General features: G+C 45.2%; 1 protein-coding gene across 5 annotated transcripts; it reads right to left on the reverse strand.

Moving 5' to 3' along the window:
- Positions 1 to 33587: 33587 nt before the first annotated feature.
- Positions 33588 to 60730, reverse strand: GJC1 (gap junction protein gamma 1). 5 transcript variants are annotated; one of them, XM_054014396.1, is made up of 4 exons: positions 56343 to 56555; positions 49305 to 49433; positions 35850 to 35925; positions 33588 to 35719 (listed from the first exon to the last, which is right to left on the reverse strand). In XM_054014396.1, exon 4 carries the CDS (start codon positions 35698 to 35700, stop codon positions 34519 to 34521), a length of 1182 nt encoding a protein of 393 aa, XP_053870371.1. In that variant the 5' UTR covers positions 35701 to 35719; positions 35850 to 35925; positions 49305 to 49433; positions 56343 to 56555; the 3' UTR covers positions 33588 to 34518. The 5 variants fall into 5 exon arrangements, with proteins under 5 accessions (XP_053870371.1, XP_053870370.1, XP_053870369.1 ...); XM_054014395.1 differs by lacking the exons at positions 49305 to 49433; positions 56343 to 56555 and adding an exon at positions 60651 to 60730; XM_054014394.1 differs by lacking the exons at positions 49305 to 49433; positions 56343 to 56555 and adding an exon at positions 58882 to 58989.
- Positions 60731 to 65544: the final 4814 nt, after the last annotated feature.

Genomic DNA, 65544 nt, shown 5'->3' on the forward strand with positions numbered 1-65544 from the left:
TGGCTGGACCAGCCACCACCTTGTCGGGGGAAGAGGAGGAGCCAGCCGCACCACCGGTGATTGGCTCCTCCTCAGTGGTTGGAGCTGGCTGCACTGGAGCCGCTGGGGCCTCGGTGCCTGAGTCCATCTCTGAGTCGGTCTCTGGTACCGGTCACTGCATAGACCGTGTGTGAACCTCCGAAATCACGGAGGGCACTTGTTGGGAGTATGTGCCCAGCACAAGAGGGAACCCCCAGGGGTCCAACACTGCCATTGGGGTGGCCATTGGGCGGGTGGCCAGGGTCCGGATGGCAGGCCTGCTGCGGACTCTGGTCCGTAGGATCAGTAGCACTGATGCTTTGGGGGACAGCTAGGCTCACTCTTGGACCCTGAGGGGGACTGTGGCGTGCTGTGCTGGGCAGCGGTGCCACGGTGCTGGTGACCAATGCCGCAGTGCCAGAGTGACGCTGTGTGGTGCTGGGGACTGCCATCACAGTGCTAGAGACATGCTGCGAGCTGCTGGGGAGCAGTGTTGGGACGGTGAGGAGCAGTGAACCAGCAGACACAGTCTTTGTGAAGGGGAATGTCGAGGTGGTGACCAGTGCCGCCATGGTAATCGGTGCCACGCAGGAGATGGGCCCCATTGTGGATTTTCCTTTAGAGGGAAGTGCTCTGGAGGGTTCCCCCAAAGCTGGGCCCAGTCCTGAGGCGTGGATCGAACGAGGAGACACATTAAGTCCCTTGCGGCCTGAAAAGCCTCCAATGTCGAGGGGGCCAGGAGGCGTAAAGGGGTCTGACGGCTCCTGGGAGTTGGTGGTGCTTTGCGTGGGTATCAGCTTGCTTGGAGACATGCGCAGTGTCGGAGAGTGACCCCTGTGTGACTGCGACTTTTTCTGTCTTTTCTTGGCACAGGAGAGGGAGAGCGGTGCTCAGAGACGCCCGGTGCCAGAGGAGCACCCTGCACTGATGCCGACATGCTCAGTACCGAGTCGGAACGACCTGGTTCCGATGCAGGGTATAGGGTGGCCTCCATCAACAGGGCCGTCAGCCAAATGTCCCTGTCTTTAAGCATGCGGGGTCTAAAGTTCTTACAGATATCCCATCTCCTAGAACTGGAAGGGACCTTGAAAGGTCATTGAGTCCAGCCCCCTGCCTTCACTAGCAGGAACAAGTACTGATTTTGCCCCAGATCCCCAAGTGGCCCCCTCAAGGATTGAACTCACAACCCTGGGTTTAGCAGGCCAATGCTCAAACCACTGAGCTATCCCTCCCCCCAGATCCTGCACTTCTGTTGAATATGGGCCTCGCTGAGGTACTTCAAACAGCTCATGTACGGGTCACTAATTGGCATGGGTTTGTGACATTGTCACATGGCTTAAATCATAGAATCATAGAATATTAGGGTTGGAAGAGACCTCAGGAGGTCATCTAGTCCGACCCCCTGCTCAAAGCAGGACCAACACCAACTAAATCATCCCAGCCAGGGCTTTGTCAAGCCGGGCCTTAAAAACCTCTATGGATGGAGATTCCACCACCTCCCTAGGTAACCTATTTCAGTGCTTCACCACCCTCCTAATGAAATAGTGTTTCCTAATATCCAACCTAGACCTCCCCCACTGCAACTTGAGACCATTGCTCCTTGTTCTGTCATCTGCCACCACTGAGAACTGATGAGCTCCATCCTCTTTGGAACCCCCCTTCAGGTAGTTGAAAGCAGCTATCAAATCCCCCCTCATTCTTCTCTTCTGCAGACTAAATAACCCCAGTTCCCTCAGCCTCTCCTCGTAACTCATGTGCCCCAGCCCCCTGATCATTTTTGTTGCCCTCCACTGGACTCTCCAATTTGTCCCCATCCCTTCTGTAGTGAGGGGCCCAAAACTGGACACAATACTCCAAGTGTGGCCTCACCAGTGCCGAATAGAGGGGAATAAACATCTCCCCCAATCTGCTGGCAATGCTACTAATGCAGCCCACTATGCCATTGGCCTTCTTGGCAATGAGGGCACACTGCTGACTCATATCCAGCTTCTCGTCCACTGTAATCCCCACGTCCTTTTCTGCAGAACTGCTGCTTAGCCAGTCGGTCCCTAGTCTGTAGCAGTGCATGGGATTCTTCCTTCCTAAGTGCAGGACTCCACACTTGTCCTTGTTGAACCTCATCAGATTTCTTTTGGCCCAATCCTCCAATTTGTCTAGGTCACTCTGGACTCTATCCCTACCCTCCAGCGTATCTACCTCTCCACCAAGCTTAGTGTCATCTGCAAACTTGCTGAGGGTGCAATTAATTCCATCATCCTGATCATTAATAAAGATGTTGAACAAAACCCTTGGGGCACTCCACTTGATATCGGCTGCCAACTAGACATGGAGCCATTGATCACTACCCATTGAGTCTGACAATCTAGCCAGCTTTCTATCTACCTTATAGTCCATTCATCCAATCCATACTTCTTTAACTTGCTAGCAAGAATACTGTGGGAGACCGTACCAAAAGCTTTGCTAAAGTCAAGATATATCACATCCACTGCTTTCCCCATATCCACGGAGCCAGTTATCTCAAATCTTAAATCCTGGGGACCGGGGCATGCCAACTAACTAAATACATTCCAACTAGCTAACTATATACAATAAGAATAACTCGGAGAGTCAAGAACAAGAACCACTATGGGAGCTTGAAAGAGAAAGAAGCATTTCAACAACCATCATGGGCGGTAAGGAACAGAGAGCGCAGGGTCGATGGCACCTCACATGGGGCTTCAGAGCCAGCCCTACAGATACCACTAAGAGACAACTATCCAACAGCCGTGCACTGGGGGGGGGGGGGGGGTGCGCACATCTCTATCCCAGATCGTCAGGTGATATGTAACTGTATAAATCACCAAACAGGAGAGCGAGATTAACTAGTGTGAAATGCTGATTTCCCAGCAGGAAAAAGCCATCAACACCAGACCACCAGACTAGTGGGACAAAGGACTTTGTTGTTCAGCTGTTCCTCCCATGGGGATGAGTCATGCAAGTGGATTTCTCCCATCAGCTGAGTTTGCACATGGCGGGGCGGGGTGGGGGGGAGGGAAAGGGAAGAGAATAAAATCCCCTAACAAGAAAGAAGTGAACTGGCTCTCTAGGCTGCCTGGATTCTGGAAGCAAAGTTTCTAGCCAGAGCCAGGGATCCCAGCTGCTTAGTCTGGGTTTGCTCTACAGGACACTATTATAGAAGCTTCTCTAATCTTTTAAAATTTAAGATTGTAATTTGTGTGTATCCAGGCCTACCTGCTCTAGCCTTGTCAATAACTCTTGTTTCCCTTTCCTATTAATAAATCTTTAGATAGCACACTATGGGATTGGGAGATCCACGGTGCAGCTGACCTGGGTAAGTGACTGGTCCTTTGCGTCCAGAGGTAACTTGATCATTGCTGTGATTCTTGGTACGAGAGACCATCTATCACAAACGTAGGCTTACTGGTGGCAAGACATGGAGCACCCAAGGGACTGTCTGTGACTCCTTGCTAAGGCTGTTACAGTGCCTGGTGAGTTTACGCTTGATGGTGAAATGTAAGGCCTGGTCTACACTGGGAGGGGATCGACCTACGAGAATAGTGTAGCTGAAGTCGACGTATCTTAGGTTGACTTACCTTGTGTCCTCACGGCGCGGGGTCGACTGCCGCCGCTCCCTCGTCGACTCCGCTTCCACCTCTTGCCGCGGTGGAGTACAGGAGTTGACGGCAGAGCGATCGGGGATCACTACTCACCAATCCCGCGGGTAGTGTAGACGTACCCTTAGTATAGAACTCACAGCCAGTTTGGCATTTGTGCCCTGCTCCTTGACAGTCTGCCCGGCCCCTAAGCTTGGCACTCACACCCTTGAGCCACTGCAAGACAGGCTTGATAGCATGCACCTGGCTTGGATTTGCCACGCCGCGCATGGGCCCGCCCTCCTGACCCGAGTTCGACTGGGCCAGGGTCAATGTGCAGCCAGCGTCACACGTGGGCCAGCAAGAGGCTCCCACAGGCAACGTCACTGCCTCTGACCAGATTTGAAGGGGGGCTGAGTGCCCTGCACTTGGCAGATGAGGCTGCTGCAAACTGGCCTGGCGAGCTCCGCATCCGCTAGGAAGAGTAGTCCAACCCTCCCAGACATATCCAGGGGCCTGCAGTCAGTCAGTCTGTGCTCAGCCCCTGTCTCTGGAGCAAGGTTAACCCCTTCACATCCAGACAAGAGTCACACAGACTTTTAATAAAAATAACACAAACGTCCCACGTTCTCCATGGGCACATTCATCAAAGCAGTGACTGTTTTACCCTGTATAAGGTCAGACGCCCACCCTTCCTTCCGATCATTGAGAACAGCAGGCTAAGTAGCTGCTAACAGTTATGGAAGCATCCAGAGCAAATTTAAAACCTCCTAGAAGGAAAAAAAAGTCTTATTTATAGGGAAAAAACCCTATTCTTAGCTAGCACCATGCAGATCCCTGCTACCACGTAATGAGAAATTTCTGAACTTGGCAACTCCTTTGTTCCTCTGATTCCAGAAGTTACTATAGACCATCTGGATGCAATTTTTCAGTCATGACTGAATGGAGCAAGCAAAGCAAAATCCATTTCCCTTTCTGGCCTTGCACATGGAAAAAGAAAAATTATTTGAGACTCCCCAACAGTCTCATAAATCCCAGGGAGTCCGTTAGGACGGTGACATCAGCGGCCTAGTGCATCAAGACTAGGTCAACCTACTCCCCACTGGAGCCAAAGCCAATGGAAGAATTCTTCCATCTCCCTAGCCCCACTTCTCAAGGAGATGGATTCACTACAGGAATGGAAAAACCCTTTCCACTGCCTAGCTGCTGCGCTGCTGCTGTGGTGCTTGTAGCGTAGACATACTCGAACATCTTTCATCTCTCACACAAAAAAGTGTTGTTGTAGCCATGTTGGTTCCAATCTATTAGAGTTACAAAGGATGTGTGTGTGTGTGTGTGTGTGGGGGGGGGAAATACCTTTTATTGGACCATCTTCTGTTGGTGAAAGAGTCAAGCTTTTGAGTTCTTCAGGACTGCAATTGAGGTTGCAGGAAAAAACATCCCGATGTGTAGAAAGAATAGTAAATATGGCAGGCGACCAGCTTGGCTTAACAGCGAAATCCTTGCTGATCTTAAACGCAAAAAAGAAGCTTACAAGAAGTGGAAGATTGGACAAATGACCAGGGAGGAATATAAAAATATTGCTCAGGCATGCAGGAGTGAAATCAGGCCAAATCACACTTGGAGTTGCAGCTAGCAAGAGATGTTATGAGTAACAAGAAGGGTTTCTTCAGGTATGTTAGCAACAAGAAGAAAGTCAAGGAAAGTGTGGGCCCCTTACTGAATGAGGGAGGCAACCTAGTGACAGAGGATGTGGAAAAAGCTAATGTACTCAATGCTTTTTTTGCCTCTGTCTTCACAAACAAGGTCAGCTCCCAGACTGCTGCACTGGGCACCACAGTATGGGGAGGAGGTGACCAGCCCTCTGTGGAGAAAGAAGTGGTTCAGGACTATTTAGAAAAACTGGACGAGCACAAGTCCATGGGGCCGGATGCGCTGCATCCGAGGGTGCTAAAGGAGTTGGCGGATGTGATTGCAGAGCCATTGGCCGTTATCTTTGAAAACTCATGGCAATCCTGCATGACCGGAAAAAGGCTAATGTAGTGCCCATTTTTAAAAAACGGGAAGGAGGAGGATCTGGGGAACTACAGGCCAGTCAGCCTCACCTCAGTCCGTGGAAAAATCATGGAGCAGGTCCTCAAGGAATCAATTCTGAAGCACTTAGAGGAGAGGAAAGTGATCAGGAACAGTCAGCATGAATTCACCGAGGGCAAGTCATGCCTGACTAACCTAATTACCTTCTATGAGGAGATAACTGGGTCTGTGGATGAGGGGAAAGCAGTGGATGTGTTATTCCTTGACTTTAGCAAAGCTTTTGATACGCTCTCCCACAGTATTCTTGCCGCCAAGTTAAAGAAGTATGGGCTGGATGAATGGACTATAAGGTGGATAGAAAGCTGGCTAGCTCGTCGGGCTCAACGGGTAGTGATCAATGGCTCCATGTCTAGTTGGCAGCCGGTTTCAAGCGGAGTGCCCCAAAGGTCGGTCCTGGGGCCGGTTTTGTTCAATATCTTCATTAATGATCTGGAGGATGGCATGGACTGCATTCTCAGCAAGTTTGCAGATAACACTAAACTGGGAGGAGTGGTAGATACGCTGGAGGGCAGGGATAGGATACAGAGGGACCTAGACAAATTAGAGGATTGGTCCAAAAGAACAAAGACAAGTGCGGAGTCCTTCACTTAGGACGGAAGAATCCCATTCACCGCTACAGACTAGGGACCAAATGGCTAGGAAGCAGTTCTGCAGAAAAGGACCTAGGGTTTACAGTGGACGAGAAGCTGGATATGATTCAGCAGTGTGCTCTTGTTGCCAAGAAGGCTAACGGCATTTTGGGCTGTATAAGTAGGGGCATCGCCAGCAGATCGAGGGACGTGATCGTTCCCCTCTATTTGACATTGGTGAGGCCTCATCTGGAGTTCTGTGTCCAGTTTTGGGCCCCACACTACAAGAAGGATGTGTAAAAATTGGAGAGTCCAGCAGAGGGCAACAAAAATGATTAGGGGCCTGGAGCACATGACTTATGAGGAGAGGCTGAGGGAACTGGGATTGTTTAGTCTGCAGAAGAGAAGAATGAGGGGGGATTTGATAGCTGCTTTCAACTACCTGAAAGGGGGTTCCAAAGAGGATGGATCTAGACTGTTCTCAGTGGTACCAGATGACAGAACAAGGAGTAATGGTCTCAAGTTGCAGTGGGGGAGGTTTAGGTTGGATATTTGGAAAAACTTTTTCACTAGGTGGGTGGTCAAGCACTGGAATGGATTACCTAGGGAGGTGGTGGAATCTCCTTCCGTAGAGGTTTTTAAGGCCCGGCTTGACAAAGCCCTGGCTGGGATGATTTAGTTCGGAATTGGTCCTGCTATGAGCAGGGGATTGGACTAGATACCTCCTGAGGTCCCTTCCAACCCTGATATTCTATGATTCTATTTAGTCTGCAGAAGAGAAGAGTGAGGGGGGATTTGATAGCAGCCTTCAACTACCTGAAGGGGGGTTCCATAGAGGATGGAGCTCGGCTGTTCTCAGTGGTGGCAGATGACAGCACAAGGAGCAATGGTCTCAAGTTGCAGTGTGGGAGGTCTAGGTGGGATATTAGGAAACACTATTTCACTAGGAGGGTGGTGAAGCACCGGAATGGGTTCCCTAGGGAGGTGGTGGAATCTCCATCCTTAGAGGTTTTTAGGCCCGGCTTGACAAAGCCCTGGCTGGGATGATTTAGCTGGGGATTGGACTAGATGACCTCCTGAGGTCTCTTCCAACGCTAATATTCCATGATTCTAAGGTACTCAGAACGTCACAGCTAAATACATGGTGGAACAGATTGTTTAGCATAAGTAGGTAACACACACTGTACGAGACCCTTCAAAGTGAAGTGGCCCCTTAACACCCCTACAGTCATAGGACAAAAGGGGGGCTAGTGGGTTAGATTGTTGTAATAAGCCATAAATTTAATGACTTTATTAAAATCATGATTTATAGCATCTAGCAAAGTTATGAATTTTTATCTCCCAGGCTCATCTTTTGAAAGTGTGATGTAGACTTCGAGGATGAGGACTGAGAGGTCAGATACAGAGGATCACTTTGTGAAAAGTGTTCATCCCCGGGTGAGAAGATGTTTTTGTTTTTTATCATTTGTCTCTGAGAGTGCATTCGAGAGTGCAGTGATTGTCTGGTTTCACGCACATAGTTGTCATTGAGGCATTTAGAGCACTGGATGAGATACACCATGTGACGTTATTGACATAAACTGGGACCATATAGATCATTGTTGCAACCAAGGTCCTGTAGTGGCACCCAAATATTGTATAAAGGGGGTCAAATGGGGTGTCTAGGACAAGGTTATGGTTTACTGGTTATGATTCTGCTGTCTATATGTATGTATCAGTTTTGTAGTCGAAGTTATGAATATTGGCTCTATACTGTCTGTATGGCAAACTTATGCTATGCTTCTGGGTGACATCCCAGACAAGCTGAGATTAGCTCTGCCTAGCCTGCTTGATGGCCCATTAAGGACCATCAGCTATACAATGGACCCATTGAGAGAAGGCAGATACGCCTTGTACCTCAGCAAAGTATGCAGGGACTGGCCCATGTGACTCCAGACACCATTTTGCTGTAACTTTCCACAGTAAGAACAAAGAGGTGTTCTTACACCTGGAAAAGACTATATAAGGCTGATGCCTCATCTCCATCTGGTCTTCAATCCTGCTTCTTACCTCTGGAGGGACTTTGCTACAAACTGAAGCTCTGAACAAAGGACTGAATGACCCATCCCAGCTGGGGATGTATTCCAGAGACTTGATTTGAACCTGCAGTTTATTCCATCGCTGCTGCAAGCCTGAACCAAGAACTGTGCCATTACTGTATGTAATTGATTCCATTTAACCAATTCTAATTCTCATCTCTATCTTTTCCCTTTTATGAATAAACCTTTAGATTTTAGATTCTAAAGGATTGGCAGTAGCGTGATTTGTGGGTAAGGTCTGACTTGTATATTGACCTGGGTCTGGGGCTTGGTCCTTTGGGATCAGGAGAACCTTTTTCTTTTACTGGGGTATTGGTTTTTATAACCATTTGTCCCCATAACGTGTGGCACTGGTGGTAATACTGGGAAACTGGAGCGTCTAAGGAGATTGCTTGTGAGACTTGCGGTTAGCCAGTGGGGTGAGACCGAAGTCTTAGTCTGGCTGGTTTGGTTTGCCTTAGAGGTGGAAAAACCCCGGCCTTGGGCTGTAACTGCCCTATTTTAGCAATTTGTCCTGAGTTGGCACTCTCAGTTGGGTTCCGCCAGAACCGCATTGTCACAGTGGCGTAGTCGTGCTTGGATCCACAGAACCAGGTCAATTAAGCTTTGGGTCAGAACCCCACGCTATCCAAATTTGAATTTTGGGATTGAGAGTTTTGTTGGTTAAAGAGCTGCTGCAATGGCTGAGCAAAGAGCATATGAGGGACTTGGCAAAAAAGCCCTGGAAAATTTGTGTTCAGAAAAGAGGATAAGCTTTAGAAAGAAAGCTACAAAGGAAGAACTGAGAAATCTGTTAATAGCCAGTGATCAGGGGGCAAGAGCACAGCCCTTACCTGAGGCTGCAGAAGATGCAGAAAAGATTAGGATGCAAAGGGTGACAAGTCAACTGCAATTTGAGCATGAACAGAAGCTAGCAGATCTTCGATTGCTGGAGAGGCAAAAAATAGCAGAGTTAGAAAGAGAGAGAGAGAAAGAGGCTGCTGAGAGAGAGAAAGAGGCTGCTGAGAGAGAAGAGAGAGCTCGTAAGGGACGTCTAGAACTGCTCGCTGCTGAACAGGAGACGGCCAGACTTCAGCTCCAAGTACTGGAAGAGCGGAGAAAGTCATCCCCACCTGGTACTCCACTTCCCCCCCACCATGAGAAAAACTGGGAAAGGATGTGTCCCATTTACAATGATACTGAGGATATAGAGGAGTTTTTGTCTACCTTTGAACGCCTCTGCAATCTGTACCAGATCCCTGAGGGTCAGCGAATGCCTGTCCTGCTGACCAGACTGACTGGAAAAGCCAGGGAGGTGTTTAATGACTTGGGGGAACAAGAAGCCTTAAATTATGAGCGGTTTAAAGATTCTGTGTTAAGGCGGTTCAAGGTTACTCCTGAATCTTACAGAGTTAAGTTTAGAGAGTTTAAAATGTCTAAGGATTGTACTTTTGTAGAATGCGCTCATAAGCTGATGGGTTTTGTTAAAAAGTGGGTTATGGGAGCCAAGGTTCATGGGAGTTTTGAAAAACTGCTGGATTTAATAACTTTGGAACAGTTCTTAGACATTGTGCCGGACAATGTGAGAGCAGCTGTGTGTGACAGGGACCCTGAGTCAGTCCTACGGGCAGCAGAGATTGCGGATGCCCATACCCAAAACAGGGCTCGAGAAGGGTGTAAAACCCCGGGGAAAACTGATCACCATTCTCCCCAGTTCAAGAGGAGGGAAGGATTTAAAAGTAAACCTGACTCTTCTAAAGGAGTTCAAGGGGGTCTGGGGGGTAGGAACTCACATCCCAGGACGGAACAGGTTACATGCTATCACTGTGGTATGCTGGGTCACATGAGACCAGACTGCCCGACACTGAAGGGCAGCCCAAAACCAGCAGCCCCAAATGCCACGGCCAATGCTAACCCTGTTGTTGTAAACTCACAGGCAAGCCACACAGAGCCCAGCATTGGTGCCCTGTGTGCAAATGCTGTTTCTGTGGTCTCTGAAGAATTTGACCTTAAAACTCACATTAGAGCTAAATATGGGGGAAATAATGCAGAGTTTATTAGCAGTGCAGAAGTGAATGGAGTGAGGTGTATGGCATGGAGGGACACCGCAGCAGATATTACTCTGGTTAAAGCAAGTCTTGTCAGGAAGGAAGATTATTTGCCAGGTGAAGATGTAACTGTTGTAGCCTTATCTAAGTATTTTGTCAGGGTGCCTTTGGCTAAGATCCACCTGAAATGGAAGGGATTGGAGGGCACCATGGTTGTGGGAGTAAAAGACATAATCCCTAAGGATATTATGATTGGAAATGATATTAAAGCTATGGTCAGTCAAGTTAATACAAACCAGGCACAAGAGAGGATTGATCCTAAGGTTGTGCCTATGGAGGGTTTCTCCAAAGGTTTGTCTTTGGAAAGTAGCGGTTTGGCTGTGAATGAAGTTTCTGAATATCTATCTAATGTCTCAGAAGTAAATCTGGAATTAGATCAAGCGAAGAGAGAGGAGAACAAGGAGATTTTGGATGAGCCTAGGCAGTCATGTGAGCTGATGGCTTCATCTAGTCAGCAGTTTGGGAAGGCAAGGAGAGTGGAAGATGAGTGTCCCTATACCTTATCTGTTTCCTGTGCGAAGAATAGTGACAGTGAAGGAAATGTGCCTGTGTCTGTCAGGGGTATTGACTTGCCTATGGAGGAAGCTACCCCAGTCTCCAAGCAGTTGTCTGTGAACAGCCCGGTGTGCTGGGACAAGGGAAATGAAATCCCAAACTATATGTCTAGTAAAGAAAAATGCGTCTCCAACTCTTTTTTGTCTGTGGAGCAGACAGAAGGTGCCTTTCGGCCTGTGATGGTTGAGAGTAATTTAGTTGTCTCAGAGTTGGTTCTGGATTCAACTAAAGCCCAGGAAGGGAATGGTCCTAAGTTTGCATCTGCTGGGGAGAATGGCACTGTAACTAGGTTGCATCCAGTTAGTGTCTTAGCAAAATCCCAGAGACCAGACAATTCTGATGCTTGTATTGGGCCTGTTGCTCATGTGTGGTTGGAGAAGGGTGTAACAACTCTGTCTGATCAGGGTGATACCCTAGCCAGGGCACAAGAAGAGCAGAAAGGTAATTTGGTTGTGTTACCTACGGACAGTTTAACAACTTGTAGCAAAAAGGAAAAAATTTCTAAGCTGGTGTGTGGCAAAGAGAAGGGAAATATTTCTAACCTTTTATCTAGGAAGTCTATGGGTTCGCCTGAAAGGGGATTGTGTAGAGATCTGCCTGATGGGCCAGAGGTGATCCTGAATGTAAGTAAGTCCCAGACAGAGTCTGTTGTTGCTCAGGAAAGTGTGCCTTTAGAGCAAGCCCTAGGTGAAGAGGGTAAGGGCAGAATTTCTGTGAGGGGTGAATTGCTGCTTAGAAAAGCTCCTGGAGAAAGGAATCCTCATGGTACTCGGTGCAAGCAGTTCCCTGCAACTGAAGGGTGTGAGAGTGATTTAATCAAGGAAGTTTCAGTTCCTAGCAGCCAAAAATTGTCTGTTGTGAATGGATCCTCTGACTTTCCTTTTAAAAGATCCAGTGTGGGTAGCTTTGAGAAGGTTTCAGAGGAAGTAAAAGTTGTTAAGGAATTGAGGCAGCCCTATAACCAAGTGGCTGTGTGGGGCCAACTTGTTGGGGAGACAATGGTGTTGGAACAGGAATGTCTCCTTTCTGATTCTTTAAATGAGCAGTTTGTGCTTCAGGGTTTGAGGACAGATTTGGTTACTGATGTGTCAGAGCAGAGCAGTTTTATGGCTAAATGCTTGAGGATGCGGGGGAGAGCAAGCAAACTTTCACCCGCAGACTCTTTGGATTTGTGTGGTATCTCTTTAAGACAGAGTCCAGCCTTGGAGATGATAGCAGTTACGAATATGAAAACTGGTGGACTGGCTCTGGTCTGGGGTAGTGCAAATTACTTGCCTGGCTGGGAAAGGAAGGACTTGCTAATAGCTGTTAGCACAGAGGGCCCACCCCATCAGCCAGTGAATTCTGTTAAGCAAGAGAAATCGGGGTTTGATCCTGCAGGACAAGGAGGAAAGAGAACACTGAATTTTGCAAAGGGAAGCCACAGGTTAACCCTAAAATGCCCAAACTCCAATGGTATTGAGCCAAAGGTGTGGCATGACAAACATGACTGTAGATGGACACTTGCAATGAACTTGTTGTTATTGCTAAATTTTGTAATTAACAATGTGCCTAATCTTTTGGAGAATCCCTGGGACATGTTAAAAGGAATACATGAGAACACACGTTATGTTAAAAGGCCTTGTTACACTGGGGTTTCACAGGTAATGCCTATAAACAATATGGGAACTTTTCACAGGGGAAAAGACATTCCAGATCTAATGTGCTGTATGAAAAGGAAGACTGAGGCACACTACCATATTGCTTTCATGGCTAAATGCCAAGATTCCTGTACTATGAAGAACATTAATATCTGCATTTATTCGATGTTAATGGGGTTCCAAACATTTGCCCGAGCTTGTATGGATAAAGTAGCAGTTTTCTTTAGCTCTTGGCAAGATCACATGGCACATACAGGAACCATGCTGCAAGAGCAGATCCAATCCACTATTGTTCTAACTAAGTGTTACCTTGAGGTTGTAAAGAGGTTCAATCATGTGGTTGAACATGATTTTGATAAACCATTTCTGTTATACACTGGTACGGCTTCTAACCCAATACTAGCTGTAGTGGGACAGAACCCAGGATGGGGAGCTCTTGGGATGCAGTCAGTGATGTTTGTGTCATCCCTTCCTGCATCAATTTTGCGTTGGGGGTGTGACGTTATTGACATAAACTGGGACCATATAGATCATTGTTGCAACCAAGGTCCTGTAGTGGCACCCAAATATTGTATAAAGGGGGTCAAATGGGGTGTCTAGGACAAGGTTATGGTTTACTGGTTATGATTCTGCTGTCTATATGTATGTATCAGTTTTGTAGTCGAAGTTATGAATATTGGCTCTATACTGTCTGTATGGCAAACTTATGCTATGCTTCTGGGTGACATCCCAGACAAGCTGAGATTAGCTCTGCCTAGCCTGCTTGATGGCCCATTAAGGACCATCAGCTATACAATGGACCCATTGAGAGAAGGCAGATACGCCTTGTACCTCAGCAAAGTATGCAGGGACTGGCCCATGTGACTCCAGACACCATTTTGCTGTAACTTTCCACAGTAAGAACAAAGAGGTGTTCTTACACCTGGAAAAGACTATATAAGGCTGATGCCTCATCTCCATCTGGTCTTCAATCCTGCTTCTTACCTCTGGAGGGACTTTGCTACAAACTGAAGCTCTGAACAAAGGACTGAATGACCCATCCCAGCTGGGGATGTATTCCAGAGACTTGATTTGAACCTGCAGTTTATTCCATCGCTGCTGCAAGCCTGAACCAAGAACTGTGCCATTACTGTATGTAATTGATTCCATTTAACCAATTCTAATTCTCATCTCTATCTTTTCCCTTTTATGAATAAACCTTTAGATTTTAGATTCTAAAGGATTGGCAGTAGCGTGATTTGTGGGTAAGGTCTGACTTGTATATTGACCTGGGTCTGGGGCTTGGTCCTTTGGGATCAGGAGAACCTTTTTCTTTTACTGGGGTATTGGTTTTTATAACCATTTGTCCCCATAACGTGTGGCACTGGTGGTAATACTGGGAAACTGGAGCGTCTAAGGAGATTGCTTGTGAGACTTGCGGTTAGCCAGTGGGGTGAGACCGAAGTCTTAGTCTGGCTGGTTTGGTTTGCCTTAGAGGTGGAAAAGCCCCGGCCTTGGGCTGTAACTGCCCTATTTTAGCAATTTGTCCTGAGTTGGCACTCTCAGTTGGGTTCCGCCAGAACCGCATTGTCACACACCACATGAGTAGGTAAGTAGGTAACACACACATGGATACTGAAAGGTGTGTTGTGGGGGGTGATGATCATCGAAGCAGTGGAGATACGTCTGCAGGTTACATCTATTGTTCTGGCAGGGTCTGGTGCCACTTTGAGGTGGTGTGCCCTGGTCTGGGGGAACTTGTTCCTGATGAAGAGCTTGGCAGACTGGGGGGTTGTTTGAAGGCCTGAAGAGGAGGTTCAGAAGGATTTTGTTCAGGAGGGGGTCCCCATCAACTATGTGTTATAATTGTTTGAGGATACCCCATAATGGAGCTTAAATTCATAACTTTGCTAGACACTCAAAATCATGGTCTTAATAAAGACACTGGGTTTATGGCTTTTACAACAATCTGTAACCCACTAACCCCCCCCTTTATTGTGGTATGACTGCAAAGGTGTTAACACTTCACTCTGAATGGTCTCTTACAATGTGTGTTAACTACTTATGCTAAACAATCTGTTCTACCTTGGATTTAGCTGTGACACTCTGAGCTTGTCTACACTTAAAATGCTACAGTGGCACAGCTGGATTGCTGTAGCACTTCCATGCTGACCTCCCATCGGGGTAGGTAGCCCACCTACCCGAAAGGTAGTCGCTGGGTTGATGGAAGAATTCTTCTGTCGACCTAGCACTATCTACACAGGGACTTATGTCGGCTTAACTACAGCGCTTGGGGTGTTAATTTTTCATACCCCTGAGCAATGTAGTTATGCTGACCTAATTTTCTAGCATAGACCAAGCCTGAATGCCTTTCCCAGACCTGAAGAGCTCTGTGGAGCTTGAAAGCTTGTCTCTCTCACCACTGAAGATGTCCCACTAAAGATATTACCTCACCCCCCTTGTCTCACAAACTAAAAAGGTCAGTCAGCTGTTACAACGCACGTTCATGCCGGGCCTGAAGGGGATGTCAAATGGTCAGAAGATAATGCTGCAGTGGGAAATGAAACGGCTAGATGTCATCCTCAAGAGGAGGCTGCCCAGGAATTGCAGGGGTTCGGGTTACTTTAAGGCATCAGTCCCAGGCAAAGGCCATTAAAAGCATGAAGGCTGGATTCTGAGCCCTTTTATTTTATTTAAAGTGAATTTTGTAATGTAGTATTACACCAGTAGTGGCTGGTGGGTCTCTCAGTAGAGGGATGGTTCCTGCTGGAGTCTCCCGAAAGGAGCTCAATTTTCCCATTCTGGCCATCCCCTTTTTATAATGTGATTCTGTCTATACCTACATTCTGCTCATCTTCATAAAAGTGTCAGCCCTCTTTTCTCTTATTGGTCTGTGTCCCCCAGAAACTTAGGGGGCCCCCAATTTTCTATAAGCTGTGTAAGTTCCCTTTGTTCTCATTACCACTGGTGCACAACCTGTATCCTGTGGTTTAAGACACGTCTGAGACAGATGTGCCTTTAGAGTATTTTTATGATCTAATATTAATCTTCTGGGTAATTTTGCGCAATATTACCACTTGGTACCTCTTTTCCCATAATCTCAGGACATTGGGTTATTTCTCGGTCATTGGCTTAAATCATCATTTCTTGTCTCCAAGGCCTAAAATAGCTAAGCAGAAGTTTTGCAGGCCTCAACCTACAGGTCTTGCGTTTCAGCTTGTCTTACTCATGTCGAATACTTGGTTCCTTTAAATACTGATCAATCTTATACTTTTATAATCCTACAAATTAACTGTAATTAACATACAATGAATATTTGTAATATAACACACTGATTAATCATAATACCACACAATAAGTGGATAATAAACTAAAATCATTGGCTCTAATTCACACATCACACACCCAGCCCTCATGCACTCACAAACTGTGCCCTCGTTGCCATCTAGGAAAGGGCACACACAGGTCAGTAGCTTTGGGACTCAGTAGAAGCAGATGCTCTTTGCCTGCAGGGAGCAGCTGCCAACTCCCTCCCCAAGTGCAGCGCATTTGGGATGAGGGATGCCGTAGCAGGAAGCATTTCCACCCAGTGCCTGGGGAATGCAGGTAATAGATCAGCTGATGAGCCTGGTCTGTTAACACCTGCAGTCTCGCACCTTCACAGCCTCAGTCATGCCCTTTGCGGCACACAGGCAGGGGGGCTCCCGGATACAGGGCTGCAGCAGTCTGCACGTGTGCACTGAATTGCAGAATCAGGACCTAATTCCAAACCCGCCCTGTAAGGTGCAGTAAGCGTGGGCCACGCTGTAGGGAACGGCTTAGGCCCTCAGTTTGCCTGGAAGCTAAGCATCTGCACCGTCCATCATTATTATGTGCATTCGAGTAGCACCTAATGCCCACGCCGAGAGTGGGACCCCGTTCCCATAGTGAGAGGTGGTTCCTACGTCGCAGCGCTCACACTCTGGAAAGGCAAGACAGCCAACGGAAGCATCATTCTCCTCGTGTTACGGGCAATCGGGGCCTAGCGTAGGGTTACCATACGTCCGGATTTTCCCGGACATGTCCGGCTTTTGGGGGCTCAAATCCCCGTCCGGGGGGAAATCCCCAAAAGCCGGGCATGTCCGGGAAAATCGGGAGGGCTCGGTGGTGCTCCGCCGGGGCCGGGGCCGGTGCGGGGCCGGGGGCATGGTGCCGGGCCGGGAACTAGGGGCGCAGTGCCGGGCCAGGGTCACAGTGCCGGGCTGGGCGCGGGGCCGGACAGGGAGCCGGGGGCACGGTGCCGGACCGGGAGCCGGTCAGCCGGGGCCGGGGAGCCGGTCAGCCGGGCCCACGGGGAGCCGGTCAGCCGGGGAGCCGAGTCCGCGGAGAGCCGGTCAGCCGGGGAGCCGGGCCCGCGGGGCGGGGAGCCGGTCAGCCGGGGAGCCGAGCCCGCGGGGCGGGGAGCCGGGCCGGGAGCCGGGGAGCCGGGCCCGCGGGGCCGGGAGCCGGGGGGTGCGCCGGGCCGCCGGGGGCCGGCAGTGCTGGGTGGGCCGGGGGTGGTCGGCCGGGGCGGGCACCCCAGGGCCCGAGCCGACCCAGGCTGGAAATGCCGGGGGGCCAGCCTGGGCCGCGCCTCCTCCCCCCACACCCCCTTTACCTGCTTCAGGCTTCCCGCGAATCAAATATTCGCGGGAAGCAGGGGAGGGGGCGGAGACTTTGGGGAGGGGACGGGGTTGGGGCGGGGGGTATGGGCGGGGCTGGGGGCGGGTCCGGGGGCTGTGGAGTGTCCTCCATTTGGAGGCACAAAATATGGTAACCCTAACCTAGCGGGATTAAGTGACTTGGGCCACGTCACATCCCTAGTCTGTGGCAGAACCACAACCAGAGCCCCGATTTCCTGGGTTGCAGCCCAGGGCTTTAACTGCACGACTCTTCTTCCTCTCTACAGAGCTGAGCACGGGCTGCTTGTCTGAGGAAAGACGCCTGAAAGGACCTTCATTTCTCCTGTCCAGCTGGGGAAGTTTGGGAACATTCCCTGGGGCCAGGGAGAGTTTGCAGTCAAACAGCTGCAAAGGGAACAAAAGCAAGATGGGGATTTAAAATAAAAGCAGATTCATTTCTTTCCCCCCTGCTGTGGGACATTTGCTAATTAGGCTCCAGCTGCAAGCGTGAGAAATCAAGGCACAGGCAGGAGGCAGCATGGGGAAAAGCTGGTTCGGTTCTGTCAAGCAGCGCACACAGCACTGTCAGTCTGAACCACACTTCAGTCCGGCTGCTGCTGTCTGCAGCACGTGTGCTCAACAGAAGCCTTGCCCTGAACGTTGGGTACAGCTCCAGGCTGAGATCGGGGTTAATTTACTAAGCATGAAACGTCTGAAACAGGGGGTTATGTATCGCGTGTCCGGTGACTGTTAAGAATCGGGGGTATGCTGGGACGGCCTCTCGCTCTATGCTGGGTCGAAGCTGGGGAGTGTGAGGTGCTTGCAGAATCTCGATGAATGTTCACAGCAGCTTCTCAGTTACAATGGGTCATAGTTAGAAAGCGACTGGAGCCCATCCTCTGAATTTTCTCTTAGTCACACACATTTAGAATAACAAACAAGCATCCTTGGCCTTAGCTCCCACTGATGTCAATGGAGGCTGTACAGACTCAATGCCCTTGAAAAGTCAGGCTCCCAGGCTCCCTAAGTAAGAGGCCACTTTTGAACATTTGGGTCTAAATGACTTTCCCAAGATCACACAGTGATTCGCGTAGGGTGACCAGACAGCAAATGTGAAAAATCGGGACAGAGGGTGGGGGGGTAATAGGAGCCTATATAAAAAAAAGACCCCAAAATCGGGACTGTCTCTATAAAATCGGGACATCTGGTCACCTTATTTGGGGCAGAGCCAGGAGTAAAATCCAGGGTTTCCCTGCCTCCCTGTCTCATGCTGCCTCCAAGACACTGAAGTAGCGCGGCACACTACTAGGGCTTACAAATAGGTTTTACCCTCTCTCTCTTTATGGTTCCATGGGGAGGAGGGTCCTGACACATTTTACTGTTGTAACACAGGGTCGCGGTGTGAAAAAAGGTTGAGGAGCAAACCACATTTTCTGCAAAACTGGGAGCACGTTCTCTGGAGCTCAGCTGAGCCCACTGAAAGCAGCAGCAAAAGTCCAAATGGGAGCAGGATCCAAGCTCTCACAATCCAGCGTTACTGCTTGTATAACACAGTCAAGCAGCAGCAACCTGATGGACTGAAGTGAGGGTCAACGCCTGTCTGATCCCTCATGAGTACGACTCCAAAGTGGGACATACTTGTGCTACGGGCAAAATCAGCTTCTCTGTCAAAATGCTGCTGCATCAGTAAGGAGAGGTTACTTACTTGAGCCCTTCAAGATGTTTTGTCCCTGTGTGTGCTCCACCATGCGATGCATGCGCACCTGTGCGCGCTCAACCGGAGAAGGCAAAGCAGAGTGTGTGGGGCCAGGCCTGCACAGAGCAGCGCCTCCTGCCTCCAAGCAAGGGCATACAAGGAGTCCGGGCCTGCCGGCACTCATTTCCTCCAGTTACAAGTGTTTGTCTCTCTGCGTATTCCATTACCCACACTCCTTCCCCTCTGCTCCGGATCCTGTTGGATTGCGGTGTTCAGAGCGGAGGAGGGTGCAAGGAAGTTGGTAGCAGGGATGCTTGTAGTACTGCCGTTCCTATCCGCAGCTGCAGCTCGAGTGACAGCGGAGTGTGACGCGAACGTGTGGACAGAGCTCCAAGCTGCCGCTCTGCACATGTCCTCTAGCGGAAAGTCAAATAAGGATGCCGTAGAGGCCACCTGTGCTCGCCTGGCGTGATCTGTAATACCACCACGAAGCTTTGCTATTTTGTAGCATTCTGATGTGCATCCTGAAACCCACATAGAAATCCTCTGTGAGGATACGTCCTGTCCACGTGACCAACAGAGTCTGAGAGATTTTCTAATGGGTTTGGTTCTTGGCAGGCAGAACACCAGGGCACACATGATGTCGAGGGAGTGAAGCCTCTTGGCTGTGGAAGAGGAAGGGGGTTTCGGGAAAAATACAGGTAAGTGAATCGATGGATTGATATGGAACTCAGACACAATCTTGGGGAGGAATTTGGGGTATAACCTAAGGGAGACCTTCTCCTTGTGGAATGTTTTATACGGCGGGTTACCATCATGGCTCCTAGCTCACTGACTTAGGCCACTAAGAACACCACCTTCATAGACAGGTGGGTCATGGCACATTGCCATAGGCTCGAAGGGCAGACCTTTGAGTGCTGATATGACAAGGTTAAGGTGCCATTGAGCTGTAGATTTAATGACTGGTGGAAAGGTCCTGATCAAGCCCGGGCTGCGGTGGGGACGGGAGAGACGCCTCTCCCCTAGTCCCAGCTCCGGGGTTGTCTAGAATGCCTAGAACTTTAAGGAGAGGAGATATCTAGGATGCCCCTCTCCCGGCCCCAGCTCCGAGGCTGCGGTGGGGACAAGGGAGACGCCTCTCCCCAGGCCCCAGCTCTGGGGCTGCAGCAGGGACGGGAGAGACGCCTCTTCCCTGACCCCAGCTCTGGAGCTGCGGCAGGAAGAGACGCCTTTCTCTCAGCTCCAGGGCTGGAACAGGGACAGAAGAGATGCCTCTCCCCGGCCCCAGAGCTGCAGCGTGGAGGGACACCTCTCCCCCTCTTTGCTTTAAAAAGTTAAGCTTTCTAAGTAACATTCTCTAACTAGCTTCTGTCTTTTGCATGGCTTTTGTTTTACGAGTATACAATTTTGCCTAAAAGTTTAAAAGTCAAGTGATGGAAAACTTCGAAAGTATTCATAAAAATCTTGCGGTTTTAGAGTCTAGTGAATGGTATTGACCTGTGGGAGGGTGGAAACAGAGGAGGAAGGTGGCTAAAAGATTTTAGAGTAACAGCCGTGTTAGTCTGTATCCGCAAAAAGAAGAACAGGAGTACTTGTGGCACCTTAGAGACTAACAAATTTATTAGAGCATAAGCTTAAGCTTGATTATCACTTCAAAAGTTTTTTTTTTTTTTTTTTTTTCTTAATTAATTGGCCTCTCAGAGTTGGTAAGACAACTCCCACCTGTTTATGCTCTCTGTATGTGTGTATATATATCTCCTCATTATATGTTCCATTCTATATGCATCCGAAGAAGTGGGCTGTAGTCCACGAAAGCTTATGCTCTAATAAATTTGTTAGTCTCTAAGGTGCCACAAGTACTCCTGTTCTTCTTTTTAAAAGATTTTAGTGATGAGAAATGGCTGGCATTAGCTGCTGGTCTGAACGTTGAAAATATGAGAACTTGCAGTAAAACAACTCAAAACTCAGTAATCCAAATGTAAAAAGTCTTTATTTTTATATTGCTGTTATCAGTAACATTAAAAGCTGTAAATCCCTTGCGTTACAATGAACGATTTCTTCACCTGGCATAAAGCGCCATTTCCCTTCACTTTTAGCCCTAGCCTTTGAGGATGCACCATCATTAGAGTGTATTTGGAGAATCCAGACACCTCAGAGCAGCATTATCTAAAAAGAGACATTTTTGCATTTATAGGGGCAGGTATTAGGGTTCATACTAAATAAACATCTCAAGCAGTGTACCTTGTTATTTATCCCTTGTTTTAATGTTCTGTCTTCTTCCATACCTGTAGTAACTTCTAAAAAATATGTATTATTTCTAGGTTTTTTGTTTCTACTGATGGCGCACATCCGCACATCACCTCGGTATTGGTGCTGCACATAACAAAATTCATTCCGCACATGGATGGAAAAAATTAGAGGGAACATTGATCATGTCCCCCCGCCCCTTAATCTCTTTTCCAAACTAAACTTATCCATTTCCTTCAGCCTTTGCTCGTACAGCTGCAGCCCACCCCTTTGATCATCTTTGTTGCTTGCCTCTGGAGCCTTTCCAGTTTCCCCACATCCGTTCTATACACTGGTGACCAAAATTGGACACAGTACTCCGGCTGAGGCCCAAGCAGAGCTGAGTACAGTGGTAAGAGATTGAAGTCCAGGACCTCCATGGTAGCATTCTCTGAAATGCTTCCAGCTCCACGCGCAGGGCCAGTTAGACAGGCAGAACCGCAGGGTCTCAATGCGTGGATGATACGATGGTGTAGGAGGAGGGGTTTAGATTTATTAGAAACTGGGTAAACTTTTCAGAAAGGGGGAGCCTATACAGGAAGGATGGGCTCCACTTAAACCAAAATGGAACCAGATTGCTGGCACTTAACGTGAAAAAGGTTGTAGAGCAGTTTTTAAACTGAGAGCTGGGGGGGAAACCGATAGGTGCAGAGGAGCACGTGGTTTGGACAGAGACATCCCTTAGGGGAGACTCTATGAATGGAGATTCTCTATGTCCTATAAAGGAGAAGAGGATGGAAGATGATAAAATATGGGTAGGATCTGATGAGAAACAGTCAAATGGAAAAGAGTCCCATTCAATTACATCATGTAATGGCACACAGCTAAAAAGTGACACGTTTTTAAACTGCTTATATACAAATGCTAGAAGCCTAAACAATAAGATGGGTGAACTAGAGTGCCTCGTATTAAATGAGGATATTGATATAATAGGCATCACAGAAACTTGGTGGAATGAGGATAATCGATGGGACACAGTAATATCAGGGTACAAAATATATCGGAAGGACAGAACAGGTCATGCTGGTGGGGGAGTGGCACTATATGTGAAACAAAGCGTAGAATCAAATGAAGTAAAAATCTTAAATGAACAAATTGTACCATAGAATCTCTATGGATAGTAATTCCATGCTCTAATAATAAGAATATAGCGGTAGGGATATATTACCGATCACCTGACCAGGATGGTGATAGTGACTGTGAAATACTCAGGGAGATTAGAGAGGTTATAAAAAAAGAAAAAAAAATGAGGTGATTTCGACTATCCCCATATTGACTGGGTACATGTCACCTCAGGAAGGGATGCTGAGATAAAGTTTCTTGACACCTTAAATGACGGCTTCTTGAGAGAGCCAATTCTTGATTTAGTCCTAAGTGGAGCACAGGATCAGGTCCAAGAGGTGAATGTAGCTGGACTGCTTGGTAATAGTGACCATAATATAATTAAATTTAACATCTCTGTGGCGGGGAAAACACCACAGCAGCCCAACACTGTAGCATTTAATTTCAGAAAGGGGAACTACACAAAAATGAGGAGGTTAGTGAAACAGAAATTAAAAGGTACAGTGTCAAAAGTGAAATCCCTGCAAGTTGCATGGAAAGTTTTTAAAGACATCATAATAGAGGCTCAATTTAAATGTATACCCCACATTAAAAAATCACAGTAAGAGAACCAAAAAAGAGCCTCCGTGGCTAAACAACAAAGTAAAAGAAGCAGTGAGAGGCAAAAGGCATCCTTTAAAAAGTGGAAGGTAAATCCTAATGAGGAAAATAGAAAGGAGCATAAACACTGACCAGTGAAATGTAAAACGATAATTAGGAAGCCCCCCCAAAAATCTGAAGAACAGCTAGCCAAAGACTCAAAAAGTAATAGCAAATATTTTTTTATGTACACCAGAAGCAGAAAGCCTGCTAAACAACCATTGGGGCCACTGGTCGACCGAGATGCTAAAGGAGCACTCAAGGATGATAAGGCCATTGTGGAGAAACTAACTGAATTCTTTGCATTGGTCTTCACGACTGAGGATGTGAGGGAGATTCCCAAACCTGAGCCATTCTTTTTAGATGACAAATCTGAGGAACTGTCCCAGATTGAAGTGTCATTAGAGGAGGTTTGGGAACAAATTGATAAACTAAACAGGAATAAGTCACCAGGACCGGATGGTATTCACCCAAGAGTTCTGAAGGAACTCAAATGTGAAACTGCAGAACTAGTAACTGTAGTCTGTAACCTATCATTTAAATCAACTTCTGTACCAATGACTGGAGGAGAGCTAATGTGACTCCCAGAGCCCTAAGCCTCACTGTCTAGAACACCTGCAGCTTCCTGGCACTTCGACTGTCTCTTTGCAACAACTGTGGCTTTACCTGAAGTTGGACTTCAAACAGCAGCCAGTATTTCACAGGACACAAGTTATCAAAGTTTTTGAGCTGAGCCACCCCCACCCCGCCTTTGAGTTACAATTTTTGGTTGTGCCCCACAACCCAGACAGGCTGGGTGGCCCACTGAAGTGAGTCAGGGGGTGCAGGTGGCATTCTGAGCCCCACCATGTGGGGCCTGCCTGAACCATCTGGGCATTGCTTCTCTCCCCCCGCCCCATGTTTCTCCACACCCCCGGTTTGAAAACCTCTGACTCTGACTCACACTGCAGAAAGGAAACATACACGAATATGGCTGTACTTTTAACTGCTGAAAGGAGATTATTAAACGCTGATTAGATTGCCTACTAAAGAAAATGCGTTGTCCTCCATTACAGGTTTTTCTCGCATATCCCAATTTGAAAACCACTGGTCTAGTAGATAGCTTCAGGTTAGCAGCCTTGGGAGCCATTCTCAGCTCTTCTTCTGACTGGATTTTACATGAAGGGCACACCACTTTGCTTCTCTGTGCCTCAGTTACCCTACCCACTTTTTTCCTATCTTGTCTATTTTAGTGTGTAAGCTCTTTGGGGCAGGGACGGTATCTGACTATGTGTTTATACATCACCCTATTAAAATAGGTCCCCAATTTCAGCAGGAGCCACTAGATGCTACCACAAATAGTAACAGGAATAAAAATTAAACATCTGGAGCTACATCACTAGCATAGTATTTGAACCACACAGTCTGTATTGCATTCAGATTGCACACGTGTTGGAGCAGGAGTCATGTTTTCCTGTTCATACACTGCCTAGTGTGCTTCACTCAACAAAATAATTTGTTTGACATAATTCAATCCCCATTAATAACTACTCAAAACGAAATATTTCGTTTACCTCAGTGCACAGATAAAACAATTATCTTGGCAAGAATCCAAGAGTTATTCCAAGTCATCAGCTCTCAAGTCCATTGGTTGCCATGGACCACGGATGGTCTGGGGAGTGCTAGCTGCGCACATAATCTGTCTCCTCATTTCCAGGGGCTAAACTGCACCCAAAGGTAAAAGTGTATTAAACACTCCTAGTGTTACTGTTACTGCCACAGCAGCATTATGGGATTGTGAACATGGGCACCAGCTTTGTATAATTTTTGGTGATGCCCAGAATGGGTCCAAGTCCCACCCCTCCACACCTGCCTTGTAAGCCAATATATATTTTTGTAAAATATTGTAAAAATGGACTGGAAACAGTAAGCGTTTAACAGGTTCCCTATAGTGCACAATGTGTGGGGGATGAGGGCTCTGGCTGGGGGGTTTGGGGCGTGGGAGGGGCTCAGGACTAGAGCAGAGGGTTGGGGTGCAGGGCGGGTGAGGGTGCAGTAGGCTGGGGGTGCAGGCTTTGGGGTGGGGCCAGGGATGAGGAGTTTGGGGTGCAGGCAGGCTGCCCCGGGGCTGGGGCCAGAGGACTCCCCCCCCAGCCCTCTTCCTGCCGGCAGCAGCGAGCTCCAGGAGAGGGGCCCCCCTCCACGCCAGCCAGGTCTGCCGACAGGGAGGTAAAGGGGGCAATTGCCCAGGGGCCCGGGCGATTTAAAAGGTCCCAGGGCCCCAGCCGTTGCCTGCTCTGGGGAACAGCGTCTCTTGATTCAAAGACACTTTTGATATGCCCCATGCAGGTTCCGGGGAGGCTAAGGCAGCGGAGTAGCAAATACTGCGGCCTCAGTCGCCCCGGAACCTGCATGGGGCATATCAAAAGCATCTTTGCATCAAGAGATGCTGCGGCTTTTACCTCAGAGCAGGCTGGGCTGATGCGCCGCGGCAGCGGCTGCCCTGAGGCTCCTCTGTGCAGGTCTGTGTGGGTGCTCGGGGCTTCTTCGGGCAGGGGGCTTGTGGCCCTGGCCAAGGGAAGGGGACAGGGAGCAGCAGCTAGCTGCTGCCCAGGGACGCTCCGGGGGAGGCACAAGCGGGCAGCGGGCAGGGCCGGGGGAGAGGCCTGGCCCTGAACACTGGTGGAGCCGGGCCCCCGTGCTCTGAATATTGGTGGAGTACGGGCCCCACAGGCCCATATATCTCGCCACTTCGGATTGTGAATGGTAAGATGTGAGCCATGCTCTGAAAGTTTGAAAACCTATGTCCTGAGCTAACTGCCCTTTGTTCTCTCCCTTAACGTGCCAGAAGGCAAGAGGTAAGAACATAGGCCTGATCTACACTAGAAAATTAGGTCGGTTTAACTGTGACGCTCAGGAATGTGAAAAATCCACACCCCTCAAAACGATGCTGTTGAGCCGACCTAAGTCGTCATGTATCCAGTACTAGGGCAATAGAAGAATTCTTCTGTTGACATAGGTGGATGGAGAACAACTGGCCCCACCCCTGAGGTAGGCAATGTTTACGCTGAAGCACTGCAGTGGCACAGCTGGGCTGCTGTAGCGTTTTAAGTGTAGAGACGCCTATAAGAACGGCCAGACTGGGTCAGACCAATGGTCCATCTAGGCCAGTATCCTGTCTCTGACAGTGGCCAATGCCAGGTGCTGCAGAGGGAATGAACAGAACAGGGCAATTATCGAGTGATCCATCCCATTGTCTGGTCCCAGCTTCTGGGAGTCAAAGGTTTAGGGACACCAGAGCATGGGGTCGCATCCCTGCCCATCTTGGCTAACAGCCATTAATGGACCTGTCTGACATGAACTTAGCTAATTCTTTTTTGAACCCAGGTATACAGACACCTGCAGTAGGATTCAGCAGACATGGCTAAAATGGAGAAAGCCTGCATATACCTCTGCAATGAAAAGCAACTTTGTTGTAAGAGGCTCCATACTGCACACAGGGAAAACATCTGCCCCGTTTCAATAGTCTCGCTAGGATAAATCACTAGCTAATTCACACTGGCCCCATATCATTATTCATACAACAGTAGCATCCAGAGCCAAGTCTGTTGCTGTATCGTTCGATAGTGAGAGCAAGCCCCTGCCCTTAAGGGATTACAATCTGAGACGACACAACAAAGGAAGTTAAATCTGCCCATTTAACCGATGGGGAACTGAGGCCCAGAGATTAAGTGATTTGCCCAAGGTTGCACATGGTGTCTATGGCAATGGTGGGACCTGACCCCAGACCTTGTGAGTCCAGTTCAGTCTCTTAGCCACAAGACCAGGGGTTCTCAAACTGGGGGGCGGGACCCCTCAGGGGTCACAAGGTTATTACATGGGGGGGTCGCGAGCTGTCAGCCTCCATCCCAAACCCTGCTTTGCCTCCAGCATTTATAATGGTGTTAAACATATAAAAAAGTGTTTTTAATTTATAAGGGAGGTTGCACTCAGAGGCTTGCTATGTGAAAGGGGTCACCAGTAAAGAAGTTTGAGAGCCACTGCATAAGACCATCCTCTTCCTCTGCAGGGGTCTCATAGATTTATAGACTTTAAGGTCAGAAGTGACCATCGTGATTACCTAGTCTGCGCCTCCTGCACAATGCAAGCCACAGAACCTCACCCACCCACTTCACTCTTTTACAGCCTTGGTTATTTCAAGTTTCTGCATAAATCATGCTTTGCAGTTACTAGAGGAACATAAAGGATGGGGATACAGACATATACGTAAGTTTCTTTGGCGTTAATCTTGGAGACTGTGGATTTGTCTCAACTGCAAACCCACAGAAGAATCTACATGCAGTTGATGTAATCCAAAGGTCTCAATGTTTCAAAAGCTGTCTGAACTCTTAACAACTTTATTACCAAATATGGTTGACTCATCTGACTTTTTCTGATTCAGGCTTTTCTTGTTAGACAAAGGGGTCTGTCGGTTCTGCATGAATGGTCTTTCTTGGCTCAGTGGAAAGCGATTTTATTCTCAAGAGAAGATTTAAAGGACATTGTACAGAGGCCAGATTCTCACACACAAAACTTCCCTGCCCACACTTAATTTGTCTTATGGGTCTTCAAATTAGCCAGGGAACTGGTTAACGAAAAGGAGTATTTTCCTGAACCAGCTCATGTAAATACAATTTCCATAGGCCAAAATATCCAGTTGCAGCTTCTCTCCTTGCGCTCCTCTCTTCTCCCTAAGGCAAGGGACTCTGGAATCAAGCTGATCTGAGCATGGGGTCATGGAGCTTTCACCTTAACTTCTCCTCCCTGCATTTCCACAAGCACAATAGCCAGCTACAGTGCAGCACTTGCTGGGTGAAAGGGCTGACATGCTTTTCCAGCCCGTATCACCCTTTTAAACGGACTTCCAGGAAACATGCGTGAGCCTGCAGAAAATTCCACCTTGCACTTATACAGAATTTTACACCAGAGGATCTCAACATGTCTACAACCTATCCTTGGGGTAATTCCACTGAAGTCAATGGACTTACCTCAGGGATAAATTTGGTGTATTAGCTCTCAACATGCCTGTGAGGCAGGTAAGCAATATATAGTAATCACTTCATCCACCACTGAAATGCCAGGTTTTTTAACACTGCTTAGCAACACGTACAAGCAGTTCAGACAGAAAATGAATACCACTATTAGCCAGTTAAAACGCAAGAGGAATTTAGGTTGGCAAAATGTAATTACTCAAATTAAAATCCAGGACACAGGGATTTAGATCCCCCACCTCTTACAAAAATGACAGGAAATCTTTAATGTTCAGAGTGGTCAGGTCAATCCAAAAGCATTAGAATACAGTAAATATTTAGTGCTACGTTTAATATAAGTGCATAACAGCAATGTGAGCCATACAGAATAGGATACATTGCCAGTATTCTACATTTTCTTGTAGCTGATTTCAGCTGGTTTCAATTTGGGGGGAAAAGATGCACAAACCACAAGATAAATCTTTAAAAACTCTGTTCAGGACTCACAAAAAATTCTTTCAGATGTGTAATTTTATTCTTTCACCATGCTGTTATTTTAGTTTTTTGACTGGTCTATGCATTTCATAATTTTATTTTTCTTATGCTTAAATTTAATTCTTTGAGTAGTGAGTTCTAAAATGCCTAATTTGTCCTGGCTGGAGTAATTATTCCGATGGTAACTTTTTAAAAATATGTATTATATCTAGGATTTTTGTTTCTACTGGTGGCGCACATCTGCACGTACCTTGGTGCACATAAAATTGACTCCGCACGTGGATGGAAAATATAAGAGGGAACATTGCTGGGCACCCAACTCCCTTAGGCTCCTTAGAAATCTCAGCCACCGCAGCTAACACTGTACTTTCCACCAGTGGATCTCAACGTGCCCATTCATATACACAAACGCAGGTTTCAGCAGGCAAACATTTCCATGTATGTCGGTCTTGTCCAAGACAGACCCTCAGGCCTGGTCTACACTACACAGTTAGGTCGATGTAAGGCAGCTTATGTCAGTGTATACATGACAGCCTTGCTCCCGCCGATATAAGTGTCCTACTACACCAACATCATAACTCCACCTCCACAAGAGGCGTAGGGCTTATGTCGGTGTAGTTAGGGTGACGCAGTGTCTGTGTAGATGCTGCGTTCCTTACATTGTCTGGTTGCTGTCATTCTTGTCTCCAGAAAGGATTGAAATTGACAAGAAAGCTGGGCTGTCACTGGGGTGACGGTAGGGGGGCTCCAGCTAGACCCAGCCACCCCTTGGGTCTGTGCCCCCTGCTCCCATCCAGGCTGCACCCACCCCACTCCCCACCTGGCTGTCCCCCAAGTCCTAGCTCCCTGCTTCCACCCGGGTTGCACCTGCCCCACTCAGAGCTCAGCAGCCCCCTGGTTCTCTGGAAGGGGGCACCTGGGCTCCCGGCAGGGACTGCGTGCAGAGCTGAGATCCTCTCTCCCCCCCTCTCCTCTTAAGTTGGTGGAAGTGCTCCTGGTGAGGATGCTTTAGTAGGAACGTTGCCGGCAGATCGAGGGAAGTGATTATTCCCCTCTGTTTGGCACTGGTGAGGCCATATCTGGAGTACTGCATCCAGTTTTGGTCCTCCCACTACAGAAAGGATGTGGACAAATTGGAGAGAGTCCAGCGGAAGGCAACAAAAATTATTAGAGGGCCAGTGCACATGACTTACGAGGAGAGGCTGAGGGAACTGGGGTTATTTAGTCTGCAGAAGAGAAGAGTGAGGGGGGGATTTAATAGCAGCCTTCAACTATCTGAAGGGAGGGTCCAATGAGGATGGAGCTCGGCTGTTCTCAGTGGTGGCAAATGACAGAACAAGGAGCAATGGTCTCAAGTTGCAGTGGGGGAGGTCTAGGTTGGATATTAGGAAACACTATTTCACTAGGAGGGTGGTGAAGCACTGGAATGGGTTACCTAGGGAGGTGGTGGAATCTCCTTCCTTAGAGGTTTTTAAGGTCAGGCTTGACAAAGCCCTGGCTGGGATGATTTAGTTGGGGTTGGTCCTGCTTTGAGCAGGGGGTTGGACAAGATGACCTCTTGAGGTCTCTTCCAACCCTAATCTCCTATGATTCTATGATGTGCACTACCAATAGGAGGGTAGGGTAGACATTAACCACCGTAGCAATTACCTAACATGGGTCGACTTAAGTTTCTACTGTAGACATGCTCTCACACAGTTTGCCTTTTTTTTTTTTTTTAAATGTGCTATTGTTCCACTGGTCACTGAAGAGTGAATCATTTGCAAAAAGGCACTGTTAGTTTCTAATGCGCAGTCTACGTGACTTTAAATAACCCCAGGTCAAGTTTATGAAAAATTACAAGATCTGGGTCTATGAACTATAAGACAAAGCATCACGGCACACATGCACATCCATATACCCACAGACCGTAACTCAGCACTGATAAAAGAATCCAGAGTGGATTTTTGGCAAATGCTAGATAGTTTCTTTCAAAAAAGTGTCCAAAAATAGAAAACTCTGATAATGCCAACAAAAATCCAAGTTATATTCAGTTTTTTGTTTAAAGTCTCTTCTGAATATTTATTTCAGATGGTCCAGATTTAACCCAAAGCCGCCTCCTCTCTTCCGAAGAGGACACCATTTTAAAGCAATACATGTGAAAATTCTTCAAAGGGAAAATTAAAATGCACTTTGAAACTGATCATAAACATGAAAATGTACAGCTTTAAAAGACACCCACCTCGTGAGTAGCAAAGACTCAGTTTCAAAGTAAAATGTGCACTTTTTACACAATTGAAATGAATACAAAATAGCTACAAAAATCTGAGTTCAGTTACTTTGCATTTCTGGGATGAGTTCAGTGCACACTGTGGAATAATTATGTATATTTTAAACAAAATATTGCTTTACAGTAATGGAATTATTTCCTGTTTTTGAAGGAAATCTCACAGGATTAACATGAGCTAGTGGTTTTAAACAGGTAATTGTTTAGGGTCAAATGGAAGGATGACTTGCCCCCCAAAAGTAAGCAGTAATGACTAATACAGAAAGCATATGGAGCAGCTGGCAGTAACTGACTGTCAGGTAATTTTAAACTACAGGTGTGGTACACGGGTACAGGAGATGTAAACAATAGCCAGGGGCAAAGGATTTTAAATTACTGCAGTCCTGCTTATTAAACAGCATTCAAAGAAACTACAAAGGGTTAAGAGCAATATAACCCTCTTGGGAAGCTGGAGAGAACAACCAAGCTGCAGCATTTGTGGATAATGTTTATCTCCAGGCTCCAAATGTCTTTTCCACAGTTCTTTCAGACATCACTGATTTTCACCCAGCCTCCCCATCACTCTCATATCTTCCCTCTGGCTAACCTAACCCCTTCTGTCCATCCTCCGTCTCGGTAGTCTTCCCTTCAGACGATCACTGACATTCTGTCTGACCAACACAAAGTTAGTGACACAAACCCATTTCTCGCTGGCCAGACGGTCTGGAATTTCACTTGCTGTTTTAAAGATGACAACATAACCTGGTCTATTCTCCACTTAAAATAAAATAGACCTCCCCAAGAACTTTTAACATGTAGGGATTAAGTGCTAAAATACAGACTTCAGACACACTTCTCAGACTAACAGAGGATGAGCGTATTGCACGAGAAGAAGCGGGAAAGCAAGTTTTATACCTGTAGCATGGAACATCTTGCTGCCTGAAGTGGACTGGAGCAGCCTACCAATGTGCATCTAAAGGAGTCTGTATTGGCTTGGGCTGCTCTTTGGAAGAAGGTCTCTATCTTGTTCCCATTTAAATGAACGCTACTTTTGCCACTGACTTCAAGGAGAGCCGGACTAGGCCCTGCCGGTACATCTACACAGCAAAAACCAACCCAACAAAAAGCCCCCCAAGCCTTGGAGTCTGGGTCAACTGCCTTGGGCTCCTGGGGCACCTGCTGCAGAGATAAAAATAGCAGCAGAGATGTTCAGACTCCAGCTGGAGCCCAGGCTCGGAGACTCTCCCCCGCCTCGCTGGGTTTCAAAGTCCAGGCTCCAGCCTAAGTGGGAATGTCTGTACTGCTATTTTTAGCCCCGCAGCGGCGGCATGGGCCTGAGTCAGTTGACCTGGTTCTGAGACTCACTGCTGTGGGTCTTTTTTTGACATACAGACATACCCTAACATTAATAATGCTCAGGAGGGAATTAAAGGGGGAACAGTGTGGCTTTCCATGGAACTAGTACTTTCAGGGCTCAATTCAGCAAATCATCCCTTAGCAAAGCACTTAAGCATATGCCTATGTCCCATTGATTTATTTTTAACGTTAAGCATATGCTTAGGTGCTTTGGGAACAGGAATGAACGTATACTTAAGTATTCTGCTGCACTCGGGCTTGAGCTCCCTTACTGCCTCATAAGAACGGCCAGACCGGGTCAGACCAAAGGTCCATCCAGCCCAGTGTCCTGTCTTCTGACAGTGGCCAATGCCAGGTGCCCCAGAGGGAATGAACAGAACAGGCAATCATCAAGTGATCCATCCCCCGTCGCCCATTCCTAGCTTTTGGCAAGCAGAGGCTAGCGACACCATCCCTGCCCAGCCTGGCTAATAGCCATTGACGGACCTATCCGCCATAAATGTATCTAGTTCTTTTTTGAACCCTGTTATAGTCTCGGCCTTCACAAAATCCTCTGGCAAAGAGTTCCACAGGTTGACCATGCGTTGTGTGCAGAAAAACTTCCGTTCGTTTTAAACCTGCTGCCTATTAATTTCATTTGGTGACCCCCTAGTTCTTGCGTTATTTACTCCTTCTCATAACACTTCCTTATTTACTTTCTCCACACCAGTCATGATTTTATAGACCTCTATCATATCCCCCCTTGTCATCTCTTTTCCAAGCTGAAAAGTCTGAGTCTTATTAATCTCTCCTTATACGGAACCTGTTCCATACCCCTAATCATTTTTGTTGCCCTTTTCTGAACCTTTTCCAATTCCAATGTATCTTTTTTGAGATGGGGCGACCACATCTGCACGCCGTGTACCATGGATTTATATAGAGGCAATATGATATTTTCTGTCGTATTATCTATTGCTTTCTTAACGATTCCCTTTCTGACCTCTGGAAATGTGCTCCTGATTAACTGTATCCAGGGTGGTGTGGGAATGAGGGAGCCTCACGATAGAACAGGAGTTTCCCCTTAATACTTTCCCCCAAAATCTATTAAATGGACTAAAATTTCACAGAAGAGAAAACAGAGCATGGCCTTGACTGTATTATAAATAGTAGCTAAAAGCATATACAACTCATCAGCATCTCTCAAACGTTAATGCTTACCCTTGCCAAAAAGACACTGCCAAAGGCAGTAATACTGCGTTCTCCTTTTTCTAATTATAAATTTAACTTTAATGCCAAACCCTCAGAATGCTAAATCCAACTAGTCTCTCAAGCAGAAATCGAATATTTACATATTGCTCTGTTTGAGCTGAGTTCCTAGGACACAATGGAAGAAAGATGGCTTGGGGGTGAGGCATCTTTGTCAAGTTTTCAATATATTCCTATAAACAAAGTTTTCGTTGTGGTTTTTTTGGGGAGGGGACTATCAAAAGCTTCCTTCTAATGTAATGCACAACAAATACAGTTTACAATGACTACTCAAAGTCAGAGCATTTTGTTAAAAATAAATAAATAAACAAACAAAAACCAGTTATCCAGAAGTTACTGTAACAATTTATAGCCTCATTGGTTTTTGTGTTATAATAAGACCTTACGAAACAAATACCTTATCATGGATTTCACATAAATGTCATGGAATTATTGAATACACAGTAATTTCTACCCATATTTTTTTTTAGAACATTTTATAGTAGTTCTAAGTTTCTCTTTCCCCTGTTGGATAAAGCTTACAAAACCCTGCCTGCCCCAATTATGTATGGCATTCTTGCTTTGAACTGATGCCTTCCAACCTGCATATGTTTGTCTAAATAATTTAAACCACAGGGTGGAACATTCTGGCACCTTCTGGTTAGTATATGACACTTCCATTTTGTGAGCTGCACATAACTGTATAAAGATGTAACCAGTGGCACCATTAAATATTCTCCAAACCCTTGACTGCTCTGCTGATAAGCAGTCAACACTAAATAGGCTCCCTAGGTAACTGAAGTATCCTCTGTCTTGTGCGCATGTACAAGGCACTTCTGAAATGCAGCACAGACAGCTTCACATTTAAAACAAAAAAGAGAAAAATAAGTCTGTTGACCACAGTAATAGAACTAGCAAAATGCTAAGCACTATCTGTATTGTTTTCTTTTTTTTAATATAAAAAGTATAACCGCAGAGGTCCAACGTACAAATACAAAAAATTGTGCATAATAAATGCACCATAATACTGTACATACAGTGTAAACCGTTCAACAAGAATGATTTAAATATACCTGTTCTTCTCCTGACCTGGAAGACACAAGAATAAAATTCTGTAACTCTAGGGCATGTGCATAAACTTTTGGAGAGCTTGGATCGCTAGCCGACAGTATCCCTGAAGATAAACAGAGTCAAATGTTTACTTAATGAAAGTAATTATTCAGTGAATTGCTGGTTATCATTAACTAAGAAAAAAAGTACAAGTTCAGCGAACATTAAATCCACACAGAGGTCTTGCCATCCCCCGATTTGCTACTGGCACTACTTTTGTTTGAGCCTGCTTTGGATTTCTTCTCTCTGGAACTGCTGGGATTGTTCTGGTTATTATAGGCCTGGATTGCAAGGTCCAGACGTTCCTGAGCCACTTTAATCTCCCTCTGCAGGTTTTCTAGGTCGGCCGGAATGTTTTCTTCGTTGCTCCCGTACTGCTGTTCCTGAGCGATATTAGCCTTATTTTGCTTGTAGGCCATTTTGGCATTGGATAATTCAGTATACTGGATTTGATCTGGCTTGACTGCAATGTTATAGCCAGGAGGAGCAGACGGAGTATTCCAAGTAAAAGGGTAGTTATAAGTACCAGAGTCTTCCAGCTCTTTTCTTTTACTGTTTAAGGTGTCTCGGATTGTACCAAATCCCAAATGGAGCATCTCCCAGACATTCAAAAGTAAACAAAGGCAGCTTACCCCATACATTATTAAAAGGAAAATGGTCTTTTCAGTAGGCCTTGAAATGAAACAATCTATCTTGTGTGGGCATGGTTTCCTGCTACACACAAATGTGGGGCTGACTTCGAACCCATACAAAAAATATTGACCAACAAGAAAGCCAACTTCGAACATAGTCCTAGACAGCAGCTGCAGCACATAGATTTTCATGAGCCCATCCTCTCGAATTCGCCGCCTGCCATCGTGTTTTGCTTTAGTGAGGGCTGGCTGCTCCTTGTTCTCCCGCTCACTTTCTAGCTCTATTTCTGGGTACATCATTGGATCTTCTTCGTGGTCATCCTCTGTCTCCTCCAAGCCACGGTGTTGTTTCCAGCGCATTGAAAAGGTTTTGCTCCTGGTTCTTTTGTCAGGTTCGTTATGTTCCACCATTCTGGCAATTTTATGAATGGCATAGCCTAAATACATCACCGATGGAGTGGCGACAAGAATGATCTGAAACACCCAAAATCTCACATGCGAAAGGGGAGCAAAAGCATCATAGCAAACATTCTCACATCCTGGTTGTTCCGTGTTGCACACAAACTTGCTTTGTTCATCATAATAGATGGATTCCCCTCCCACAGCAGTAAGGACAATCCGGAAGACAATCAAAACCGTCAGCCAGATTTTGCCAACAAATGTTGAATGATTGTGGATTTCCTCTAACAGACGAGTCAAGAAACTCCAACTCATGGTGGTCAAATCGTTTTATCTTAAAAAAAGAGACACACGTTAAGAGTTTAAAACACTCAGTCCCAACATTGCCAACATTTAATCAAGAGAGCAAGGAAATTTAATCATCCATACAAAAATTCTACATCTAAACTCTTTTGCTGTCTCACCTGTTATCCAGAATCTCTACCAGCCAAAATTTGCCTGAAGAATCTAAGTTTCCTTTGTAGGTTTTCAAGAAAGCCACTACAAACAAAGAAGAAGAAAAAAGTTCTTAAGTCCCAGTCCACAAACAACTGTTTCCAAGGTTATTACAAAAAGGTGGGATAAACATGCTGATGCTTCTGTACCTCAAATTTGAATAAAAATGACTGTTTACACATTTAGGCTGAGATTCTCATAGCAACCTATGGGATACGAAAACCCAATTATGATGAAATGTAATGGGAATGGAGTATCCAGAACTCAATGTGTACTCTCACTAAAACATTTCATCAACTCTCTTGTACGCTTGCATTTAAAAAAAAAAAGATTTAACAAACTCCATCCATTTTGTCCTTGAACTGTGAAAAATACAGTACAGAGAAAGCTGAGTAACGCTAGTAACAACATCCTTACAGACAAGAAATTGTAGCATAACTGAAACATAACTGCACCTTTTCCTCAAGGAGGATTTTATTCCAAGGCCTTATTCCCAAGCCTAATAAAGTCAATGGGAGTCTATTGACTTCAGTGGATTTTGAATTAGGCTCTTAGTGATGCTAACATAAGTGTAACATTTTCCATTCATTGCACAAAAGATATTTAAGAAGTGCCTACTCTGATAGGAGTCACCATAGATTAATAGGCAGTGCTAGTGGGGGGTGGGGGAAATGTAACAAATAGGAAAAAGGGAAATCAATAGCAATCAGTAAAAATTACTGAATTTTTAAAGTATTTTAAGAACAAAAGAAATCCTAACAATGGTACAGGCCTATTACTAGACAGAGATGATAAAACTGTTAACAATGATGAAGTAGTATCAGAGGGGGGAGCCATGTTAGTCTGTATCTACAAAAACAATAAGGAGTCTGGTGGCACCTTAAAGACTAACAGATGTATTTGGGCATAAGCTTTCGTGCGTAAAAAACCCACTTCTTCAGATGCATGGAGAAAAGGCCAACGTGTTGAATAAATATTTCTGTTCTGCATTTGGAAAGCAGCAGGATAATAGACTCACATCACAAGGATGACAAAGTATTTCCAGAGATAAGCTGGGTGAGGTAATATCTTTTACTGGACCAGCTTCTTTTGGTGAAAGAGACAAGCTTTCATCAAGCTACACAGAGCTATTCTTTAGATAACCAAGGATGTTAAACTATATCTATTGAGGATAAGCACATTTAAATTAGCAGACCAACATAACCTGCACCCAAAAGTCCTACAAATGTTGGCTGAGGAGATCTCTGCCCTGCTGATGTTAATTTTTAATAAATCTTGAAATACTGGGGAAATTCCAGGGAGATTGAAAGAATGAGAATGTTCTGCCAATATTCAAACAGGACAAGCTGATGACCCAGGTAACTACAGGCCCAGCTAGTCTGACATAAATCCTGGGCAAAATAATGGGAAAAAATTGATACAGGATGCAATTCATAAATAATTAAAGGATATGAATATAATTAATGCTAGTCAACATGGTTTTATGGAAAAAGGTCAGGTCAGATAAACCTAATTCCATTCTTTGTTGAGATTACAAGTTTGGTTGATAAAGGTAACTGCGCAGATGGAATCTACTTAAGACATCTGTCAGGCATTTGACTTTATACTGCATGGCATTATGGTTAAAATATTAGCACTATACAATACCAAGAGACTGCATGTTCGATGGATTAAGAACTGGCTAAATAACAGATCTCAAAACGCAGTCACCAATGGGGAATCTTCATCAATTGAGGTGTTTCTAATTGGGTCCCACTGGAATCAGTACTATGCTTTTCAACATTGTCATCAAATTAAAATTTGCAGATGACACAAAGATTGGCAGAACAGTAAATAATGATGAGGACAGGGCATGGATCACATGGTCAGTGGGTCCATTCAAACAAAATACATTTTAATTAGAGTGAATCATTGTTTTTTTGGTTCGGGGCCAATCCTAACCTCTCCTCCAACCTCTCAAATTGGCTTTGACCAAAACGGATTTTTTCCCCCCCATTTTTCTGAAACAGACAAACAAAAACGGAAAAATTCTGTTTCGGGTCAAACAGAATGCTTCATTTGACCCAAAACTATATTTTGTTTTGTTTCAGGTGGTTTTTCACCCTTCTTTAATCAGCTATATTTCAAAATGAAACCCCATTTCATTTCAAAATGGCCAAAAGCAAACATTTCTAAATGAAAAGTCAAAACATTTAGTTTTGAAATGGTCAAAATGAACCATTTCAACTTTTTCAAAATATTTTTTCCTTTTTTTATTTCCAAATCTGATCTGAATCTGCGAATAGTTTTGATGCCCTGAAAATGCATTTTTTGGGCAAATTTACTATTTCTCGAAATATTTTCACCTAGTTCTAGCTTTAATATAGCCAAACGCAAAGCTGTACATGTAGGAGCAAAAAATGTAGGCCACACCTACAGAATGGGGGACTGTATTGTGGAAAGCAGGAACTCTGTAAAGATTTAGAGGTCATAGCAGGCAAGCAACTCAACATCAGCTCCCAGTGCAATGCTGTGGCAAACAGGGCTAAAGCAATCCTGGGATGTATATACAGAGGACCAATGAGGAGGATTACAGAGGAGATTTTACCTCTGCATATGGCACTGGTGAAAAGTTGGAGAGAGTGCAGAAAAAAAGCCAAACAAATGGTTTAAGGGTTGGAGAAAATGTCTTACAACTGAGAGACTTAAAGAGATCAATCTATTTAGACTCTCAAAAAGAAGATTGAGAGGTGACTTGATTACAATGACAGGTTTCAGAGTAGCAGCCGTGTTAGTCTGTATCCGCAAAAAGAAGAACAGGAGTACTTGTGGCACCTTGGAGACTAACAAATTTATTAGAGCAAAAGCTTTCGTGGACTACAGCCCACTTTTTCGGATGCATCCGAAGAAGTGGGCTGTAGTCCACGAAAGCTTATGCTCTAATAAATTTGTTAGTCTCCAAGGTGCCACAAGTACTCCTGTTCTTCTTTTTTTTATTACAATGAATATGCAGAAAATGGGGAGAAAATACAGGGTACCAAAGGGCTCTTTAATCTAGCAGAGAAAAGCACAACAAGAACCAGTGGCTGAAAGCTGAAGCCACACAAATTCAAATTAGAAATAAGGCACAATTTTATAACCGTGAAGGTGATTAACCCCTGAAACACACTACTAAGGGAAGTGCTGAATTCTCCATCTCTTACTGTCTTCAAATCAAGACTAGAGGCCTATCTGGAAGATATGCTTTAGTCAAACACACGTTATTGGGCTCAACACAGGGTAAAAGTGAAATGTAATGGCTCGAGACACACAGGAGGCCAGACTAGATGATCTCATTGTCCCTTCTGGCTTTAAACCATGCAAATCTAGTTACTTGAGAATTCTGACTGTACAGATGGACCATGTATGATGCTAGTTAATATCTTGGTAGTTGGCCAGTGAGCCACAAAATGTACTTACTTTTTTTTTTTTTTTAATTGATGACATCTCAACTCAGAGCAAAATTTGGCCCTAAATTTACTTTAAGTAGCCACAATATACATCTGAAATGAATTCAATGAAGCTACACCCGTGTAAATGTGGAGCACAAGCAGAATTTGGCCTTTAATTTCCAGACTGCATCAATGTTCATTCCAAGTTCACAAGAGCTGAAAACAGAGAAGCCAACTTTTAAAACAGACCAGCTTACAGTACAACAGAGGAAATTGGGTCATTAGTTTTAGAAAACATTTGTCATGAAATCTAGCAAGTTTATGTTAGTTAAAAGTCCCTTCAGTTGCTTTTCCTACCCGTGAACCCTCCCCCCACTGCCAATTTTTTGTGATTTTACAGCACATTTTTTAAAAAAAAATTCTCATCTTGCTGTGTGCCAAAACAACACAAACAACATGGGAAACAGACTAATTGCACCCAGTGCTTTTAAATGCAAGCACAATGAAAATTTCTCTCTCTCTATGATCTGTCAGTTACAGTGATCATAGGTGTGACAAACAACAGGAGATAAAAAAAATTACAAATAGAAGTGTGATTTTTAAGTTGATGGTATCCTTTAATAGCCTTATGAAACTGGCTGCAGCTACAGAATACGTCTCTGCCTTTACAACATGTATACTGCAGGACTCAGCTATAACAATAACCTTCACATGCACACTGTACACTTAATACTTCCCAGATTTGCTGTTCTGGGAACATTTAACTTAATAACTCTCTATTGTTTGAAACAAAGGCTTATGGACAGTGACACCCATCTGAAAAAGGCAAATTGTCAGCAATTTCCACTAATTTACGTCATGCCACGAAAGGCATTTCAGAGAGACCTTCATTCCTTATATTTGTCATAAGTCCATAACACCACTTAGAGCAGCAAAGGCTGCTCAGAGCAGGCAGAGCGGACAATACGAACAGCATGATCTTTTCCTCTGGCTGTAAATTGGTCCCGACCACACCTTTATTAATCAAATTTTGCCTACCTGCTTTCAGATGGCACTCTAAGGAGGAACTGAAAAATGGACTTGGCATAAACACTGACTCAGAGTTGGGATGAATTATTGTAACACTCATTGGTTGTTTGCAGGGATGTATAACATTAGCTCCATCATTCACAGAGTTTGCTGGAGAAACTGGTCAGGAGTCAACACTCTATGGGCCAAATCCACTGCCCTGTCCAAGCCTGAATAAATGGGTTTAGAACAAAGGTGTCCTGCAGCAACCGGGCAGGGAATGGAATCTACCCAGTTCACCAGCTATGGAGTAGAAGTAGAGCTGCTCCACACATGTCCCTATGTACGGAGTCCAGCCAACAGATCTACATAGAATCATAGAATCATAGAATATCAGGGTTGGAAGGGACCTCAAGAGGTCATCTAGTCCAACCCCCTGCTCAAAGCAGGACCAATTCCCAACTAAATCATCCCAGCCAGGGCTTTGTCAAGGCGGGCCTTAAAAACCTCCAAGGAAGGAGACTTCACCGCCTCCCTAGGTAATGCATTCCAGTGCTTCACCACCCTCCTAGTGAAATAGTGTTTCCTAATATCCAACCTGGACCTCCCCCATTGCAACTTGAGACCATTGCTCCTTGTTCTGTCATCTGCCACCACTGAGAACAGCCGACACATGGTCAAACCCGTCCCTGTATATGGAGTACAGAGGTCCCATGGACCTGGGGAGACACAGGTACGGCCCTCATGTGGACCTCACCAGATCCAGCCTCCTGTCCCCTGATTTCTAAGCCATATGTGACCAAGAGGCCTACCTGACCACAAGGGTTGGTGGATCTCCCTGTGTATTATGGCTGGACTTTCCAGAGGAGCCTAAGGGCATTTGACTGCCAACTCCCACTGAATTTTAATAGGATATGAGCACCCAACCCTTTTATACTACTTTGAAAAGTTCAGCCTTAAATAGTAAGTATGGGCGTGTGCTCATTTGCATCGCGAACAAGCAATCATTTAGAAGGAAGGCACTCAACTAAGGGGATTCCTTCACTCCCACATCTTATCACATCTTCTCCAATTAAATTAGGTCCATTCACGTTCTTCAAATCATACTCACTTCATTTTGCTTTCAAACAATTTAGCAGCTGTGTGCTGAGAAGAACGTGGGAGTTAACATTTGGTAAGTTCATTGGTAACCAATTGAGCTTCCAAGAAATGCAGAATGAAATTTAATAGGCCCCATAGGTCAATTAAAATGACTAATCATGACTATTCATTCAAATCTCATTTCTATTCAAACATCAGAGATTACAAGATGTACAAGTGCTTGAGAGGAAGGGAAGTAGCTTCCTTTTCTTTCATTTAAAAATTAGCAAGATCTTATTGCTCATGAAAAGAGAGAATAAAAGTCATTGGCTTGTGCTGAACCCAATACAGGCACTGTGCAAGCTTCCCCAACACAGCATGGCCAACAGGCATCTATCTTGACCTGCAATTCAGTTCCGAGTCCCTCCTGAATTAGACAAGCGGAACTGTGTAGGAGTTTTGCAATGCTGACAAACGGAGACTGGGATGAGACGATGTAATATTATTAAGCTTCCTTCACTTAGAATCAGAGAAGATTAGGGTTGGAAGAGACCTCAGGAGGTCATCTAGTCCAATCCCCTGCTCAAAGCCGGACCAACACCAACTAAATCATCCCAGCCAGGGCTTTGTCAAGCCGGGCGTTAAAAACCTCTAAGGATGGAGATTCCACCACCTCCCTAGTGAAACCCATTCCTGTGCTTCACCACCCTCCTAGTGAAACTTGTGACATGAAATGGGATTTGATCCCAACTCTCCACTCATCCCTGGCACCACCTATCCCAGAGTTGTTAATTAAAGTTTATGATTTTACACAGCTGAACTAGATTCATGTAAAACCAGTAGCACTGGATAAAAATGCTTTGTTTCTATGTGCTTATATAACATTTCTGACTGAGGATTCAGCTACTTTTTTAAAAAAACCTGTTTTTCAAATAGCTGGGCTATTCAGTCTATCTTGCAAGTCTCATGTGACATGTAAAAAACAGAAAAGGGTTCAGAAAAAGCCACACTGTCAATGTCTATTTGGAGAAGATTCCTGAACAGACATTTGACAACTAGTCTTATTTTGCCCTCCTATTTTGGGCATTTTAACAAGGTTCTATTGATTCCCTACATCATTTCCCCAGAGTTTAAAGTTGTATGTTAAATTATGAGACCTTAGATCCCATCCTGCCTATAAACAAGACTTTAAAACGGGAGATAAATAGGTTTTGCAAGGAATAGATTTTTATGAATAAATGTTTGTAAACGTCAATTTCACTGTACACGCACCAAGAGATAAAAAGTATTTCCAACAATAATAATGGAAAATTAAAGACAGACAGAAAAATGCTGATTGAGAACTTATTAGAGTTTGATTTAAGGATATTTACTTTGTATATTTTGACATGTGATGTTGACAATTTGTGTTTTAACTGTTCTAAAGCTTTAACTTTTTTAATTTTGGCTATTCTCTACTGTCATTCAATAATTGTCTAACTCCCCACATTGTCTGACCCTCCATAATTTGCTGCAACTGTGAAAATGTAAATTGATAAAAATAGGGAGAAATGCTTTAAAATAAAAATCAATATTATCTGTCAAAACTTTTAAAAAAAATAAATATCGAATTCTGCCAAGCCTAGATAGAACCATGAAATACTCGTAATGTCAAAAAAATGAAGAGGTCAAGTACAGGTCTTTCCTTTTTGAACAATCCACATTATATAAATCAGATTAGAACACAAACCTGAATGTACAGCTAAGAAATGAACCTCCAAGTAGCCTGCTGTGCCCTATAGGTGAACTAATATGGATGCAAAAATGGCCTTCAATTTAGGAATGCTCCCCTACAGCTCAGGTAACACAGTTCACATGAAAGCATTACATACTTCATTACGTCCAAAAAGGTGGTTTCCAGTGCAATGTGTGAGGAAGAATAACAACTCCCACTAACAAAAAGAAATTGAATATCTAAGACTCCTGTCCATCATGATGCAATTAATTCTGAGAGAGAGAGAGAGGGGGGGGGAGAGTGTGTGTGTGTGTGTGAGTGTGTAAATCAGTTCTTTTCGTTCCTCCACCCAATCTAACTGCTGTGGACTCCCCACATGACAAGAAAAACAACAAAACCCTGCTTTCTAAGGCGCCTATCACAGTGCTAGGCACACACACAGAGAATCCAAGTTTCCCAAAACAGGCCTACACAACAAGCACATTTCAACAGCACAGGAACAAGCTCTACAGAAACCTGTTCACATCTAGTTATCACGCTAGGAAGAATCCACTTCTCCAGCAACTTGGAAGAAGAAAACCCATGGTGAAGATGAAGTATTGCTGCCTGCCAGTAACTACTGACCAGCACCTAAAACTTCTGGGTATATCTACTGTCTGTCTGGTAAATCTGACTTGAGGCAGAAAACAGAAGCTGATCTTTCCCCTCAGTTTCCTTGTAATTGCTGTCCCACAGTAGTTTATTTTATTCATTCATTCGTATTTTGATTGTGGCAACACGAGCTCACAGCCCAGCCTCTGGACACACTCGGATGAATGTCCCCAACCCAAACTCTTAGCAACAAGTCCTTCACATCCACACCATCTCAGGAAGAAGTCTGCTAGTCAGCAAACAGCTCCCACTAACTGACAAAGCATGCAAGTTCCAATCTGAAGGAACCTACATGGACAACCCCCTGCCTCCAGTCTCCCAAACAGTTGTCAGCGCTGTAGAAGATCCCAAACGTCGGAAGTTACACAGGGACAAGAGGTGGTATCATTTAAGTTGTCAGGCTTTATACAAGCCATCGCCAATTGCATTCAGAAGTGAACAGCAAGCCAGTGAAGCACAACTGCAACGAACTCAGAAAAGTCTGCACACTCAGAAAGCAGCTTGCAGAGTTGTGCCTTAGCTGAACCTTCTGGATGGTCTTTGAGGGTAGATGCAAGGATCGCAAGTTGCCACCATCCAGCCTAGAGGTGGCAGAGGCACAGAGAACCATGGTGAGATCTGCACCCCAGAGAAAAGGTCAAATTCTCCCAGCCAAGCAAAAATAGGTAAAAGCTCTGCTACCTGGCAATCGAGGAGTGGAGAAGAGTTCAAAAGAATGCCTAGACTGTAAATCTCTCTGATGGCCATATGCTCTCAGCAGAGAGAACTGAGAGCACCCAGCAGCTTCATCTCCATCTCCATCTTCGCAGAGTAAGCTTGAGTCAGCTAACCTGCATCCATGCCCTGTCTCAGTCATGCACCAGGAAAAGGAGACTGCACGGGCTGGATGTGATAAAAGACAGAGCCAAATGACCGCAGCACACTGAGTGCACTACAGCCCCAAACACCTCTCATTATCTCCCAAAGGGGACCCTCCTGTGTGTTAAGTACTGGTGATGACACAGGCCTGCAGAAATCCACCCCACAAGGCAGCTGGGCCAAATATCACCCTCAGGGACATTTCACTAGAGGGAAAGAAGCCACAGAAGAGCAACTCTGTCCATTCTTGCCAGTCTGCAGGCAAGTCAACCGCACCTCATGGTCAACTGTCAGAAGACTGTTAAAGACAACCGCATTGGCATGAAACCTGACCCATCTCTTACCAGATCATGATGGCCAAATAAATCAGTCTCTGAACCACACACAGGCCTGAAGCCTGATTGGCAAGAACGGTGTGTTGAGAAAAATCAAGAGACCAGAGCTGCTTCACCACACTGTTCTCAACCACCTTCCCCACAAAGGGAACATCTGACAGATAACTGACAAAACTGCCAAATTCAAGCAGTGATTCCTTGAGCAGAGCCCTTGGGATTGCTCAGCTGAGGGAAGCAGATATCCTCTCTATGCATATCCATGAGTTGTAGACCCCAAATCCCCCCAGCCATGAAGCATAAGATGTGAAGGTGTACCCCATAAGTCTTCATGGGAATATGCTTATGAATATATATATATGATCTAACTGGAATATGTTTTATGCTACATATGCCATGTAACTTATCTATGTAATGGTTATGATATACTGAATACATTCCTCCTATTTGTATGCATGTATCATTTTTGCACTTGAAGTTAGGAATATTGGCTGTATACTTGCTTGATTTCTATTGAGAAAGGAATGTGCAAATTAAATGCCCAATCAAGAGCCACTTAAGCCAACAATGAACTCAAAGATGCCAGTCCACATCGGAGCTTTCCCAGGAATGTGGCTTGGCTGACAAGAAACTCAGTCATGCATGGACATGTGACTTGCCCATGTGACTCCAAAACTCCATCTTGGAGCTGGACTTTGCATGGGGGGGGTCTCTCCCCACAAGAGAAAGTCTATTTAAGCCTGTGGGAGACCCCTCCATTTTGTCTTCAGCTGGATAAAGAGATAGCCTCTCCACCCCCAAGGATACCTGAAAGAAACTGGAACAAAGGACAGTAACTACAGGGGGTGTGAGTGATTGCTGGACCCAGACTAGCAGGAGATTAGTCTGTAAAAGGAAGCTTACTGGAACTGGTGAGGTTTTATCTGTATTCAGTTTTCTTAGACGTAGATTGGCATGTTTTATTTTATTTTACTTGGTAATTCACTTTGTTCTGTCTGTCACTACTTGGAACCACTTAAATCCTAATTTCTGTATTTATTAAAATCACTTTTTACTTATTAATTAACTCAGAGTATGTATTAATACCTGGGGGGGAGGGGGAGCAAACAGCTGTGCATATCTCTCTATCAGTGTTACAGAGGGCGAACAATTTATGAGTTTACCCTGTATAAAGTTTATACAGGGTAAAACGGATTTATTTGGGGTATGGACCCCATTGGGAGTTGGGCATCTGAGTGTTAAAGACAGGAACACTTCTGTAAGTTGCTTTCAGTTAAATCTGCAGCTTTGGGGCACCTGGTTCAGACCCTGGGTCTGTGTTGGAGCAGACTGGTGTGTCTGGCTCAACAAGACAGGTGCTGGGGTCCCAGGCTGGCAGGGAAAGCAAGGACGGAAGTAGTCTTCGCACATCAGTTGGCAGTTCCCAAGGGGGTTTCTGTGATCCAACCCGTCACACAAGGATTCTATCAGGTTGCAGCACTTATACCACAGTCATTGCTTTGACATACGAGTGCTTTCTTAGCCTGATCCTGTTACCCGAAATTGGGCAAGCTAGTAAGCTTAGGGAGGACTCATAACCCACCAGAGTTTGGCAGAAAGCAGCACGTTTATTATATTAATAGTTAAGCTTAAAAGAAGGGGGAGGGGAGATCATATTCACACTCGCATACTCATGCTCCCAGGACAGGCACAGCACTGGAGATGTCAGGATCCTTCAAGGTAAGTGTCCCACAGCGCAGCGATGGACGGTGCGATGAAGGTAAGTCTTCCCGAGGCAAGATGGAAAGCAACGCGGCGAACCACTGGGCCAGCGGTCCGGGCGAAGGGCCTTCATGGGAGGTACAAGCTTGTGAGTGCACATGGCCCCTTCCCCTTTTAAGGACCCGCTCCTCATGGCCTGCGACTAGAGATGTCTTGGCCGCATCTGGTTGGTCACACGCCACCTCGGGCAGTGTCCATGCAGTGGGTGTGTGAGTGCTGCCTAATTAGAGTCCCAGACACCTTGTCTACCTAGAAGCTCTTCTGATCTTCCAGCTGTTCAACCAGCCCATTCATCCCACAAGCATTCCAGGAGGGAGTGGGAGGGGGAAAGGCACTTCACAGGTATTCAAAGAGGGAGGGGGGGGAGTGTAACAGACCTTTTGAGCATACAGGTTATACATAACATACAGATCACTGGTGCTCCTACATCAGATCCTGCTCCCACAAAGACAGCTAATCAGGTGCTAAAAAGGGGCAATTTACCTGCAAATTGTAGTGGAGAAGTTTGACTACATCTGAGCAGCCAGCCTGGATTTAACAGGCTACGCAGCACTTTGAAATCCCTGCTGGTCTAGGCTTTGCAGGAAAGGAAAACTTTCTAAGCCTCTAGCACAGCACAGGACCGCAAGACTCCTTCTACAGCAAGCACTGAACTCTGAGCAGGACGCCTGCCACCAGTGAGCTGAGCTGAGCTGAATGGCCTTCTTCACAACTGCTTCATCTGCTGCAGGTTGTCTGCATACCAAAATGACTTATGAGCAGCATTTGTAGGGAAGGGTCATCTGTGCTCAAGGGTAAAAGATGACTATGCTGTCCTACCAAACCATCAGCAGAGTTTTCTAAACCACTGCATCCGAAGAAGTGAGGTTTTTACTCACGAAAGCTTATGCCCAAATAAATCTGTTAGTCTTTAAGGTGCCACCAGACTCCTTGTTGTTTTTCTAAACCACACTGTATCCTACACACATAACCGGTGGGTGCCATACAGCACTATATGGACACCCTGTGTCTAGCCATGGGCACCCTTTCCAAAGTTCAGTACAGGTGCAAATAATGTAGTGGAACACGAAGAGATTAGCAAAACAGCAGGTTGGGCAAGCAAATCATCCATTCCTTCTGCAAAAAGATTAGCCTGCTGTCTCAGTTTCCTTGTAAATGCTATTAACTACTAGAATTAACTGAAGCGTCAGCGCCACTAAATCAGTTGTGCCACTTGCTTTGTTTTGGGAAAAGCGAATATAGTAAGCTGGAGCTGTTGCTGGAGTATAGTCAATGCTGGGGGACACATTTCAATTTAACAGGAATTTAAAAACCTTTATTTTCTAAAAATACTCAACCCCCCCCCCCCCAAATATGGAACACAAGCCTTGAGTAATATTCGAATTTTTATGGTAGGTTGATGAAAAATGGGTGGAGACTAAGAACAAAAATTTCAAAATTACCACTTTCTAAAAATGTGATTGAGCGTCTGATCTTTTGTGGACCCTTTTAACAACAAATCTGGAATCCTAGGGTTTACACCATATATTGTTCTTCATGTGCTAATTACTACAATATAGGTTTTGCTTTGGCTGTATTTGTTCGTCTAATGATTTTTCACTTTTTAAAATAACCGAAAAGAAAAGCGCCACAGAGTAATCAGTTGTATTTAGAAGGGGAAGAAGGAAAAAGACCTTCATGGACCATATCTTGTAGCCTGGAGAAAACTACATTAAGCTAGGAGCCTAGATCGTGTGAGTTCAAACCTTGCCTCTATTAACTGCAGTTTATATTGCCATGTATTTCACCACCCTTATTATTAAGGCCAAGAAACCTACCAGCAACCTCCAAAACCTTAATGCATATTAACTTCCCAACTGCACAGAATGTGAGCCAGTTAGATGCATCGATCTGCTGATACGAGAGCATATGAAGTCACTGCTAAGGTTCTGCAGAAGAGTGCAAGCCGGGGGACATATTACTTTTAGGAGTGGGAAGGGAATGCTTTATGCTGGAGTGTGTTACCAACAGCACTGTAGGTAATGTGAAAATGTCACGGAAGCCAAGAGACTCCTTTAATTTCTTATTTCCATGCTTTCAAGAGTTTGGGTGAGTAGGGTGTATCCTGATACAAGCTTACCACTCACTAAATTAAGTTTTTGCTTGTGTATACACACTTTACTTGAACGCAACATGGAACAGAATTACTGCTTAGTAAGATTATTATTCAACTTCAGTCTCAGCACAGAATTTTAAATGCTGGCCAGATCAGATTAGCAGTTTGTCCTTACAAGAGGGACTTCACAAACATACAACCCAGAACACAGCGAAATCTTAAAAAAAATCAATTTGGGTATTTAAAAAAATAGTGGCAAACATCCATTCTCTTGTCAGACAACCAAACTTGAGATCCAGGTTGTCCTTGGACAAGACACTTTATTTCCAAGACTGGGCAGGTTTACACTATGAAATATGGATCCCAATAATCTTCCACTTGCTTTACAACAATAAAAATTTAAGAGGAAACTGTAAAGATAGAGAAAAATGTTAAAACATTCTAGACAAGCTAGTTTTTGTTCTAAATGCTTCGACACACATCCATACTATTTGATGTAACACATGTGTATTTACCAATAATTTGGAAGAGTAGCAGCATTGGTCTGTCCAAACTGATGTAACTGTTTTCTGATTGAGACATCAGCAAGCCTGCTTAATACAAAGACGATTTGAGCCCCGGCCACATTTTCTGCCTCATTCACTCTGAAAGAGAGGACAGATGCGAGCTCTTCATCCATAATGGCTGCCAGCAGGGTGTGGGAACAAGGAAGCACTGATTATCTGTTGGTTTATCATCTCTAAGGCACCATCTACACTAGGAAATTTCCCCTTGCCTGACTTGGTGGAATCAGGTCTCAATTGTATACGGGTGCTGAATACAGTTTCCTTCCCATCACTTCATCTATGCTACCAGGACAGCTGTTTTGACCACCATTTCAGGGGGATCCTGTTAACCATTATCAGCACTGGGTTAATTTCCTAGTGCACATGGAACAAGTCACAAGTAGATCACAAAAGACAGCACCTCCTCAGTATGCATGTGCTAGACATGAAAACAACATACCCAAACCAATCAGCTGGAGTAAGACAATAATAAAGTAAAAACAATTGTGCCACTGGTAATTATTGGTAGACGAGTCACGCTTATTGGATTAGTTTGCTTAGCGGCTGAATTTCACTTCCCTCCTCTTCCAGAATGTAGCTCATGGATTCGCTCAAGGTAATATATACACAGCCCTGAATGCCAGTGAAAATAGCCACATTTTGCTGACACTGAGATCAGTAAGAATTTTGCCATGGACTGCAACGGGAGTAGGATCAGGCCATTCTGTAAAACAAGCTGAATTGCGGCATGGCAATGTCGAGCTGAAGAGATGGAAAGTTCCAGTGAAGGGGGCAGCAGGAACATAGAAAAAGGCTGGATTTGGGAGCAGGACTAGGGAAGATAATTTTCAGACTGATGGAGTGAAAGTGAAGATACCTGCACACAGTTTTTTTGTACACTTGAATTTATTTTTTTAATAAAGTATTTTTATTTGAGTTCTGTTGAAGCTTTCCATTGTAAGAGTATTTCCACTTTTAAACATGTTTTAACCTCAGTATCTTTGCATTAGCCTGGGTATCTGTTTTAAATGGATGTCTGCTTTTAACCAAAAGTGTACATGTATTTTTAAAAATACTTGAAAAATGTTTGAAGTGAGAACAGGGAGATTATTTTTACTTTAATACAATCGAAAAGGAAGTTGTTTGATACAAGAGAGCTCAGCCCTGAAGACAAATGTATTCCACGTCTGTAAACCCTGGTCGGTATTAACTTTGTACTCATCCTTTCAAACTAGGGAGGGAGTGGTATCATCGCCCTGACCCCCTAAAAGTGCCTCTTCCAATGAAATGCTCTGATCCTACTTTCCTTACTCGCCTGAGTAATGCTGACTACTTGAACAAGTAAGGTTTTCCAGAGTCACCATTAACCCTTAAAATAAAAAGTACCCCCACACCAGAAATTCAATGCATCATTCAGGTCCTTTGGATAGCAAACTGTTATATAAACACATACCATGGGTTACGGTAAGAGAGGGAATGAGAATACAGGATGGTGTGATGTAAAGCACTTTATAAATGGTGATTAGATACACAGATGCTTCATCAACGAGTTAGCAATGGCCACATTATTCACAAGTGGCCAAGTCATGGGTGAGTTATTCAGAGCTCCCCAAATGAGTGCCAATAAAGCCGTTACGCCAAACGGTACTATCATTTATTCTGTAGATGCCACATATTTCAGAAATACTTCACAGTTTAATTTCTCTTTTTAAAAAAAAAAAAAAAAAGCATGATTATTTTTCACATCCCTTCACCTGTAAAGCCCAGGTCCTTTAGTAACATCAATCCAACTGCACAGACAGAGGAAAAAGACATGTAATAAATTTAAGAATCCTCTAAAAAAGTGACCTAAAATTGATCCTACTAATACAGTATCATACTACTAAAGTCTAATGTCTCAGGAGTTTCCAGGAACCTTTCAAATAACAAAGTGCCCAAGTCCAGCCCTTCATCAGCCATTGAACTATATTGGACTCCTAGACTTTAAGGTCAGAAGGGACCATCGTGACCATCTAGTCTGATCTCCTACATATTTCAGGTCACCAAACCTCACCCATTCCTGAAATAGGCCCATAACCTCTGGCTGAGTTACTGAAGTCCTCAAATCATGGTTTAAAGACTTCAAGTTACAGACAATTTACCGTTTATACTAGTTTAAACGTGACTCATGACCCATGCTGCAGAGGAAGGCGAAAACCCCCCTGGGTCTTGGCCAATCTGACCCAGGGAGAAATTCCTTCCCAACCCCAAATATGGCGATCAGTTAGACCCTATCACTAATCCAGTGCTGAATGTCACCAGTTCTGCTCCTCTTACCAGTACAAGGGTCCACACTTGGGGAGTAAAGAGGAATCAATACTCCAACAGGCTGTTTCTTGAATGAGAAATGGCAACTGTCTGAAGCTGTTGAGAAGTTTTAAAATAGGCCTAGGGGGCAAGGATTAGTGTTTAGAGTACAGGTGAGACTTGGGGCAAAGGTGAATGACAACATGCAATGGGTTTAAACTGCAGCAAGGGAGGTCTAGATTGGACATTAGGAAAAAGTTCCTAACTGTCAGGGTGGTTAAACACTGGAACAAATTGCCTAGGGAGGTTGTGGAATCTCCGTCTCTGGAGATATTTAAGAGTAGGTTAGATAAATGTCTATTAGGGATGGTCTAGGCAGTATTTGGTCCTGCCATGCGGGCAGGGGACTGGACTCGATGACCTCTCGAGGTCCCTTCCAGTCCTATAATCTATGAATCTATGAATCACCTGTTCAGCAGCACCAAATATGTGGTGTTTGCATAAAAGAGTTTGGTATGTAAGACTTGCTGATTGCCTGTTTGCAAGTTTACATTTCCTTTTGAGTACTGGAGCCCAGACAAGTACCATAAGCTGTTATAATTCTGTTGTCTGACGAACCTGTATCTAAAAAGGTGGAACTAATTTCTGTTATAGTTGAAGACCAATCCCATGTCCTTATTTAGGCAAAACTTCTGTTAAGAAAGGAATGCAGGATTTACCCTCATTTCCTATGTGGAAATTTAGATCCCAATTCAGCAAGTCACTTAAGCACATGCCTAACTTTAAGCCACCGACATCAATTGGGCTACTTAGTTAGACACATGCTTAAAGACCTTCCTGACTTTGGGCCTTGGCGGTGAACTAAAAGACACTGAAAATAGGTATTTAAAATGGAAGTGTTCACAAGTTAATCCTGGTGGTGTAAATGGAACTGCTAATGTTAAACTTGCACTGGAATAGACTGTGTGTCTGTGTTTTGAAGCATCTGTTCAAGTTTAAGCATATAAAACATTTTTCAGTCCAATGATTCCATAGGGAAATGCCTCAAACATCAGCTCAGCTGACTCAAAGTTTTCATTGCATTTCCCTTAATACAGCTATGACCATAAATACACCATTCATTATTTCAAATATATCTTCTTATTTATAGGGTTAAAAAAGAAGCTTCTAATTCATTTTATCACATAAATCCTGAGATGTTAATTTAAACATCACCACTACTTAAAAAATATCTACTAGCCCATAGTCCAACATGTTTTATAGCTAGCCTTTAACTAAGCAATATACATTTTCAGCAGGTAAAATGCAGTTGGTCTTTTTACTTCTGTGCAATGGTAAGTATTGTAGCTTGCTGCAGAAAAGCTCTGAACTTTAAATTACACACATAATCCTCCCTCCAAAAAGTTTTACTTCTGAAAATATCACTTCATTAGAATGTTGCTGTGCTCTGTTACCAAAACACACTTGGCAGCATGGTAATTTAAAATAGTTCATAAAGACTTTGTGGCCCTTTGCCCTTATTTTTCATTTTGTGATTAAATTTAGAGTATTTGCAATAGCTGATTTCATGATTCATTTAATTTGTTTTCTGAACCTCAAAAGCCTTCTGAAAGTCTAAAGGACAAACTCTCACCTAGAGCCACATGTTCTCTAGCCCCCACCCAGAACACACAAACACACACCACAACTTAGCAAAACCTGTGCAAGAATTCAATCCTTATCAGCCATACACAGTCTTTGTCTAAGAAAGAATTCCTCTTCATAAGTTTTGAAAAGTTGGATTGGTTTGAAACACAGCGAAAACCATCTTAAAAGACCACTCACAAGACTGACAGAAATGGGTGGCTTAGCAAAAGTAGGTCTAATATCAAAACTGTACTCAACATGTTTGGAATATTTGATGGTCTCTTAAAACAGATTTCTCTATAATCAAATCAAAAACAACTTCTCAAACCTATAAAAAGAAGTTCATTGTTGGACCAAGACTTTGCATGTGACATTTCAATTCAGAGCAAAATGTTACAGTCAAATTACAGCTACTCAAATAGAAAAGAGAGATCCTGAAAACTGAAAAAAATTCCTTTCACAGGAGTTGTAGATATATTTGTAAAAGACACCTTCCAAAACTTGATGTAATTCAGCCAAAAGACTCTAAAATGGTGATCAGTCTGAATGTAGAGCTGACTTGGTTCATGAACAGCACCTGAACCTTTCCTCTGCCTCCTGCATACCCTTGATTGAGAACCACTGCTTTAGAGCCTTTAGCACTCAATTCCAAATACTGTCAGGGTGCTTTACAACTACTAGGCCATAGCTGGCTTAAACCCATTCTGATCTGCCCAAGCAAAACTTGCTGCTAGTGATGTTTCAAAGTCTTAAAACAGCTGCTAGCATATTTATATCCTTCTTCATCCCCCCCCCCCCCGCCCCCCCCCCCCCCCCCCCACACACACACACAGCCATCCTTGCAACTGGACCACAGAATATATAGCTCTCATGGGTACAGCATATAGTTTCATTACAAGGAAACAAACAAACAAAAGTTGACCACCCCAAATCTACACCTCCTGGCCAGCCCCATAGGTGCTGTTGTATTTCTGTATGCAGTACTTTTTCCAGCTTGCATTTTAAATTACTCCACTAAGCTTTATAGAAGTCAGATCAAATACCTACCTCAGTTCAATGAATTTTGGGGAGAACAGGACAGACTGTACGTACACCAGTCCTTCAGGACCTCAGAGCAGAGTATACGCAGCTGTGTACTTCCACATTTCCTGTCTAGGCACACAGAGAAGTCAGACGGTGCTTCTGTTGCTAAACCCAGGTTGGGAACAGTCTCTTCTCTTCTTAGCCCAGGAGTTCTCAAACTGGGGGTTGGGACCCCCTCAGGGGGTCACGAGGTTATTACGTGGGGGGTCGTGAGCTGTCAGCCTCCACCCCAAACCCCGATTTGCCTCCAGTATTTATAATGGTGTTAAATATATAAAAAGTGTTTTTAATTTGTAAGGGGAGGGTCACACTCAGAGGCTTGCTATGTGAAATGGGTCACCAGTACAAATGTTTGAGAACCACTGTCTTAGCCTATCACCATTTTAACAGTTTTACATAAGTGTAGTAAGATAAGGTGATTTAAGGTAGCTATTTGCAACCTCATTTTGGTGCTGTTGGTAGAATTTAAAATTTGGGGCCAAAAGGTCATGAGATCAAGTTCCCACACTGGGATTTGTACTTGCACCAAATGCTTGCAGGCTATTTTGGAAGGCAGAGGTGGGGATGGGGAGAAACAGTATAGATGTGCTTGTAGAAGTGCATCCTTACATGAAAGAGTATTAAAGGTCCATCTGCTTATCGCTGTTCCGATGGAAATTATAGACTCCTTGGTACATCTTGAAACCAGGAGAAAGTAACCCTGTGATTTGGGGCCAATATTCTCTATCAAGCAAAAAAGCAAGTGCTAATACTGAAGGCTGTGTTAACATTACCCAATCCTTACACTACCAGTTTATAACATATTCCCTCCAATGTCAAAACATATATATGTAAGTAAATTTTGTTCTACTTAGAAAAGGAAGAGATTGCATTACAACGAATTCAGAGATCTTCAAGGCTTAAAGTCTATATGCCCATAATCTGATATTTATTTGGCATATGCACTGCTAGTTGGATTGTCTGCTTCCCCAGACCACAGACAAGCTGCAACTGGGTACTTATGGGGGACACGTCCTGAGCACCAATCCATTGTCCCCCATAATCTGATACAAATACTTCATGCTAACACAGAAGTTTCACCTCCCATGATGGCCAAACATCCCATTTAGTTTCAAAAAGAATATCTAAAATCCTTTTTCATCTATAAAACTGTAGCTTTGCCCAACAAAAACAGCCCACATCTATGGAATAGCTACTTGGAAAGATTTACAGTCTTGGTTCTTAGTAAAAAACAGCTCTGATAACAAAAGACATTTCACAATTAAATTTTCTAGACTCCTGCACTTTTTGGCTCAGGAATATATACACATTTAGTCTTAATGTGCATCAGCTGCTTAGGTTTTCCATGCAATCCTTTTTGTCTACTCACTAAGCAAGCCTTTTTCACATTTAAAACCTAAGGGAAAGATTTTCAAATGGCAGTTAGGCACTTAATTCCTATTGATTTTCACCGAGTTAGGTGCCTTTGAAAATCTTCCCCTAAATCTAGTATACGTTACTCCCTGCAACGTCCAATTTTTTTGTAAATTTTAATAGTTAATTTGTAATGGCCCAGAGAATTAATTTGGTAAAATAACCTCTAAATTGTTGACAATTCAAATGATCAAGTTACATCAACAGCTAAGTAGGGCTCTTTGCTTCACTTTGGAAAGTTTTCAAACTAGAAAAACTATTGTAGTATTGTATCTGGCCCACACTCATCAGCTAAGGTTACTTTTAAAACTTCCTTTTAAATAATAATTATGAAGAACAAATTCAAAACAGCAAATTCCAGCCTGCCTTTTGAACTCTGCTACAAAAGAGCATGATCTATAAAAATAGCTTTGACAGGACTGATTTCAGTAGACACATATTGCTAAAGCTTCCCTTTTACCTCTGTGATCACAAGATTGTTGAAACTGCAGCACACTTGAAACCAAAATTTCACAAAGTAAGAAAAGCGGATTGGATTTTTTAACCGAAAGAGAGGGGAAAGACAGAAGCAGCACAGAATTATTGCTAAAATTTACTCACATGGTTCACTGGTTCCTAGTGGAAAAAATATTAGACTCAATGCGAGGAGACGTCAAGTGTTGTACCAAAAGGACAAAGACAAGATACTCAAAATTATATTGTTGAATGTGTAGAAATAATAATCTGTGAGCATCTATTTCAGCTAGGGTGAATATTAAAGTGCTCTTGAAAAAAAATATTGACAGAAGAAGCTGAAACACAAGAAAGTCATTTTCCAACACTGTTATTGTTTGAAAACCTCCTAGCACAGCCCCCTTCCTCCTCCCCCTATATTGTGCAGACAAATTGCAATGCAAGTCAGAACAACTCCAGGGGGATACCATGGGTTTTCCTCTCATACTGGAGCCTGAAAACCTTTATGACAATAATCTGTAATGATGAGAAAAGCGAACTCCAGTCTCTTTCTAGCTCTATCCTCTCCTAGCCAATTATTTCAGCAAAGTAGCTCAAGCAATAATATTTCATTAATCTTTTCCCTCCCCTCTAATTATAGCAGATATCTCAGACTCCATGTGTGCAGGCATAGCTACTGGGAAGCAAAATGCAACCATGACAGAGACACTGAAACAAAGCTGTTGAAAAAAATAATGCCTATCACCAAACCATGCCAACCCACCACCACACCACACCACACCCTAACAAATTCAACCCTCACCCAAAAGCACAATCTCTTTGTAACTGCAGGTGGCTTGATAGGTTTCCTTTAAGCACAACCCCTCCTCCACAATTCAAATAAGAATTTAAATTATAAACATTTTTATTATCCTAAAAGCAGCCAAAACAAAAAAAGAAACCAAAACAAACTTGCACTCACTTCACCTGGTCTCACTGAGGCTTGAGCATGAAAGCAAAAGGGGGACAGGATCCTAGCTGAATGGACTGAATGTGAACCCCAGAAAATAATGGGGAGTACCCAGAAGGAAAAACTGTTTTCCTAATGAGATGGCTTGCTCCATCATCACAAGAGTTTCCCCTCTATACTTCTGCCACGCTCAATCTGGATACACTAACTCCAGCTTGGCTCTCTACTGCTCTCAGAAAGTTCTTCCAAATTTGCTACTTTGGCTATGTCTACACAACGCCGCTTTTAGCGACGGGGTTATGTCGCTACAGCCGTGTCACTAAAAGGAGCGCAGGGTAGTTGCTGTTTGTCGGCTCTCCTGCCGACAAAAAACTTCCACCGCCAACGAGCGGTGTTAGCGTTGTCAAAAAAGAGCTTTGACAAAAGAGCTTTTCACACCGCTGCTTGTCGTCCGCAAAACTTTTGTCTTTCGGGAGTGTGTGTGTGTTTTAACACCCCTGTAAGACAAAAGTTTTGTCGCTCAGTTGCCGGTGTAGACATAGCCTTACATTCCTTCCCTCTCTTTTGCATTAACTAGCTGAAGACTGTTCGTAGCCCTACACTTTATCTATAACCCTCTTTTGTTATAGGATTCAGAATAAATGCTCTAAAAGGGTTTTGAAATTTGTTGGATTTGGGTATTTTCCAAACTATACACGTTTATAAGAGACAAGAGGGTCCCCTCTTTTCCCTCCCGCTCTTCAGTCCTCTCTCTGACAAGGGCCAACTCCCTGCATGAAGCTCATCCGTATGATCAGCAGGGTATTTACTTGCCATACAGGGCCCTACCCCTGCCCGTCACCTGGGGGTCTCTGTCCTTCCTGTAACTGCAGTGACGGTACTAGCCCACTGGGGGGCCTACACAGGAATATTCTCTCCCCCCAATAAAACACACACTAATCATTAATGGGGAGGGCAAGTAATTGCCTGGTCTGCTTATGCCCAGCACTGGCTCTGCTGAGCTGCAGCCCCACAGGACCCGGGCGACCGGGGAACCGCGGGGAAGTTCAATGCTTCAAAACTCACAGGATGGAGGCAGCTTGTAAACCACCCTGAGTCCCTGACACACACTTGATGTCCACTGCCCCCCAACCATCTGCCAGCCCCACTGCCCCCAACCATCTGCCAGCCCCACTGCCCCCACTACCCCCCACTGCCCCCCAACCCTGCCAGCCCCACTGCCCCCCAACCCTGCCAGCCCCAGTACCCCCAACCATCTGCCAGCCCCACTGCCCCCACTACCCCCCAACCCTGCCAGCCCCAGTACCCCCAACCATCTGCCAGCCCCACTGCCCCCAACCATCTGCCAGCCCCACTGCCCCCACTACCCCCCACCAACCCCCACAACCCTGCCAGCCCCACTGCCCCCACTGCCCCCCAACCCTGCCAGCCCCAGTGCTCCCCAACCAGCCCCACTGTGCCCTACCAACCCCACTGCCCCTACCAACCCAACCAGCCCCACTGCCCCCCACCAACTCAGCCAGCCCCAGTGCTCCCCAACCAGCCCCACTGTGCCCTACCAACCCCACTGCCCCTACCAACCCAACCAGCCCCACTGCCCCCCACCAACTCAGCCAGCCCCAGTGCTCCCCAACCAGCCCCACTGTGCCCTACCAACCCCACTACCCCCCACTGCCCCCCAACTCTGTCAGCCCCACTGCCCCCCCCAGCCCCGGCGCTGCCCCCCCGCTCACTCACGCGGCCGGCGGCTCCAGGGCGCGGCCCGGGCGGGGTCTCTGGCCGGTCCGTGCCCGGGGAGGGGGCCGGGAGCCGCCCCACATCGCCCCCCAGCCGGCCGGACCCAGCGCTCGGAGCCTCCTGGGGCCGCCCCCCGCCAGGGGAGGGCAGCGGCGCGCATGCGCAGCTCCCCACCGGCCGCCTCGGTCCGCAGGGGGCGGCGCGCTGCGCTCCGGGCACACTCGGGCGGTGCTCGGCGCGGGACGCACAGCGGTGCCGGGCTGCAGCGGTTTGCACACGCGGTGCCGGTTGCCCCGTGCAAGGTGTTTGCACGCACGATGCCAGTGCACAGCGTTGGGAGTTCAATCCTTGAGGGGCCACTTAGGGATCTGGGGCAAAATCAGTCCTTGGTCCTGCTAGTGAAGGCAGGGGAGGGGGCTGGACTCGATGAGCTTTCAAGGTCCCTTCCAGCTCTAGGAGATGGGATATCTCCATTGAAAAAGAAAGGTGGTGTTTGCACACGCAGTGCCCTTTGAACGCACAGCGCAAGGCATTTGCATGCACAATGCCAGTTGCCCAGTGCAAGGCATTTTCACGCGTGAGGCCAGTTGCCCAGTGCACGGCATTTTCACGCGTGAGGCCAGTTGCCCAGTGCAAAGGGTTTGCAAGTGCAATGCAAGTTGCCCAGTGCAAGGTGGAGTTTGCACATGCAATGTCATTTGCACACACAGTGCAAGGTGTTTGCACACACAATGCCAGTTGCATAGCACAGAGTGGTTGCACACAGGATGCCTGATGCATGTGTTTTTGTATATGGTGTCATCTGCACATTGTAAGCTCCTGGCTGACGCCAGTTACACATTGATACCAGCTGCACATTGCAAGTTGTTTGCCTGATGCTAGTTAGATTCTAAGGTGTTAATTTCTAAAGTGTTAATCTCTGTTAATTTCATCCCATTTCTCTTCGTTATACCCCGGCACACCCCAATACAGCTATTCCCCAGCCTTGAAGGGTGTCCAAAACATCCTTTCTCAATGCTGAGACATGTACCACATCCCCTTAGTCATCCCTTAGCCAAGCTATACATAGTTAGCTCTTTCGATCTTCTAAATCAATGGCTTCCAACCTTTTTTTCATTTTCAGACCCCTAAAAAATATTAAATGGAGATGCGGACCCCTTTGGAAATCTTAGACATAGTGTGTGGACCACCAGGGTCCGTGGAGCACAGATTGAAAACCACTGTTCTAAATCATTCTCCCCAGCTCCCTGGACACTTCTGAATTGCTCTTCTCCCAACTCCATCCAGTTTGTCAATATCTTTCTGGTAATAAGGGCTCAGAACTGAATGCAACAAGGTCTGTTGTTCTGCTTTGAACATTCATTTCTGGTTAGATGCTGGCATCCCAGATCTAATCCAGAAAGCAATTTATTTAAAACAACATTTAAAAAATATGTGTTTCCCCACTCCAAAATATATAAAACATTTTAAAAAGTAATTATTCTATACTAGCTTCTCTCTACTTATCAGAGAGTCAAGGTGGGGAAGGTGATATCTTTTATTGGACCAACTTCTGTTAGGGAGAGACACTAGTTTTCCAGCCACACAGAGCTTGTCTCTCTCACCAACAGAAGTTGGTCCAATAAAAGATACTATCTCCCCCATCTTAGCTCTCTAATATCCTGGGACCCACCATGGCTACAACTACACTGCATCTTTCTACTTATGACATTTTGAAAACTAAATATGAAACAGCAATAATAATAATAATAACAAAACAGGACTAGTACCTTATGTATAGTTCCTTTCATCTGGAAGCGTGCCCACACCGAAATACAGCCATTTCTGCAGAGGACGGAGGCAGCTGTTGAGCAGAGAATACCACACTTTAGGGCAGGAAATGCAGAAGAATTCTATATCCAATTGAAATTACAGGCTCAGTGTGAGAGGGCAGAATGTAGAACCTACGTCAGAATGCTGCCAGAACACTGGAGTAATATTGGTAACTACTTTTTTCAAAATGCTTATTACATCAATATGAGATACAAGTCTCATTTATAAAGTCAGTCTCGTTCATTTCAAATTAATTTCAAGGCAATTTTTAAAATAAACTATCTTCTTTAAATAGTTGGTCAATCTGAAATATTAAAAATTATGCATCTAGAAAAAAAACTCTTATACGAGGATCTTCAAGCACTTTACAAAGGTCGGGGAGTATCATTAATCCCATTTCACAGATGAGGAACCTGAGGCACAACCTCTCACAGGGAGTCAGTATCTGAGTTGGGAATAGAATCCACATTTCGTATTCCCCATTCTGCTCTCAAGTAGCATTCCTTGCAATGCTTTAAAATACCGGGAGCAAGTAGATCCTCCACAGGGATACATTTTCACAGGTCCATTGACTTCAATGGAGTTAGGACCGTTTACACCAGCTGAGGATCTGTCCTCACATCTATAAATAAGCATTTGTCATATCTAGGAACTGTTCCCTCGAATAAATAACATGACATTTTAATCAATGTATAATGATGTATAAGAAGGTACAGTGTTTTCTTGGTGAATTCCCGGCCCCATCGAAGCCAATGACAAAACTCCCATTGACTTCAATGGGGCCAGGATGTCACCTCTTGTGTTTAAATTAGGACTTCTGGTGGCAGGACTCTGGGGTTCAGTTCTCAGCTTTAATTCTGTGAAAGACAGAATCATAGAAACGTTGTGCTGGAAGGGGCCTCAAGAGGTCATCAAGTCCAGACACCTGCACCAAGGCAGGACCAAGTAAACTAAGACCATCCCAGACAGGTATTGGTGTAACCCAAAGATAGGATATACAAATACCTCCCTTGGAAGCCTATGTGACGCTGTATGGAAGATGGGAGACCATTTATAATATTAGTGATACTGATATTATAAAATTGCAAGGAATCTGACCTGATATGCCATGTTATGATTTCCCAAGGATGATCATCTTGTTTATATGTTTGTATCACCTTTGTACTGTGAGTTATAGGTCTGTAGGGTATATCTGTATTTCCAGACTTGTGCTGTGTTTCTAGGTGACACCCCCAGACAGATTGGCATCAGCACTGCCTAGCCTGTTCGATGGTCTATCAAAGGTCATCAACTGTACAATGAACCCATTGAAAGGAACTAGGGGATACACCTTATGAGTCAGCAAGGCATGTGGCATGCCTGTGGATAGAGAACTCTAAACCTTTTCCATGCAATGTGCTGGGCAGCTTGTTTTTGGAACAAAGGAAATACAAGCTACATGGCAAAAAGAATATAAAGGGCAGCTGCATCTTCTCCATTTTGTCTTCATTCCTGCTTCTTACCTCTGGAATAACTTTTCCACCAAAGAAGCTCTGAACAAAGGGTTGAATGACCCATCCAAGCTGTGGTTCTGTTCTAGAGGGACCTTCAAGCCAGCACACTCGCCAGTACTGCTAAGAACCTGATATATGGACTTGGAAGCCTCTGTATGTATCTGAACACTTTACCATTTAACAACTCTCTTCTTGTTCTTTCTTTTTTTTCTTTATAATAAACACTAAAGGATTGGCTGCCAGCGTGGCATTTTGGGTAAGATCCAAACTCATACTGGCCTGGTAATGAACATTTTGTATAAGTGAACGGAAATAAATAACTCCTTACTTTACTGGTCCCCTGTGCTGATTGGGAGCCAGAGAACTGGAACGCAGTAGAGGGGGCTGTATGATTCCTTTTCCAGCTTCTTGATAACCAGTGTGGGAAATCAGGAACACGGTTTGTGACTGGTCGGCGAGTTTATCTTTACTGTTCACCACCAGTTTGGGGAGTGTCTGCTCTCCCTTTTGCAGCCTGCCCTGACCTTCGTATTTTCAGTCAGGGCTGCCCCAGGCACCCCAGGTAACAGCCTATTCCAGGGCTTAGCTACCCTAATAGTCAGAAAGTTTTTCCAAATATTTAACCTAAATCTCCCTTGCTGCAGATTAAGCCCATTACTTTTTGTCCTACCTTCAGTGATGACTTGATCCTCGTCCACTTTATAACAGCCCTTAATGTATTTGAAGACTGTTGTCAGATCCCTTCTGTCTTCTTTTCTCAGGAATAAACATGTCCAGTTTTTTTTAATCTTTCCTCATAGGTCAGGATGTCCAAACCTTTTAGCATTTTTGTTGCTCTTCTCTGGAATCTCTCCAATTTGTCCACATCTTTCCTAAAGTGTGGCAGCCGGAATACACGGTACTCCAGCTGAGGCCTTAGCAGTGCTGAGTAGAGCAGTGAGAGACAGCCCAGGCTGGAGTGTTAAGGGGGCACAGTGGTCCCACAGTCCCAGGCTGCACCCTGGGGATCCCATCACACTACTCACTTGGGGTTGCAGCTGCGCTAAGCACGGCCCGGGCAGCTCAGGACAGGACAGTTACCTCCTGTGTTCCCTCTCAGCTGCACGCCTGTGCAGCTGCACAGCACACCATCAAGTGCCGTGCAGGCTTGCATATCCCCAGCGATGGCAGGAGGACTGCGCCCGGGAGCGGGGCGGGACTGGAGAACAGCTGCCGTGGAAGGGGCGGTAGGGGGCCAGCTGGGGCCGAGCAGCTGGAGGGGAACTGCGCGGTGGGGAGCACCAATCACCCTGGCTCATGGCGAGGTGGCAGTGGTGGGGCACCTCTCTCCGCAGCAGGTAGGGCTCAGCGCCAGGCGGGCCCCCATCCCGCCCCACCCCAGGACTTGCGGGGCTGCTGCACAGCACCCTGCCCTCTGATTTTTGCATAACATCCTCCCATCCTCCTCCCCCGGGCGGTGCTGCATTGCCGGGGTGGGTATGATCTACTCTCCCGGGCCCCGCGCTGAGAAGGAACCAGCGAGAGCAGAGGCTTGAAGTTGTGAATGGCTGCGAAGTGGCTGGGAGTTCAGGGTAGTAACAAAGGGACCAGGAGACAAGCGGCTGAGCTGCCCGGGCCGTGCTTAGCGCAGCTGCAACCCCAAGTGAGTAGTGTGATGGGATCCCCGGGGTGCAGCCTGGGACTGTGGGACCACTGTGCCCCCTTAACACTCCAGCCTGGGCTGTCTCTCACAATGCCTTGCTAGTGACAAGCAGCAACCCCCTCCAGGCGCTGTGATTACTCAGCACCACAGCATGCGGAGCCCCATTCCCAGCTCTATTGCATGAATGCTCCCAGAGCCACTCATAAGTCTCACAGAGAAAGGCACCAGAGCCAAATCTCCCCAGCTCCCAGCACTGTACCTCAGGAATATACCATTGTGCACTGCTCAAGACGAGCAATGCAGATTTATTAATTGGTTCCCCACCTCATCAATGGAAAGTGGATATACACCAGCCTTTGCAAAACTTGAACAGATTTGCCACACACTTCATACAAACTCACTGGTAAAGATAAACAGGAAAACAAATGTATTGACTACAAAAGATAGATATTAAGTGATAGGCAAAAAGTCAGAGTTAGTTACCGAAAGAATAAAATATAAGCACCCAGTCTAAACTCTCCACCCTATTAGACTGGGCAGCAACTAGATTAGGCAATTTTTCTCTCCCCACTGGCTATTGCAGTCCATAGTACACAGACTTCACCCTTGAAATCTGGGCCAGTCCCCTCAGTTGGCTTCAGAATGTCCTTGTTGCTTGAAGCGTAGTGGATGAAGGAGAAGGCCCAGCACGTGGCCATTGGGTCTGTTTTATACCCTCAGTCCATGTGCTTGGAGAACACAAGTCCAGGCCTGTCCGGGGGCATTGCTGAGTCCCCAGGCCAGGCTGAGCAATTCCCCGGTGTGACCTTAGGCAGTGAGTCATTGCATCATAGCTCCCTTGCTGGACAATGGCTAGTGATGGTTGTTTGACACCCCGCCCGGGTGTTGGTTACTTTCCTTGCTGTTGCCTCTGGAGAGCTAATGTCTGGCTGATTCCCCAATTTACAGCATGTTTTAGTGACCACCATACAACACAATTCTCATAACTTCATATGCATTAATGATACACACCTATGGATAGAGAAATGACTTTCAGCAGGTCATAACCTTTCCCCTGACACCTTTCGAGGCCTGCTTTATATGTGAGATCATGATCATACAAAAATGAGGAATATGGGGTTCCAGGACTCTGTCTCCCCCAAGGTATAGAGTGTCACAAGTAGCACCAGCAACAAGTAGCACCAGCATGTGATTGGCACACACGAGGGAACCCGAGCTGGGAATCCTGGGCTCAGGGGTATTGGATCTGGGGAGAGAGTGGGCGACTTCTCTGGGCACAAAGGCATGGGTCTGATTCTGGGCGACCAATGCTGTTTGCACTCTGCAGAAGTGGAGGGAGGTTGCTGAAACAGCTGGGGATGATTTTTTTTAAAGCAAAATTTTAATTGCTCTTCAACTCTGGACATTGCATTGCTCCCTCGACCCCCCCCCCCACCTTTTTCGTTCCTGCTTTCTTTCTGTTAAAGCTCATGCAATTCCTTAGAGAGTTGTTATCAAGTACTTTAACAAAAAAGTGGCTATAAATCAATCAATCCACTCTATCAGGAATTCGGCTGCAACATAGTCTGAAAAAAAAAAAGGATTAACTGTTGCTTTTCCAAAAAAAAAAACAAAAAAAAAAAACCAGCAGTTATTTTCTGTGTAGATTTTAATAGCACAAGTCTGTGCTTTTTAAAAATCATGCAACTAGGGTTTTTTGTGTTTTTTTTAAAGATG

This window comes from Malaclemys terrapin, chromosome 25 (assembly GCF_027887155.1).
Source record: "Malaclemys terrapin pileata isolate rMalTer1 chromosome 25, rMalTer1.hap1, whole genome shotgun sequence".
Taxonomy (NCBI): domain Eukaryota; kingdom Metazoa; phylum Chordata; order Testudines; family Emydidae; genus Malaclemys; species Malaclemys terrapin.

Excerpts from the sequence above, each read along its gene's own strand:
- GJC1 (XM_054014395.1), bottom strand. The coding sequence starts at position 35,700 with ATGAGTTGGAGTTTCTTGACTCGTCTGTTAGAGGAAATCCACAATCAT.